Below are 72,089 nucleotides of genomic sequence, written 5' to 3' on the forward strand. Positions count from 1 at the left end.
CTCAACCCTGTACACAATAGAACGTACGTTAGCAAGGTCTAATCACGACTAAGTACTACAAAAACTGAAGCAAATTATTTTTAACTTTAGTTACTAACCTCCACGCGAGTGGAGCTTGGGTCACTCGGGTCGCTCCCTTCCTCATCCCTCTGAATAGACGTCGGACAACCCGCGGCGCGTAGGAGCTAATGACATGATGAATCTCTCCCCTCCACACGCCCAAACTACAATAAGCGGAGTGCTCCTCCGATCTGTGATGCGACACCGTTGCGGCGTCGGCACCATCTCCCGGTACAGCCAAGCTAACGTCGCAAGCCCCCCCACCTATAAATGGCGTATCTATCTCTGCTCGCTCTGCGATCAATGGAAGGAACACATCATGTGCGTAACTCCCCCCCCGATAGGTCGCCATGAACAGCGTCCCACATATCAATCGCAGCATGTGGGCATGTGCGTGCCGCTATAGTCTGATCATCAAGCATTAAAGCCGGAAGCTGGCGAAACATCTACCCCTCTAGAAACCGCAATGCTAATGTGGGCACCACCAAGCCTCACTGTCTGGGGGCACCCACTCCTAACAATCTCCCTCTCGCACATGCGGCGAAGTCCTCCTCCCCCCCTGACCGACGTCTCCATCCTATACTGTTTCCAGCTATAAGCGACCATTGTGGGTAACCCCATCACGGTTATGCCCCAAACCAAACAACACCACGACATCCTGTATGTGATAGTCCCCTTCCTCCTCCTTGCGGCAAGTGAAGTGTGTGTCTCTGCCCTCCATCGCTCGAACCACGCGGTCACAAGATGCCAATCTAACTGGATATGGGCCAATCTATATATCCCATAAAAAACCCGCGTCACGTATCCAATCAATAATGCAGGGTTCTGCGCCTATCCTATCCTGTACGCTCTGAACTGCCCCCTCCGGCACAGATAGAAAGACTTCAGCATTCGACATCGGTCCACGCCCGACGGGACCGGTGCCGTCGCCCATACACAGTACCGTAGGTATCGGACGGCCCCTGGATCGATCCGCAAACACTCCAGAATATTGAAAGCATTAACATAGAAGCATAAGGATTGAGTATCTGTCCCTCGGTGCTTTGTATGGTGGAACGAACAAAAAATCTCACGGTTATCTATAATGTGAAAATGAAATGTCCTCATCATGGTTTCTCTAACATACACTATTCTCGATAGATGGAACACAGTGACTTAATTGCTCCGAGACAAATTGAGCATGGAGCTTGCGTGGTTCACCGAGAAATTAAAGCGGTCTAGGATTTAACATTTGGAAACAATTTTTTCATAAGGATTAGAGTGAACTTGTCGTCACGCGAGTAGTAAAAGAGTACGCAATCCGAATCACCTAGTAATTATAGGTCGAGTGCGAAGTTCCAGCTGCATCCCCAGGTTGGGTCCTTCCGGACATCTCTCTTTGTGCTTTTGGTCCTTCTTGACGGCATATGCGACACGTGTATGTTTTCCGACCCTTCCCGAGCATGTCCATCTCGTTACGTATACGTGAGCTCCTACCTGAGGCCGCCTTTATGTCTAGCGTAATGCAGGATTTGCCCTGCAAGTTGGGCAACGATCAATTTGGCCATATGCCTCATGCTTTATGATAAAATTCTACAGATAATTATTTGCTTAGTGCTTCGACAGTGCTACCAATATGGCTTCAACACACTGTCTTCACATTTAGAGTCGTGTCCCGGCACAAGCTCTGCAAGAAGTGCGAGCAGGGATAGTTAAAATATTTGCCACTTCCCGCAGGAGCATTCGCCCTTGGAAATGCTCAAAGTTTGGACATTGTTTCCTTTATGGGTTCCCTGCTGCGCGGCAAGTCGGTGCTAAAATAACCCCAGTCAGTTGAGCGTCGTGGACTCGTTGTCCGGATCGCCTTCAGCTTCCTTCTTTCCATCGCTAGCAAGATTGCGGAGTTAACGTATTTCCTCCGATATTGCGTTACGAGCAGACTCCCGTCGGCGATAAAGTAATGGCAACGCGATAAATGTTAGTTACAACGAGAGCCGTATGGGAAGCTACGTGCTCTTTAGAACGGCATTGAAACATTTGACGGGTTGGTGGCAGTTTCTCATACCTCTTTCCACCCGTCGTGGCACTGCGTCCCACATATCAGGTGATCTGATCGAAATGACTTGGCTGGCTGCTCCACCCTAGTCGAATATTCTCTCCATCCAGGTTTCAAATTTTCTCACCTTATGCTCCCTTCCGGCTCGCTCAGCCATTCGGCTTCATATTCACACTCCGAACTTCGTATTAAAGTTTCTTACCGACTGTCGAAGGAAAATTCGGGGTGCGCACGTGGTGGTTGCCAATCAGGATTGTGCTGCACCGCAGCGATAATCCCTGGATGTCGATCTGATATGAGGCAAATGTCATCCCTGTCGGTAATCAAACGCAAAGAACACAGAAACCAATTCCATGTGTCGAGGCTTTCCTCTTGCACAATAGCGAATGCAAGGGGAAATATTTGCCTATTTGCATCGGGGCACGTCGCAATAAGGAGTTTGCCCTTGTACTTACCGTACAAGTGTGTCCCGTCCACACATATAACGGGAGGGCAGTGACGAAAACCCTGAATAGATGCTGCAAATGACCAAAATACGGATACGAAGGTTGCGCTGTTAATGCTACCTGTAACCGGAGTTGACCTCCACCTCAATGTACTCCCAGGATTGTACGCGCACATCGCTTTCATCCACTTCGGTAACGTTTCATACGATTTCTCCCAATCACCGAAGACTTGGGCTATTGCCTTTTGTTTGCCCAACCAAACCTTCTTATAAGATATTGAATACCCGAATCGACGATCAATGAACTCCTTCAATGTAGCGATCGACGTCGACGCATCTCCCCTGATCATAGTCACTATCTCCCCAGCAATAAGGGACGACGTGATTCGGTTATGGTCCTGCGATATAAGTTCATTCAGACACGTATGCGGACCACTATATTGGGTGATTTCGAAAAAACGGTGTATCATCCAATACATGGCACGCAATCTCCATGTGCAATCGTGGTCCTTACACCTAGTAACCCACAACTCAGGAGTAGATCGCACCACGTGGAAGTCATGGTGGGTGCGAGTGTGATATATTCGCACTACGGCGATCAACTGATCCTTCGAACCGAAGAGCATCCCCTTACTCAACTCAGAGGATTCTTCCCACCGAGTGACGCGTATGGGAAGCTCATCGACTGCAGTTAAATCTGCAGCAGCTAGGTCAATATAACCGTACATTGGAAGCTCGCCGATGAATTGCATGTCAAACGTTGCGTCGTCCGTGTCATGGTGAGGTAAGTTCACATCATTAGGGACATCATTTAACCCTTCACCCATTTCCTGCTCGTGCATGTGTTCGTCTTCAATATGAACATCATTTGTAATGTTCATGCCCTCGTCCAATGTGTCGTTCGCAATGGCAAACAACGATGCTGGCACCGCACTTGGGACATCTTCGCAACCTCCCTGCGGAAACATCTGAGGAACAGGTGCTTCATACTCCGACGGTTGGAATGACGATCCTGGATATTCATTAAAATCGACCGTGGACGTAGCACGAACCTCCCGACCAACATCGACCTGATGTGTTTGTTCGGTGTCTTCACCGACTTCACCCAATTGCTCCGCGGGCTCATCTGGTTGCCTAACTACAATTACACCCACTTGAGGAATAGTCTCAACATACAATTGCATCGTCAAATATGTCTCACCGACACAGTGTGCGTCCAATACAATGCGCAACCCATAATCATCTGAAATCGGAACAGCCTCGTAGAACGCTGTATTATTTAACTCTCGCGCAGGGTATCTTGCGGTCACCCGCAATGCATATTGATCTGGATCAATATGCAAATATTTATATATCTTCGTATATAATTTACTTAATTTACACTTACGGCCAATTCGAATAAGTCGAACTGGCCGACTACTATACCTAACACCATCTGTTGCAGTTATAATGTTCCCCCCTATATATAAAAATACCGTGACTGGATCACTACTTGAGCTTCCTGCCATTTGGATCGGCGATCGGGAAATAAAACAAACCTACGCAAGACAAAATTGTATGTATAAGTGATGTGTAAATGAGACGAAATAAGTAATAACTAAAAATCAAATAGATGTATACAAATTCTAATGAATGAATGAACTTAGAGTTTGGACCTAACTTTCCCAGAAAGAAAATAAATAGATGAATTCAGCGTCTATGAATAAACAACATGAATATGTATTGATTTTCCCCATATGACATATTCTTCAGATTTTCCCAAAATTGTAATTCAACTTAGAATCCAAAGAACTATGAAATGGTGCTCTTAAGAGTATTTTTTTCAAAATGGTACTTCGTACTCTGCCTCATTATGGGTTGGGTTGCCACTTAATTTGAAGTTCAATTTTGTTAAGTAGCCTTTTGAGGATTCATTGTTAATCCAAACACCCATACTCAAAGGAGTTGAAGGGATCTTTTGGAAAAATGTTACTTAGAACGCATAACATCCCGATTCATGAAATGGGAATGGGATTGTCTTATGGCAAGTGCTTTAAAATGTGAACACTGCATTTATATCGATATATTGGTGAAAAATACATAAATTCGGGGAGGAAAAAACTCATTACTACTCTCCTTTAATAATGTGACCTTTTAACTATCATCTCTACAGTGTTCCCAGTCGGCGTCATCGACGGTGACTAGTTAAGGCCGATTTCGCCCTCGTACCGTTGGATCTTTAATGGTGCTCTGTCGACTGTGGCCTCCTCAGGCACCCCGCACCCTAGGATGTTGTACATATGGGGCTTTTTTCATGGAATTTTTTATTTTAATTTGATCCTTAAGGAACTGCATTTTTTAGAACTACTGCACCTACCAAATAACTCAGATAATCCAACTAATTGTCTTCTGCTACTTCAGGATTCTAATGATGGTCAGCTGTTCCAGCACCTTTCTTTTTTGGCAGTTTATGTGCAGTATAGGAGTTGCCTCTATTTTAATATTCGTTAAAGTCATTGTTCTATTACATACGATGGACTAATGACAGAGGATGGGTGAGATAACCTTTCATAGCTAGCGCTGTGATTCTGTGAACATTGCTTCTGTGTATGTGATTTTGGGTGAATTAGAATTGAGTAGATTGTTGGAAACCAAGTAGTACGCTTGTCAGTATTGGTGAACAAAATATAACAGAAATTTAGGCTATGAGCTTGGAGAACTAAGAAAACTTTTCACTCGAAGAGAACTTGTCAAACCTTGCCCACATGATCATCTTAGTCTAGGAGAGGGAGAACTCATTGATGTCCAAACAGCAATTCACATTATAGCTGGATTCTTGAGTAGGCAGACAAAGAGGTAATAAATTTTATTTTATTTTCATAACCTACACACACACATACATATATATAAGTATGGAAAAAATCCCACCCGAAATACTAGTGTCAAAAACAAGTTTTAACATTCTTCTCGAGATGGGTTAAAATTGGAGTCTCATGTATGAGAGAGAGATTATTGGAATTATTGTGAAAGGTACTAATAATCAATTATTAAGTATTTGGAAAGATTTATCCTATGAGTTAGTTTTTGAAATTGAGAAGGCGTATCATCCAACAATATATATATATATATATATATATATATATATATATATATATATATATATATATGAATCATTGTATTGTGCTGACCCTAATTTTTTTTTTTTTATTAGTTTTTTGAAGAACCAATTCATAAATCTAAAAATAAAATAAAACTATTTAGTTAAAGATTAGAAAAGTGAACAAGAAAACATATTATATAAATATGTTTCTTTATGTGGTCATTTTTTTGTTTTTATTTTCAATTTTTAACAGTTTAGGAAAAAAATTGAAATAGAATTCAAATTAAGATATATATATATATATATATATATATATATATATATATATATAAGCAATAATATAATATTTTTAACAAATTTTCAATTGTCATATAAAAAAATATTTTATTATAAAATAAATTTGGATAGTACAACAATTAATTAAAATAATTATAATAAATTGTATTTTCTTAATAATATTTTTATTATATATTATTTGTAATTTTATTTTTTAATTATATATTTAAAATATCAATTGATTTAAAAATAATACATAAATATTATTTAATTAAAAAAATTAACTTATATTAATTTTCATAAATATTAACCAAACATATTGTCAAATTTTAATTTTTCAACTAGTCCTAAATTAACTGGTGAAAAGAAAAGAATAAAGGGAAGAGAAAAGCCTAAAGATGTGTTCAATGTTTAGAAAATAATTCTCAATTTTCAGATTCTTCTTTTGTACATTATAAAAATATCACATATTTTTTTTTTACTTCTTTAACATTAATATAAGAGTCAGAATTTTTTTAAAAAAATTTTCAACATAATTATTAATAACCCGAAAAATAAGGTATAAGATCCTAGGATCTTATATATATGACAATACAATTTATAATTAGAATGTGCACTCACATTAACTCAAAGTATCAATTAAAACCATACAATTTGCATGTTATGTTCACAACTTTAGTGGATGTGCCCAATTATATTAAAAACAGTAGAAGAAAATTTAAGAATTGAATAACAAAATTTCACACTTTTAAAGTAAACCATATGATCTAATTATAATTGCACAATTATATTCAAAAGAGTAGAAGGAAATTCAACATATTTAGTGAGTGGGGGAAACTTCAACAATTTATAGGGCACGAAACATAATGCATTTTACAACGAAATAACAATCGTAAAAAAATAAATAAATATTAAACAATAGTTTGAATGGAAAAAATAACATATTATCAGCAAAAAATTAAATTCAAATACGCAACCAATGAATGAAATACAAATAAAATATTATCAGCAAAAAAATTAAATTTAAATACCAAAACAATGAAATACAAACCTTCAGTAATGTTTGTCCACGAATCTTTTAACACAAATCACAAACTCTTTCTCGGATTATCAAAATTTTCGATGAAATCAAAATAATGTAAAAATGTAAGCACTGAACATGAAAAACATAACTTACCCCATCTCCTTATATAATTTTCGATTTGATAAAGCCTGCAACGGTCACCTGCTCCGGCTCTCTTCAACGGTCACCTGCTCCAGCTCCCTTTAACGGTCACCTGCTCGGCTTCTGCAACAGGTACTCTGTTCGCGCAAGAAAGGAGGAAGAACGGGCGAGGTTAAACTGAAGCAAATCTCGCTACTTGGAGTAGCGAGATTTGCCACGCGTTGATAGCCGGGTGGAGGTAATTCAAAAGGCAGGTGGCAGAGCATTAATTATCCCAATAAAATCTAGCTACTTTGAGTAGTAAGATTTTCCACGCGTCAAATGGTGGTTGGCAGAGATTTCCCATGCGTCGAAAGCGGCTCGCAGAGCATTAATTCTCCCAATTAAATCTCGCTACTCCAAGTAGCGAGATTTGTGCGTTACGAAAAATAAACCCCAGTGACACGTGTAAATATCGCTACTTGAAGTAGCGAGATTTGTGCTTTACGAAAAATAAACCCCAGTGACACGTGTAAATATCGCTACTTGAAGTAGCGAGATTTGATTAAAAATCGCTACTTGGACTAGCGAGATTACGTCAGAGTCATTCTGGAAAATACTTCCCAGAATGAGGTATTATTTAATATATTTTTTAAAAAAAAAAGTTAAAACGGGAAAAAACTCGTGAGTGGTGTGTGCTTTAGTACATGAAACCGTGTGTGTGTGTGTGGGTATATTTTGTGTTTGCAGGCAGTGTACGTCGGCGGGTGAGCGTTGTGTGTGCAGTGCGCGTGGGTGAGAGCTCAACAGATTGCCAAAACAATCATGCCAAAGGGAACCTAACAAACATATGATTTACCTCATTACGTTGCTCTCCACCACTGCGTCATGAAGTTCCTAATGACACAAGCTCTACAAAATTCAATCCAGTAGTAAAGAGATTCAAGCATTACCTTCAGGTCACCCTATGACACGTTCCAACCTCCACCCAAGAATCAAGAACAATGACCCACAACCAAAATCATTTCGTTTTGGACTTTCTATCCCAATCTATGTAAGACCGGGGCAAGCAGAGTTAGCAGATGCCAAGGATGCACCAGAGAAGATAACTATTCTGTGAGACTAGAAGTGGGAGGCCGGAGCTGATGTTGACGGAAGGTGGTGCCGATATTGGAGGTTGGTTGTCGGAGCTGGCTACCAATCGGAGTCTGGACCAAGTGACAGTGATGCGGCCAAAGATGGAGGTCGTGAGCGCCGAGGATGGCTGCCGGAGAGGGTGCAAGCACTAGAGTTGCTGGTCTATGTGTGTAGGACGCTTACGACTGTGGTTGGGGAGTGGTACTGGAGAGTGAGCCCGAGCCTCCCCTGTGTGCGGGTGAAATGCCTAGGGTGAGAGTCTAAGAAAAGAAATGGAGTGAGATGTCGACGGTGTCTGCGTATGGATCCGAGAGACAGTGAGAGATGGGAGAGTCTAAGAGTGAGCACGAGAGTGGTGAGCCTGTGCGAGTGAGAATGGGAGAGAGGATGGAAGATTTGTTGAAGGGTGGTCGAGATGTTGACACCGGTAGCTGTTCTAGGAAAAGCTGGCAGTGAGGTGGCCGCCGGGGTGATGTCCGGAGTTGCAGGGGAGCCGCGTGCGTAATAGAGTGTGAGGGTGGTGCAAGTGTTTGCGTGGGAGTGCTCACAGATCTCGAAGCTAGCTGGGCGTGTGTTGGTTACCTACGGCTCTAGTGTGAGGTGAGGTTGGTAGTGGAGACGAACTCAGAGGGTCTGGTTTAGCCTCAACAACCTTCGAATTAAGCTTGGGCGTCCATGGCAATTGAGTCTGGCTTCGGGTTCTTCTTGAAGTGGAGGCTCATGGATCCGACATTCTCGTCTGAATCTGGGTCGGAACTCAAGTATGCTCGTCGGCGTGTGGGTGATGGTTCGGCAGCGACGAGATGGCGTGGTGATCGTGGGTGAATGGGATCTGTGGAAGGCCACGGGGATGCTGGTGCTGGTGCTGGCAGGGCCGGCTCTTCCATTAAGCCACTGAGCTACTTGCTGCCTAGGTCCCAAAAATTTTGGAGTCCTACATATTTTTTTAATATAATAATATTAACATTATTTATGAAATTCATTTGGTGGGTGGAGTGCACGAGTTAAAATTATTTGATATATTTAGAAAAATTAATTTTAAATAAAAATAAAAATTAAATAAAATATTAAGGATCCTAATTAAATTATTCGCCTAGAGCCACATATTGTGAAGAGCCGCTACTTGGTGCTGGTGCTGGTGCTGGTGCAGGGGAGACGATGATGCCTATAGTTGTTCAAAGGCAAGCGGCTGGTGAGGGAGACGGTGGTCGCGAGTTCACGTCTCGTTTGCTGGCTTGGCCGTGATGGTGGTGCTGGTTCATGGGTTGCAGTAACAGAGATGATGGTGGGGGGTATCGGGGGATGGTGGTGCTGGCATTGGGAGAGTTGAAGACCTTGGATGGTGGCCGTGGAGGTGAGCTCGAGTGGTATAGGTGAGGAGCAGTGCTCGGGTATGGAGGATGAGGGTTCGTGAGAGAGGCGAGAGATTATGGAGAGATTGTGATTCGGTTGAGTGGTGAGTCGAAAATGAAGGGTAAGGAGAGATGGTCCGTGAGGGTGAGAATGTTGAGAGCTTCATGTCACTGGAGAAGAGCTGCGAAGGGGCTTCGGTTATGGAGGTGTGGCAGGTGGTGATGTTGCCGTAGGTGAGGTTGAACGAGAGAGGTGATGGGTTGTGAGGGCGAGCTGGCCGTGAGGTGGCTGGGTGATGTTGGGAATGACTGGTTGGTGGGAGAGGTTTTTGCTAGAGTTGCAGGTGAGGTGGAGGATGGTTGCAGGTTCGGCTGGACCTACACTTGCGGGTGGTAGTGCTTGAGTGAGATCCGATAGATATGAGAGAGACGAGGGAGGCGAGGTTGAAGGAGGGTTCGGTTTGCTGGTGCGAGGCGGCCAGAGAGTGGAGAGTTGCGCGGGTTTGGTGGTGGTGATTTTGAAGGGAAAGAGAATGGGAGATGAGAGTGGAAGAGAGACAGAGAGATGTGTGAGGAAGAAGATGAATAGTGCCCGCCCCCTGCTGCGCGTGCTGAGACTCTCCGCTTATAGAGTCTAGGTAATGGGCGTGCAAAAGTTGTTGTCATTTAGCTGCGTGCGCCAAAAAGGTTCCATAGCAGAAGAATAATCTCCCTGCAGGTTCTGTTAAAGGGGAATCATTGCGCACGTGCTTTCCTTTTTCTTTTTATTCTTGAATTTCTTTTATATTTTGTTGGGCAATTTTTGTTTTCCCACAAATGAAAAACCCAATTTTAATAATACTTAGATTCTAGAAATTGTAAGGACCCGCATTCGGAAAGACGACTCAATAAAAATTTTCAAAAAAGAAAGTTCAATTTTAAAAATTAAACGACTCGAGTCCATAAAAATTTGAAAATTTCAAAAAACTCAATTTAAAAATTTAAAATGCTCAAATTGAATGATTCAATTTTAAAACCAAAAGAGACTTGTTTTTAATAATACTGAGACTCGTTCTTAAAACCAGACTCCAATTTAAAATAAAATAGGACTCAATTTAACACATACAGGGACTCGGTAAAAAACCCCGGGGCTCAATTAAAAATACCGGGACTCGATTAAAGACACCGGGACTCAATTAAAAATATCAAGACTCAAATAAAAATACCAGGACTCAATTAAAGACATCGAGATTCAATTAAAAATACTAAGACTCAAATAAAAATACTAGGACTCAGTTAAAAAGAGTGAGACTCAATTAAAGCACCGGGACTCTATTTAAGACACCGGGACTTGGTTAAAAACTTTGGGACTCAATTTAAAATACCGGAACTCATTTTATAGCACCGAGTTTTTCAAACAGGGTCCTTCAGTTTCCAAGATTCGAAGTCAACTTTTATTACAGTAGTCTTCTCGAAAATGGCTTAGTTAAAATTGGGGTGTCGACGTAAGGTATTTACAAACTTAAAGTTACAAAGAAATTTTAAAAACCTAATTCACCCCCCTCTTGGGAATATACCTAAATTCTCATGAAGAGTTCTAGAATGCATAACGAAATAGATATACGAGAGGGCAGTAGGAAGTTGAGGTACAGTTTTTGCCACGAAGAAAGTCACAACCACATTCGGTCTCAAAGGAGGACTAAAGGTCATCATGGAGTCGTACCATCACATTGATGTGTACTTAATGTGCATAGCATGTATGATTTTGCATGTTCATCTTTGTACATGTTATTAGCATACTATTTGTCTATGATTTGTAATTATTGTAAATGTGATGTATTGGTATCCTTGACGTACTATTTTCTTACTATCGTAACAATAACCCCCCCTCCCATGGACGTAAGCTTTATAGTTGAACCATGTAAATTGTTGTGTATTCTACAATATATATTGCCTTCTTCTGATTTTTTAAAATTATACAAGGTTGGATAATGTAAGAATTTCTAAAATAAGAGATTTTTTAGGTGTGCAAATAATACATTTGTGAATACATAATTTTTGAATTCATTGCCCTTAAATAAATTGTTCATTTGCAAAATAAAGTGACAATTTTGTAATTATTAAAAAAAGAGAAAATAAATTAATTTGAAAAAGTCTATAGTGCTAAAATTTGTAATTGTTTTTTATTTTTTATACCAAATTTGCAATAGTGAAAAGTTAACTATTTTATTGCATCTTCCTTCTCAAGTTATTATTATTATTATTATTATTATTATTATTATTATTATTTGACTTTCATGACTTCTTGAAATGAAGAAGGTAAGATATGATTTCTTTATTGATTAATTGAAAATAATAATTGGATCAGTATACATACAGACTGTATTAAAAAAAAAAAAAAAGGAATATATAGATATATTATAATGTCCTGAAAAAAATAGACAATAATTCACCAAAAAATACAATCAAGTCCCACAAGGTCACACTCTCCTCTGTCTCTATGGTCGTTGACATGGTTGTTGTTGCTTTTCGAGGACACCTTGCACACGTCATTGTATCCTATGTTTAAAAGTATAGTGTACTCCAAAGAGAGGGGGTGAATTGGGTTTTTAAAATTTCTTTATAAACTCTTTAAGTATAACCCTATTTCAGTTTAAGTTAATTTAATTGCAATCACACTTTCAAATCAACAACTAAATTCTTATCAACCACTTTATTTATAATAACCAGCAAAAGATGATGTTGTTTATACAACTTTTAGTGGATTAATGGATAACAATTTCATATTAGATTTTCCTTTTAATATATATCAAAGACAATATTAGTTTCACAATTTTATCTTGAGAACTCTACAATTTTGCTTTAACAGAATAGTTTATTTTATAAGATTAAACTTAGTTATGATACTCAGCAATTTAGTATTTAAATCCAATACTTCAATATATAACCAAATTTCAGATTCAATTTTTCTTCTCAACAATATAAATAACTTCAATGAATAGGTCTCAATAAACCAATCTGAAGTGTCTTGTAAAATAAATGAAGTAATCACATAAGATTTCTATCAACTGCGTTTTGAACAAAGATTGATCTCAATTTCCCTGTAATACAACTTCAATGAGATATTCAAATTCTCAAGATATGTCTCAACTATATTTCAAGAACTTCAATATTCTAAATATTACCCAATGTTTAGCAAGTGTTAAATAATCATACACGCAAGTTATATGCTTGCAGTAAATTAAAGAGAGTAGGGTGAATAGTTGCAGACCGTATTTTTTACAAGGTTTGGCCAGCGGCTTATGTCCTTGCCCCAAGCAACCGTTGTTAGGATTTTCCTTTCCAACTTTCTTACCAGACAAAGTTACAACCTTTCCTTATCAGGTGGAGATCCCTCTCTAAAAGGAATACCCCTTCTCGTTAGCCAATGATCTAGTAATCCTAAATCGTCAAATAACAAGTCATTCTCTAACAAGAATACCCCTTTTTGTTAGGCAACGATCCAATAACCTTGAACCATCAAATAATAACAAGAAGAAAAAAAAAAACAACTTGTGTACAAGTAACACTCTCAACAAGAGCCGATTAGTACAATTTAAGACAATATACTTCAATCAATAATCAATATAGAAAGATGAAGCTCAGATGATTGTTATTGGAATTCTGATTTAATTTTGAATTTATCAGTAGAAAACAATCAGAAAAACCATGGCTTTGTTAGCAATAGCACAGCAATGCTTCAGCAAAATTTCAACAGTATTATTCTAAATTTTTAATTCGTATGTGCTTGCTAGTTGTGATTAATTCATGTGAATAACATGTATTTATAGAGTAATAAAGTAAATTTTTGTGTTGCCCAAGTTATTGGAGTATTTCCCAAGTTTTTTGAAAGTTTAGGAGGTCAAGCAATCAAATTTGGAAACTTTCCCTTATTGTTATAAATTTAAAATCACGAAGGTCAGTCAACTAAAATATCGGGGTCAGTCACCTGTGCTTTTTAAGCACGGCGTATTTTCAAACATAGAATGGGGTCAATAGCCTGATCCTGAGAGGTCAGTCACCTGATTCTATTATGTTTGTTTAATTTTCATTAACATAAAATGTCAATCGTATGATCGTGCAAAACATATGCTTTTAAAAAAAAATTTTCCAAAATTCTTTTTAGCTTTTATACTTGTCATATTGATTTGATACTTTTGAAAATATTTTCTGAGATTTTCAAACATAGGTCTCTAAGTTAATATTAATTCCTAAGAGCTTCATACATCAATATTGAATTGTTTGAAGTACTTACATAAGACATCTTAAGGATTATGACTTTCTAATCACTAAGTCTTCATATATTTGCTTTGCTTTCAATGTCTTCATGTATTTACTTTGACTTCTTTTATAACTCCTTGACTTAAGTACATACTTCATCAAGTTCTTCTAACTTTAAGTACAAGCTTTCAATAGACTTTTCAAGCACTTGATCTTGATCTTTTATCAACACACTTGAGTCCTGAAACTTCACTTAACCAAATATGTTAAGTCCCTTTGTTTGTTATTATCAAAATAAGATTCTAAACCATGTGAGGCAAACAATCTCCCATTTTTTGATGATGACAAATAAGGAGTAAAAATGAGTAAGCCTTAAAAAGGCTCCCCCTTACATTAAGTATCAACTTAACAATGTTTGAAAAGTACATATATCATGGATGCATATTAACTCAGTGTAAAAAATTAATGTCAATATCATGTCATGTCATAATTCAATATCAATATCATGCTCATAGCTAGCAATATACTTGCTTAGGTATGCAGTGTCATGCTTAATTTTTGCCCAAAAATTCTCCCTTTTTTACATCAATCAAAAAAAAAAGATATCAAGAAAAATATTTAAATACTAAGGTAATGAGCAACCATAAGTAAAAGTATAGATCCAGTGAAGACACAAAACATAACTTTGCATTCATTATGCATAAAAGAATAGACAATAAGTCTCAAGGTAGCATGAGAAAATACAAACGATTGTATATCAGAATTTTCAATAATTTCCAGTAATGAACATAAATCATGATATCATCGCTTAACAAATCTAACTCCCCCTAAATGAAATGTGTTTCATATTTAATAGATTCAGAATTTCATTCTTGAAGTACAAACTATGAAACCATGTACAATATAAGTGTAAATATCATGTGAAGCTATCATCATTATCAGTCATCATTAGCAATTATCATTATCAATCATGCTTTTAAATTTGAATATCATGCTCGTGCTGAGTTTGCTCACATTCAGTTTTGCTAAATTTTCTCCCCCTTTTTATATCAACAAAAGGATAAACAAAAAAAAAAAATTATGCAATGGTACTAAGGACCCAAAAGTTTTGCATTTAAATCGCAATAACAAGGTCCATAAGCGAGCATATATTTCAATCAAAACATAGTCATCCATCATTTAGCATGCAAAAAATATATAACATAATCCAACATCAACATGTGAACTAAGATTGTCAAGAGAAACAAATAAAAGAGCTAAGCACAACAAAATAGCAGTGTCAAACATTTCAACCCAGATTAGTGTTTATTTTAAGAAAAATATTTATGCATCTGCATTTTTATCAGATCCAGTTCCTTCCTTATCATCATCCTCTTCGTCTTCTTCTTCATTATTAGTTTCTCTTGTGCTTGCCATGGGAAGAAGATGAAGCAGCCATTTCGTGCTGATAAGCCATAAAATAAGGAATCTCAACTACAGGAAAAGAGCTGGTGATTGTGCAAGAGCTTGTCTCTGCCTCCTATCTTCTTTGGGAAACCACCCTTGGTCATGTTTTTCATAACCCATTTGTCTAATTTTGGTAGAGAAAAAAAATCATAATGGGTTTGATTTATAACAGTGTGGATTGTCTAGCTATGCCAAGGTGTTCAAAAATAAGAGTTCGAATCCCTTCATACAGGATAATCACTCGACGTGTTTCTTCTTGCAAAATTATCCATTTAAAAATCAAACTTGACAAATCAAGTTTCTTTCCCTTTAGTAGGTGTCATAGTATAAAATAATCAAGACATGAAACATGATCGTGTGATCCATGATTGTGTGATCCGACTCTTGCCAAAATATTATAAGTAATAAGTTTTTGGAGGATTTTGTGTGTAAGAACACTTGTGGTTGAGAGAGAAAGGTTTTGAAGAGAGGAGAAATATGGTTAGTAGACTGAGGCGAAAAAATTTGGGCTTTTACAAACAGTTGGTATACATGCAGCTGCGTGTCAGTCGACTATGCTCGAAAGGGCAGTTCACTAACCTGTATATTTCCCTAAAATTTCACAAGTCAGAGTCAGTTGACTAAGGCTCAGAGAGTCAGTTGACTGATGAGCCTGATCCTGAAAAGTTTAGTAAGTCAGAGAGCAACTAGTTGACTGAGGGTAAAATGTCAGTCGATTGTACATTAGTGTTTTTGACTTACTTGCTTTCTTCAAAAACTTATCCTTGTTCCTTATTCAAAATACTTCTCCACTATGCAATAGGCCAACATTACTTCATATTTTCTCTCTTTTGCATATGAATACCCAAATTTTATATTTCTTTTCAAAAACTAGTCGTTGATGCAAAAGACTCTTTGAATTCAATGTTTTCTAAGTTAAGCCTTGTACAATCCAACCTCTAATTGTGGCTAACAATACCATATTCATATAATAGCCATCAATAAGTTCAGAAACTCATCTTTAAGATTATCATACCTCATATCAATCTTTGTCAATACTCTTGTATTAATTTACTTTGTGAACTTCCTTAATTTATTAGAAGCAGCTTCTGATCTGGTCATTAATTTACCCAGTTATATCATCTAAGAAAGACTACTTAAGTACATAAAAATAATTTCATTGCACTTGTACTTAAGTATGTATATCCTATTTATTTATTCAATTCTTAACCAGTGGAACTACAGATTTTTACTTTGAATCTTTTGATTACACAACAAGGTCTTAAAATAACTTAGGATTTGCAACATTACTAAGACCCTTTTAACTTAATCTTACAAATCTCAAGTTTATGCAAAGAGCAGCATATGCTATGCTCTTAGATTTTTAACATCAAGAATTTATAACCTTTCTTTTAACAATTCAACTAAGGTTATTCTAACTTTTGTCCATGGGGGATGAACTTTCTGGGTTATGCTATCTCATTCCTTTAGCTATAACTGATATAATGAATCATTTATAATGATATGCATAGTTAAGTTTGCAGTAGATTCCTCATTTCACCCAACTTTTTAGAGTCTCTATTATAGTACACATTTCAATTTGTAATTTTCATTTTAAGTATTATCTACTATCAGAGCACACTTATTGTCGTCGCTAAATCTTTTCTTATATCTGATTTGGCTATCTTAAACTTTGTAGTTTAGCTTTCTTTAATTCCTAAAAAGGGAATGACTATTCCTAAGATTTATGGAGTCCTTGGTTTGTGAACTAGGCTTTCATCTTGATACCCATACTTTTTTGGGCCTTAATGGTTTAACAAGAGATGTTTCTTTTACTCTCCAAACCTGTTTAGTTTTCACACTTTTTTTCTTTAATGGACATTCAAACTTTATATGTCCCTTATTCTTTAGAGGCTTTTACAAAGTAACCCATGTGGAGGTTCTTTTTCCTTGTGTTCTCAACTCCATTGAATCCTATGCCTTCCTTATCCAAAGAAATTCTTTGTATTCAAACCATTTTATCAAGATTTTCTTTTTCCTCTAGTAAAATTGTAGATGATTTTGGCTTGGTCCTCAATTTTACTCTTAAGATCACAGATTTCCGGGTCTTGTATATTTTTACCCTTTACTTGCAGCATTACTAGATCTTGAGACATTTTATTGATTTTTCTTTCTAATTCAGATATATACATATCTTTTTCATTTTCCATAGAAGATTGTGATCTTAGATCTTCCAATTCTTTCATCACCTTTTCATTTTCGCTTTCTAATCTCTTGATTTTTAAATTCTTTTCTCTTTCAACAAGATTTTTAGATTCTAATTCTTTTATTACAACTTCATTCTTATTTTTCAATGAAGTGTATCGTTTAGTCACATTAACTAGAATCTTATGAACCTTGAATAGTTCACTTTGTAGTTCTTCATAAGATGACAGACTCTTATCACTAGATTCATCAGATGAATAGTCACGAGATTCTTTGCATGCATCATCAAAATATATGGATGAAGAACTTTGTTCTTCATCATCATCCCAAGCCATAAGGCAAGCGTTAGCAACCTCTTGGTCGCTTGATTCACTTTTTGAACTATTGGAACTTATATTGTCCCATGTAGTGGCCTTCATTGCCTTTTTCTTTTTCTTCTTAGAATCCTTTTCAAGTTGTGGACAATCTGGTTTTCTATGGCCTACTTTCTTACAATTATAGCATGTAAGAGGTTCATTCCTTGTTTCCTTTTTATTTGTTTCTTCTTTATCTGATTTGGAGTCACAGAATTTTCTTATATTCTTCTTTCTAAGGATTTTTGCAAGTCTCTTGGTTATGAGGGCTACATCATTTACATTCATTGTCTCCTCATCTTCATCATTAGAACTTTCATTTGAGGTTTAAAAGTGATGGATTCTATGGTTTTAGATATTCCTCTAGTTCTTTCGTTTATTGCAATCTCATATGTGAGTAGGGATCCTATTAATTCATCTGGGGAGGTATTTTTTCAAATTTCTTCCTTCAGTTATTGCAGTGGCCTTAGGTTCCCAAATTGATGGAAGTCCTCTAAGGATTTTTCAGATCATCTCACATGTAGAGTAGTTTTTCTCTAAGGCATTCAGGGAGTTTATTATGTGAGTGAACCTAGTGTACATACTAGTAATGGTCTTATCAGGGTTCATCCTAAATGTTTCATACTCGCTAGTCAGCATATCGATTCTAGTGTCTCTTACATCAATCGTTCTTTCATAAGTTACTTCAAGTTTATCCCAAATTTCTTTAACTGAGTTGCATCCCATAATTTTATTGAACGCATTCACATCTAGAGAACAATATAGTGCATTCATTGCACTAGAGTTTATTTGCAACATTTTTAAGTCATTATTTGTCATCTCTTTTTCTTCTTTTGGTATTTCTTTATTGTTTATGATTTCGGTAGGGATGTGGTCACCATGTGTGACAACTTTCCAAACTTTTCAATCCATAGTTTGTAAGTATATTCTCATCTGTTGTTTCCAAAAGGTGTAGTTAACACCGCAGAAGATGGGTGGTCTAGATGAGGATTGGCCCTCGGCAAAGGGAGATATACCTAGGTGTGCCATAGGATTCTTTATGTAGCTTCTAGATTAAGATTTACTATAACCTCGCTCTGATACCAATTAAAAAGTATGGTGTACTTCCAAGAGGGGGGTGAATTGGGTTTTTAAAATTTCTTTATAAACTCTTTAAGTATAACCCTATTTCAGTTTAAGTTAATTGCAATCACACTTTCAAATCAACAACTGAATTCTTATCAACCACTTTATTTATATTAACCAACAAAAGATGATGTTGCTTATACAACTTTTAATGCTTTAATGGATAACAATTTCATATCATATTTTCCTTTTAATATATATCAAAGACAATATTAGTTTCACAATTTTATCTTAAGAACTCTGCAATTTTGCTTTAACAGAATAGTTTATTTCACAAGATTAAACTTAATTATGATACTCAGCAATTTAGTATTTAAATCCAATACTTCAATACATAACCAAATTTCATAATCAATTTTTCTTCTCAACAATAACAATAACTTCAATGAATAGTCCCAATAAACCAATCTGAAGTGTCTTGTAATATAGATGAAGTAATCACATAAGATTTCTATCAACAACGTATTAAGCAATGATTGATCTCAATTTCCATATAATACAACTTTAATGAGATATTCAGATTCTCAAGATATGTTTCAGTTATATTTCAAGAACTTCAATATTCAGAATATTATCAATCAATTAATTCATTGATTCCAATACCAATTAAGATTAGAATTTTGGTAAGCTCTCAATATCCAATCAACAACCAAACAAAATAGTTTTGCGGCAATCAAATATGGATAAAAAAATTCAGAGACTCCCAATGTTTAGCAAGTGTTAAATAATCATACACACAGGTTATATGTTTGCATTAAATTAAAGAGAGTATGGAGAATAGTTGTAGACCATATTTTTTACAAGGTTCAGCCAGTGGCCTACTTCCTTGCCCCAAGCAACCGCTATGAGGATTTTCCTTTCCAACTTTCTTACCAGGTAAAGTTACAACCAGGGCCGGCACTTCACCATATGGGGCCCTAGGCGAGATTTAATCAGGATCCTTAATATTTTGTTTAATTTTTTTTTTATTTCTTCGTTTCTCATATCCTAATTCATATTTTCTCGTTGACATAATTAAATTTCAAAATTAACACTAACTATAAATTGACAAATTATGTAAACAAATAAAAATAAATTTAATAAATCTATAGAAATAATAGATTAAAACAATATAACCTGATTATTATTATTATTGCAAATCGATCGGCGAGCGAGACTTTAGAGATATCGGATTCTTACCGGATATAATGCTCTAACCTTAAAGCTTCCAAAATCTAAGAAAAATAGAAAAAAAAAAAATTAGAGTGAAAATAATAGAAAAATAATGCACAAACATTGAAATCAAAATTAGGATTGATGAAAATTACAGAGAATCGGAGGCCCGAAGATGATGAACACAAGAGTAGGAGCAAAAATCATAGAGAAACCGAGAGATGAAAGTGAGAAAGTGTGAGAGATGGAAAGATTTTTTTAGAGAGGCTAAGAGAGAGAGAGAGATGAGAGTTATAGATAGTTAGAAATATAATAAAGTTGTTAGTTGGGAAGTTAATGAGACTTGAAAAAAAAAGAATTAAATTGCATTTATTTTACATTTTAAAATACAATTTCATTTATTTGTTAGTTGGGAAGTCAATGTATGGGAAGAGAGCATAATAAATAATGTTAACATTATTTAATTAAAAAAAAAATTTGGGCCCCAAAAATATATTATTATATTTAAAAAAAATTGAGGGCCCCATAGGTGAGCACCTCAGCCACCTAAAGGAAGAGTCGGCCCTAGTTACAACCTCTCCTTATCAGGTGGAGATCCCTCTCTAATAAGAATACCCCTTCTCGTTAGCCAATGATTCAATAACCCTAAATCGTCAAATAACAAGTCCTTCTCTAACAAGAATACCCCTTCTCGTTAGGCAACGATCCAATAACCATGAATTGTCTAATAATAACAAGAAAAAAAAAAAAAAAAACAACTTATGTACAAGTAACACTCTCAACAAGAGCATATTAGTACAATTTAAGAACAATATACTTCAATCAATAATCAATATAAAAATATGAAGCTCAAATGATTATTACCAGAGTTCCGATTTAATTTTGAATTTATTAGTAGTAAACAATCAGAAAAACTGTGGCTTTGTCAGCAATAGCACAACAATGCTTCAACAAAATTTCAGTCGTAGTATTCTAAATTTTCAATTCGTATGTGCTTGCTAGTTGTGATTAATTCATGTAAATAACATATATTTATAGAGTAATAAAGTAGATTTTGGTGTTGCCCAAGTTACTTGGAGTGTTTCCCAAATTTTCTGAAAGTTTGGGGGCAAAAAAATCAAATTTGGAAACTTTCCCTTGCTGTTATAAATTTAAAATCACGAAGGTTAGTCAACTGAAATATCAGGGTTAGTTGCCTGTGCCTTTTAAGTACAGCGTATTTTCAAACACAGAATGGGGTCAGTAGTCTAATCCTGAGAGGTCAGTCACCTGATTATTTTCTTTCTGTTTAATTTTTATCAGCATAAAATGTCAGTCGCCTAATGGTGAAGCATCAGTCGCCTGATCGTGCAAAACATATGCTTTTAAAAATTTTGTACCAAAACTCTTTTTAGCTTTTATACTTCTCATATTGATTTGAAACTTTTGGAAATATTTTCCAAGATTTTCAAATATAGGTCTCTAAGTCAATATTAATTCCTAAGAGCTTCATGCATCAATATTGAATTGCTTGAAGTACTTACATGAGACTTCTTAAGGTCTATGACTTTCTAATTTCTAGGTTTTCATGTATTTGCTTTGCTCTCAATGTCTTCATGTATTTGCTTTGCTTTCATTGTCTTCATGTATTTGCTTTGACTTCCTTCATAGCTCCTTGACTTAAGTACATACTTCATCAAGTTCTTCTAGCCTTATGTACAAGCTTTCAATAGACTTTTCAAGCACTTGATCTTGATCTTTTATCAACACACTTGAGTCTTGAAACTTTACTTAACCAAATATGTTAAAGTCTTTTTGACTTGTTATCATCAAAATAAGATTCTAAGCCTTGTGAGACCAACAATCTCCCTCTTTTTAATGATGACAAATAAGAAGCAAAAATGAGTAAACCTTAAAAAAGCTCCCCCTTACAATAAACATTAACTTAACAATATTTGAAAAGTACATATATCATGGATGCATATTAACTTAGTGAAAAAAATTAATGTCAATATCATGTCATGTCATAATTTAAGATCAATATCATGCTCATAGTTAGCAATATACTTGCTTAGGTATGCAATGTTATGCTTAATTTTTGCCCAAAAATTTTCCCCCTTTTGACATCAATCAAAAAAAAAAAAAAAAGATATCAAGAAAAACTTATAAATACCAAGGCAAGGAGCAATTATAAGCAAAAGTATAGATCCATTGAAGACACAAAATAAAACTTTACATTCATCATGCATAAAATGATAGACAATTAGTCTCAAGGTAGCATGAGAAAATACAAACGACTGTATATCATAATTTTCAATAATTTCCAATAATGAACATAAATCATGATGTCATCACTTCACAAATCTAACTCCCCCTAAATGAAATGCATTTCATATTAGATAGATTCAGAATTTCATTCTTGAAGTACAAACTATGAAACCATGTACAGTATGAGTGTAAATATCATGTGAAGTTATCATCATTATCAGTCATCATTAGCAATTATCATTATCAATCATGTTTTTCAATTTATCATGTCATGCTCATGCTCAGTTTGCTTATATTCAGTTTTACTAAATTTTCTCTCCCTTTTTATATCAACAAAGGGATAAACCAAAAAAAAATTATTATACAAAGGTACTGAGAACCAAAAATTTTCGCATTTAAATCCCAATAACAAGGTCCATAAGCTAGTATATATTTCAATCAAAACATGGTCATCCATCATTAAGCATGCAAAAAATATATAACATAATCCAATATCAGCATGTGAGCTAAAATGGTCAAGAGAAACAAATAAAAGAGCTAAGCACAACAAAATAGAAGTGTCAAACATTTCAACCTAGATTAGTGTTTGTTTTAAGAAAAATATTTATGCATCTGCATTTTTATCAGATCCAGTTCCTTCCTTATCATCATCCTCTTCATCTTCTTCTTCATTATAAGTTTCTCTCCTGAGCTTATCATGGGAAGAAGATGAAGCAACCATTTTTTTGTTGATAAGCCATAAAACAGGGAGTGCCAACTACGGGAAGAGAGCTGGTGATTGTGCAGGAGCTTGTCTCTGCCTTCTACCTTCTTTGGGAAACCACCCTTGGTCATGTTTTTCATAACCCATTTGTCTAATTATGGAAGAGAAAAAAAAAATCATAATGGGTTTGATTTATAACAGTGTGGATGGTCTAGCTACGCCAAGGTGTTCAGAAATAAGAGTTAGAATCCCTTTATATGGGATAATCACTCGAAGTGCTTTTTCTTACAAAATTATCCATTTAAAAAATCAAACTTGACAAATCAAGTTTCTTTCCCTTTAGCGGGCATCATAGTATAAAATAATCAAGACATGAAACATGATCGCGTGATCCTACTCTTGCCAAAATATTTTAAGTAATAAGTTTTTGGAGGATTTTGTGTGTAGGAACACTTATGGTCGAGAAAGAAAGGTTTTGAAAAGAGGAGAAATATGGTTAGTAGACTGAGGCGAAAAAATTTGGGCTTTTGCGAATAGTTGGTATTCATACAGCCGCGTGTCAATTGACTATGCTCGAAAGGGCAGTTGACTGACCTATATATTTCCCTAAAATTTCACAAGTTAGTGGCGATTCAGTTGACTAAGGCTCGAAGAGTTAGTTGACTGGTGAGCCAGATCCTGAAAAGTTTAGCTTGGTCAACCTTGTGAACTGATCGCCGAGCTAGCTTTATCATCTAGTTGTTGCCATTAGTCTAGTCGAACATGTCAGCATACAGGCTAGCTTAATTTCCTCTATCATATGCTCATGTAATAGAATGTTATAAAAATATTAATGAGTTATTAAAAAATAGTTTTATCTTCACTATATGCATTGAATAATTTCTTCACTCGCCATTGTCATATGTAGACTAGCAGTCCTACTGATGTAGTGATAGATTGATATAATTGAGTATTATATCTATCCTTGGACCATAGAGGTGTAGGCCTAAGGAGTGTAATCTCAGTTAGTATGTGTATGACATAGATCAGTCATCGTTGCCACATCTAAAGGGTATGACTGTAGTACGTATGTCAGTTGATGCTATAATTACCGCGCTAGTCACAATCGTGTAGATCCCCATAATGATAATCTAGATCGTACCTTGTTTAAGGTGGATGGCAGCAACAGCTCGAACTACCACAGGACTCGATCTGGCAAGTGTCACTCCATAATTTGAAAGCAGATCAAGGGAATTTGAACAAGTTAAACATGTACTTCACTAATGTAGATACGCGGTAGTCCTACATAGATATCCGTTGTGTACGACATCCATATAGACTGCTAACAAACGATATATGTAAGAACAATGCTAAATATTAAGTAATGACATTTTATAATTCCAATGATAATAAAGATGTATTACCTGATCTTCATGTATCATATCAATGTCATATCAGTATTGCTGCAGAGTATGCATGGGAATATGCGAAGCAAGAAATGAAACTTGTCACCTACAATATATTACATTCACATAAAGTTAGACAAAGCTTGTCATTATTTAACAATATAAAAAGACACTTAAATTTTTTAATGTATGGAAAGTAAAATACATACTAACCTGACACCAAGTGGGTACGGTCCATTGTCATCATCAGTAGAAAGATGTGGTAGGCCAAGTCTAATGGGAGCAATGAAGAGCATCCGCTTATAGCCCAAACCTGTAGAAAGAACAATGAACCTCCAATTGAGTGTGCCTCCCATGACCAATTTGGCACATCTCTCTATATAGCCATGCAAGGATGACGCTATCCCAGCTAGACCAGGACATCATGTCCAAGTCGCTGAGGAGAGATAGCAACATAAACGAGGGATAGTATTGTGACTTGTTGACAAATAACAACCTACATATGAGTCGTAATATATACGTTCGAGTATGCTGCATTACTTGCTCCTCCAATGCATTATTATCAAGCCTCAGTAGGTCACTGTCCATCCATATCATCGATAAGGATGAGCCAAATCGTCCGCTTTGGCCAGTGCGGGGGTCGCATCCAAGGAGTCTAAAAAAAAGGTTGGGCCAGTCCTGTTATGTCATGCCCGTAACAGTGTCTCTATCTACTAGTAATCCTATAATTATGGTGACATCCTACAACATTACTATCGCCTCGCCGCATGGAAAGTGAAACGTGTGGGTCTCAGGCCTTGAACACTCCAGCAATGCGCTAATCAAATGGTGGTCAAGTCAAATGTACTAAATCTGGTTCAATGGATAGAAACCCACTCATTGAATCTACTGAATGATCCTAGGAATAGCATGCCACTACGTCTCTAATGTGTGCACACTAACGCCCTTTAAAAGCGTCAGAATGATCCTCCTCTTATGTCCCGTGGGAGGGAAATTTCATAGACCAAGGCCTCATTCATTTTGCAGTTTGTCCACTAGCCTACCGAAAACATCCATTTTCTTCCTTCTAAACATTACATTAGTACCCAAATATTTTTCAACATAGCAGATAGAATAAATATCCAATGTCTTAGTTGTAATATGTCTTTGCCTATTTGGAGTATTTAGACTAAAAAAGCAAGTCGATTTATTTGGGTTCATACTTAAACCAACTGAGTTTTTAAAAAGATTGAATGCCTTCTTGATTTCAAAAATAAATAAATAAAAACCCACCTCGCATAACTAAAAATAATCATCAACACAGTAAATATGGGAAATCTCCCAACAACCCCTTCTAATCTTGATACCATTCAATCTATTCAAGTCTATACATTGAAAAAGTGATCAAAAATAATTTGCATAGCAAGAATAAAAAGATCAAGAGAAAAATGGTCACCCTGTTGAAGACCCCTAGAAGCATGCACTTTATCAGTAGTTGACCATTAATCAAAATAAAATACTTAACAGTTAAGATGCATTGATCAATCCACTGAATCCAAAAACTTGGAAATCCCATTTTTGCAAGAATGCTCAAAAGACAATGTCATTCAATAGAATCATAAATTTATACATATCAATCTTGATCATTGCCCACTTGCCCTTCCCTTTCTTACACTTGTTAATAAAATTAATGAGTTCTTAAGCAAGAAGAATATTATCCAAAATCAATCTAACTATAACAAAAGCACTTAGAAACCAAAGAATCTAAAATCGGACTCAACTTATTAGCCAAGGCTTAGGCTAATAAGTCGCTAGTCCCTGATGGATTGAGGATTCTCAGTTTTGAGTATAAGAGTGATATTAGTCTTGTTCCACACCTAAAGCAAATAAATGTTTACAGCAACATAGATATTTGAATCGATAATATTTCAGAACTTATGATAGAAACCATTAGGACCAGAAGCTTTAGAACCACAATTCTAAGAGGCAGATGTATTGATCTCTTCAAAATAAAAGTCTTTCAAAAGCCATTCTTTTTGGTCCACTTTTAAGGCATGCGCGCATACACACATACATATATATTTCAATTTATCTTAAATTTTAACCAAATGAAGATTTTTTCTAATAATAAGGTCTAGACAATTTAAATATGGTTTTATCCAAATTGTTGAATTGTTTGATATTATATAAAGCCTTTTTTTTTTTAATAAAAATATTTGATCATACTTTCAAAAGATAGGGATATTTTTGTATGTAAGATTTTATAGTATAAAAGTGTTTTTTTTTTTTTGAAGAAAGTTCAACATTGTTTTTAAAAGATTTGGATACTTTTTGCACGCATATATAAAATGTATAAACTTATTCTTGCTAGGAATTTTCAATTTCACTTTCAAAAGATAAGGTTTTTTTTTTTTTCTGTTAACAAAATAATTTGCTTTATTTGAATACATGAGAAATTTTTTTCTTAATTCTTCACAAGATAAGCATCGTTAACATTCGAAACAGCACTCATTGTGTCATATAATCATTTTAAATAACAAATACTATATATAGCTTTTTTTTCAAGTTCTATTAAATAAGGACCAGACTTCTCACATCGGTGATCACATTGGCAATTAGACCTGACAAAATGGATAAAATACTATTAATATGAATCGAATACAACCTAGTTAAACCGACTCATAACTTATCCGCACATTAAATGAGCCAAACATAATTTTAATTTTTTTTATTTGCCTATAAATGAGTCAGTTAACGGATTTAGATTTTTATCTGATGAATATTTGTGTAATGCCCCGAACCCTTAAACCCGAGTCCGGCGCGTTATACCTGATAAAATCTCTGATAATCCATAATTAACATATACGCAGCGGAAAACATAAATATAATCTCCCAATTATAATACCAGAGTTTTCTAAAATCTATCTATAAACCATAATAAATTATTCATCACCTGCATTTTCATAAATCCATAACTCCCAAAACAATTCAGTATTTTCAAAATTATTCCTTACTCAATAGCCTTAAAACATAAAGACATAAAACATAAATATTTACATTCCCCAAATATAACATTGAAATATACCCTTTTCTTTTTCTATTTCCCAATAACGCTATAAAACATCGAGCTCTCAAAGCTCGACCTCGAGGATGTCTTGAAAAAGAAATACATTTATATTCGGATGAGACATATCTCAGTAAGAGAAGAACAAATATATTAAACTCAGCGTGTGGCCATCATGAGATTATACATATCATTTTATAATATTTGCAAATCATTAACATAATACTGAAAGTCATTTTCTGAACCTAACAATCACATGCAAAGGTTTACTCACGAGATTACCCAAGGATAGGGGTGATTACCCACCCATACAAGTAGCATCCCTCTGCTTTAATTATTAGGTAACCCGAAGGTCACTATTAAAGCATACCAGAGTACTCACCTTACTCAGTAAACCCTCAAGTGTTAACTTGATCTCGTACTCACGCATTCAACAACAGTTTACTGGTAAATGCCCTAAGGATAGGGAATTCTACCCGCCTATACAAGTAGGTTCCCTCTGCCCTAATGTGTTATGCAGTTACTGCCACATCTGAAACTATTAGTGCACTCGCCTTACTCAGCAAGCCCTCAGGCGAAAAATGCGCTCCGCCCAAGCGTAACATGCTCTACTAGTATAAATACTTTTAATATCATAATACATTATTATTTTCTGTCATTATTCAATCATTCACATTCTTTCATGTTCATAACCTAACATTTCCTTGTATTTCACTTTAAGTGACTCTTTCTCATTTGTATCATTCACATTTCACATTTCATTTCATTGTACTGTCATTCCTTGTTATTTCATTTCATAACATTTTCATTTCATTCCTTTTGTACTACAACCGCTCTTTAGCCATCATCAGTTAGTCCACATAAAAATGCGTTAGAATCTGCTATAGTTAGTCCACATAGAAATGCGTTAGAATCTGCTAACCCGGCTTTCAACTGTCGTACCTTTAAATGGTTGCATTTAACATACACAGACAACATTGTCCATATCATATTTTATTCTCATTGCTTTACTTACTTTGCATCTCATACATTTAACATATAATTTGTACAGATTCTCATACCGCACAATTTAGTAGTAAAATTCATACATATTTCTCATAAAATAAGTCAACCCACATTTAACATTTATATGTTCAAAATACATTTCATTTCTTATTTAATTCATCAGAAAATTCTTTTCACTTTCATTCGTTCACTTTCACATATACATAATTATATCGACAATCCTAGGCTCAGAAAACATAAATTTTATGACTGACATTTTAAACCCACATAAAAACATATATATATATATATATATATATATAAATAACACATAATCATTTTTAATTCATGAAAAACCTGATTTAATATATAAATTTCCCCCTTACCCGATTTCTTGAACTACGCCAACAGGCACCCTGAAAAGATGTCTGCGGCGCTCACCCGGACCCTGAAATTAAATTCCTAGTTCCAAAAATTATTCTTGAATAAAATATTATTTAAATATTTTCTAGGGTTATAATTCCTAAATAAATAGTAATACCCACAAATATATCCAAATTGCCAAATTTCCCAAATCTCACTCTCGCTTTGGAGTGGGACCTAAAAAACCCCAATTGAAAAATTATGTACGCCAAAATGACGACGACGATGACTAGGACCCCGTGGTAGTACTCGATCATCGATTTAACAGCATATTTACAGAGAAATTGAGAAAATGGAAAAAAATTACCTTTCCCCAAGAGTAGGGCGTAAGCCGTTCCCACGATAAATCTACTTCAATAGAAATGTCGGCAGCGGAAGCGGAAATCCAACGGCACCTTCCGTTTTCCGATCCGCTGCAAATCCGTCGAGAAATTGAGAGAAGGAGAGAGACGGAGACAAACACGCAGGAGATATTTTTAGGGGGGGTGCATGAAACAGTCTCTGTTCTTCTTCTTCTTCTTCTTCTTCTTCCTCTTTCTTCTTTCTTCTTTTACTTTATATATATATATATACATACATATCTTATTTCAATTAGTTTTTTTTTTAATCCAATGTAAAAATGTTTAATTTAATAACTAATTATTTAATTATATAATTTATCTCAATTTAATTTAATTTCTTTAATTTTAAATTTTTTTCTTCTTTTTCCCATGCCATTCCTTTTATTTATTTATCTGTTATTTTATTTATTATATTTTTTTTTCAAATTATTTTAACCCTTTTAAATTTTCGGATCTTTACAATTTGTCTATCCATTAACAACGAATGTTTAAATTCATTGATAATCTCATATGTTATTGCTTATTAGACATTAACTCAATTAGTATAAGCTATATTGACCAAGACATAGCTCCACACTCTCAACTGTTGTATTATTACTGTATGCGCCTTTGGGTCTACCTTATGCCCACATTCAAATTTAAGGCCAAATATGCAATTTTCTCGTAATCAAAATAAAAACCTCTAAATTCATGTTCTAAAAAATAAAAAAGATATATAATTTTGTGATTCATTATTAAATGTTTAACAATTACTAAATTATAATTTTAAAATAATTTAATTATTATATTACAGAATAAATTATTCATCAGATGAAAAAAAAAATTATATTAGAGATGGGAATATGAATTATTAGCCATTTGTCACAGATTTTTCGATTTGAACAATCATAAATCCACAATTTAAATGCATCGGATATGAATTATAATATCCTCGCCCGATAATCCACCTAAATCACCACAATCTATCCGACCTTATATGCTTTGTCAAGTTTACATTGGCTCTTCTTTTGTGATTGACCGAGAATGTTTCCTAGGAATCTATAAAAATAAAAAAAGTCTTTATAGGTTTCTTTATCTCAACTCATGGCAAAATTGGTTGAAGAAAAAAATAAAATATTTTTTTGGTATTTTGCATGAAAATTCGTTAATTTTGTTATTGGAACAATAAATATGATTATTTAAGGTTTGCTTGGTTATAAAAAAATAATTTTTATTATTTTTAAAATCTTATAAAAATTAATAAATATAACTTTTTGTATAAAAAAGCTAAAGAACAATAAGAAGTTTTGGTACTATTATTTGTTGAAGATAATTTTATTTTCTATTTCAATTTTTTAAATAACTACCAAAATGTCAGTTTTTTTTAATTTTCTAAATTTATATAAGAAAATCAAAAAATATTTTTATTGTTTTCTAGATTTATGTTGTCTTATGCAATTTGTTTTACTTGTAATTATTTAAAAATTTAGAAATAAAATAAATAAAATATGCTTTCCACAACTAAATAGCAAATCCTCTATTTTTTTTCCTTTTCAATAAAAATATTAAAAAAATTTAAAAGTAAGTTGACATTTTTTTGTAAAAAAATTAAAATTAAAATAAATAGTATTTTCGCAACTAAATGGGCACTAGGTATCTCTTGAACTCCCAAACAGAATGAACATGTTTTTTTTTAGGGCAATTTTCAACAAAATATGTTGTTTTATAGGAAGTTTTTAGAGTAAAATATTATTCCTTTTTTCAAAAAATAACAACAAAAAATTCATGCTTCCAAACATAATCTAAAATAAAATAAGTAAATAGAAATTAAAAATAATAAAATATTAAGAAAGAATAATAATAAAAATAGATAACTTTTTTCATTGATAAAGACAAGACACATTTGAATTAGAAAAAAATTAAAATATATTCAGGGACAAGCTTTTGATGATTAAAAAAAATCAAACAAATTCAAGTAGAGTTTTCTAGAACACATCAATAAGCTAAAAGAACCATGAAAGTATAAAATGAGATTATAGGAAATTAAAAAACTAAGAGAATAATGTTAGAGCATTGGGATGGAAGGGCAAGACAAAGTTAAGACATTAACTTGGAATGTAGAGACCCGAACCCGAGCGGGATCCTATATATATAATTATTCAGCGAAAGCAAATAAATCTCAATTTTTTTTTATACCAGAACATTAACTAGTTTCGTTACAAATGTATTTCAAATATTTAAAAATTCTTATTCCTAAAATTCTAAATATACAAACGTAATTCAAATGGTATTATACAAATTTTTATTCTACTCTACACTTTCTATTCCCATCCATGTACTTGTTATGCCAAATTTCTGGTGCACTCTTCAGAATTATCTTAAATGTAAAATAATGATTGGGGTGAGACGGCGTTGAGTAAGTAAATAAGATTATTATTAGTGTCTGGCCAAAATGAGCTTTCACAGTATCATATTTTGAAAAATAATATTTAATACTATAAGTTCAAAACTGCTTTTAAAAATAAACGTAAATTTAAAAATTTCTACATAAAACTTTTACCATCAATTATAGCAGTAAAATTTTATAATTATACACTGCAACTATTAAACTGAACTTGTTAACTTTAAAAATTGTAACTATAGTACTATATATATACTTTCCCTTATACGATTCCTTCAGATCATCATCTAGACACAAAAATGGCTCTGTTCATATAAACATATACATTTCCTTCAAATCGTCATTTGGACATCAAATAGCTTTGTTCACATAATTATATATATATATATATATATATATATATATATATATATATATATATACACATATATTGTAAAAACCTCCTTTAGGTCTATTATTAACTTTTTGAGTCTAATCCCTGTTTTGATGCTGACAAAGCATATGTATCTTACCTGTGCACTGAGCTTATGAACAGGGTTAATTCTTTGCACGCATGGATGATAAAGATACTATTGATGCCATAAGGAACTCATTGCTCACACCGTATAATGACGTTTGGAGAAGCAAAAGGAATGAAGACCACTATTGTCAATTGTATTTGCATTTAATTTTGTTGGTTTATAATAATTTCATTTCAAATGAGTTTGTAATAATTATTGCATGTCATGCATATAGGTTTTGTAAGCTCAACATGACCATAGGGTACCGAATGACCTTAGGGCATGGTCGACCGACATCGGATTTTTTCGATGTCCTCAAATGGCCTTAGAAAAGACCTTAGATCCCAACACATATGCACTAATAAGTCTCCATAATATCTTGCCATTCAGGGGATCAAATTGAAATAGATTGAACATAATAGGCATAAAATGAGAGAAGTTGGGCGACCGAACCCTAGGAGTAGTGCATTCATTGCACTAGAGTTTATTTGCATCATCTTTAGGTCATTATCAGTTGTCTCTTTTTCTTTCTTAGGTACATCTTTGTTGTCTATGATTTTAGTATGGATGAGGTCACCATATGTGACTACTTTCCAAGCTTTCCAATCTTTGGTTTGTAAGTATATTCTCATTTGTTGTTTCTAGAAAGTGTAATTTACACCACAAAAGATAGGAGGTCTAGAGGAGGATTGACCTTTGGTAAAGGGAGATACACCTAGGTGTGTCATAGGGATCTTTATGTAGCTTCTAGTTTAAGATTTACTACAATCCTGCTCTGACACCAATTGAAAAGTGAGGTGTATTCCCAAGAGGAGGGGGATGAATTAGGATTTAAAAATTTCTTTGTAAACTCTTTGTTTTACAAGTTCCTTTTGTTAGGTGTTAACCCCAGCAAATGTTCTTTATGATAGTCATGCAAGCACAAAGATAATGATCAACAATCTTTTGAACTTTAATCAACAACCATACCAAGTTCAAAAGACCAGTTTGGTTAAATTCTTAGGTTTTCTTAATATTCAAAATTAGCATCAATGAATAAAGATAATATCAAGGTGATTTTCAAATCATCGAATAAATCAAGCTTACAACTTTCCTTTAACAGAATAATGAATCTCAAGTTTAATATTCAACACTTTAGAAATTTTAATCTAATCAACTCCTTGATTCAAATCAATATTCAATATTCAATTTCAAATTCAAACCTTTGATGTGAAGGCACGGCTAATCAAATTTAAGAATCAATTTAAGATGGTTTAGAAACCAATATCAGATTTTAAACTTAACCCAAAATTTATTCATTTACTACAAGCAATGAAATATGATTCTCGAAGATTTGATTTTTGAAAACAATTCAGATTAAGGCTTCTGATGATTCAATATTCAAAAATTTAGAACTTTGATGAATTTATCAAACCAACCAAGCAAGTTATTTTATGCTGAGTTTAGATGTGCTTCAAAATCAAGATTCTAGCAATCTCCAAGGTTTAGCAAGATATAAAGATCATACACGCAATTAATATCTTTGTAGAAATTTAAAGAGAGTAGGGAGAAGAGCTTAGAATTGGATTTTTATAATGTTCAGCTCAAGGTCTACATCCTTGCCCCAAGCAACTGCTGTGAGGATTCCAACTTTCTTTATTAGGCCAAAGTTACAACCTCTCTCCCTAAAAGGTGGAGTTCGCCTCTCTAACAAGAATCCCCTCCCGCTAGGCAATGATTTAATCCCCTGAACTGTCAAAACAAATCTCTCTCTAACAAGAATACCCCTTTTTGCTAGTCCAATTATTCAACAATCCTGAACCATAAAAAACAACAAGAGAAACAAGAGCCTTGTGTACAATAACACTCTCAACAAGAGCAGATTAGTACAATTGAATGTCACAATATACTTCAATCAAAATCAATTTATAAAGATGAAGCTCAGATGATTATTACCGAATTTCTGATTTAGAATTGAAATTCTCAATGTAAATAGTTGGAAGAACCTTGGCTTTGTCAGCAATAGCATAACAATAGCTTTTAGAAAATTTTAGCAGCAGTATTTTGGAATTTGTATTATGTGCTTGCTAGTTATTATTTAATTTTTGAAATCAACATGTATTTATAGAGTTAAAATGTAATTTTTTATGTTGCCCAAGTTGCTTGGAGTGTTTCCCAAGTTTTCACAAAGTTTGGAGCCCAAGAAATCAAATTTAGAAAGTTTCCAACGCTATTTTTAAAAATTAAAACCCGAAGGTCAGTCGACTAAACTATTGAGGTTAGTTGCCTGATCTTTTAATTCAGCGTATTTTTGAAACATAGTACAGGGTCAGTCTCTTGACTCGTTTCTATCTGCTTTCTTAAAAAGCTCATAAAATGTCAGTCACCTGTCCTGCTGTTAACTTCAACCACCCTTCAGTATTTTGGATATAACGTTCACTATAAAACTCCAAATAATACGATCTTGGTATCAAAAGAAAGTTAAGAAAAAATCCTACAACTTTCATGTTGAACTGTTTTGAAGATAGGAAACCATTAATGGAGAAAATTGCATATCAATGCAGATATAGAAAAAAGAAGGGAGTTTGGAGAATCCTGTTTTGGTGCTTTTCATTCCAAAAATAATTTTAACCTTTTTGAAATAACTTTTGACTTTATAAAAATATTTTCCAAGTATTTTAAAAGGTATCTAGGTTCAACTAATTAACCTAAGAGGTTCATGCATCCATATTGAAATTGTTTGAAATACTTATGAGACTTCTTAAAAGATTATAACTTTCTAAGCGCTAAGTCTTCATGTATTTGTTTTGCTCTCAGTATCTTCACATATTTGTTTTGATTTCCTTCATGTTTGACTTTAAGCTTCAATAGTCCTTAGCTTAATAAGATTTTGTAGCATTAAGTTCGAGCTTTTAAAAGACTTTGTCAAGCACTTGTTCTTGAACACTTGAGTTTTGAATTATCACTTAACCAAATATGTTAAGTTCCTTTACTTTGTTATCATCAAAACAAGATTTTAAGTCTTGTGAGACCAACATATAGTCATACGTGTAAGTTGAGAAATAAAAAGGGAAAAGTTTTAAATGGAAAATTGAAGGTTATAGAGAAACCAAAAAGGTTCGCAGGGTAAGAGAGAAGTTTAAAAGAGATTTATTTGGGAATTGTTAAAGGCTAGGAAGACATTACTCATTAATCAAATGAATGTGAATGGGTGTGCTTCAATTTTAATTTTTGGGACATATGTGAAATTACTAAAATCATGAATTTATAATGAAGGGTGGCATTGAAATTTTAATATTTGTCACTTTAAAAACTATTGTGATTTTACCTTTAACTTTTTAGAAGTAGTTTAATATTAATTGTTGCCCAAACATGTGAGCAACATATACAATTTAATACTTTCTTAAATACATAAGTGAGCTTTACTTCTAAGTTATTCTTTTGTTGTGCTTGAAAGTAAAGATTTCGGATCTTAGAATTGGATTTTGGTGAATTTAGACAAATTTCAATATAATTTCATATTACGTCTTATCCAGATCCAATACAAATTCAAATGTAAGATCTCTCCAAACATCGATTAAGAAAAAAAAATGTTTATATCCGTCCAAGATTTGACAAAAAAAGTTTCAATGACATTTAAGAAATCACGCAAACCATCATGACATCTATACTTTCCAAAAGGTTCGTCTTGATGCAAAAATAAAAGTTATAAAAGATGAAATTCGTATTTTTTTTTTAGCAAATCTCAAAAGACACCTGGGTAATTCTTGAAATTTGATTCAACTAAATAGCTATCCCTTTGAATAAAATGAAATATAGTTTAAATTTTGGAAATGGAAGGAATAGTTATTTCTTGTATATTCCTAATTATTCAAATAAAAAATAGACATTTTTATGCTGAAATTTGGGAATAGTTATTTTTATCTATTTCTTATTATAAACCATAAAAGAGTTTCATATCATTATTTGCCTTATAATAACCATATAATTTCTTATATAACTTATTGCAACTAATTTATTAAAACTAATATTTTCTTATAAATATGCATCTCGCAAATCAAACTAAAGTAAGATATATGGATGTAACCTAAGTGAGGTGTCTAAGAATTTTTTTTTTTTTAAATCTTGGGCGTGGTTAAAGATGAAACTTGATTCCATTTGAATCTGTGATATAATAAAGGGAATTCCTGCTTTATTGTCCTTTTTTAAAAAAAAAAAATCAAATTTCTACTTATAATTACAAATAATTATTTCAAAACATCCCTTTAACTATTCACGATTAGCCTTGAAAATCCTTATAATTACACAACAACAACAACAACAACAACAAAATCAAGTCTTAGGTTTCATTAGGTGGAGTCTGGCTATATGAATTTATTTTCGTTAATTTATTTCTATAACTGTTTATAATTATCCCGAATTATCCATATAACCATCCATAATTAACCTAAACTATTTGTATAATTTTTAATTCTTTATTATTATTTTGCAATAATTTTTTAAAAATTTTAAAAAATAAAGAATTCTCTCCTAACTATTACATTAATGAAGTCTAAGTCTACATATATAAAATTTAAACTGCTGTTTGAACTTTTATTACACGCGTAAGCAGACTGGCGACCTCTTCCGTCTTTTACTGGTTTGTCTGCTCTGCTTGAGAGTCAAAAGGCGACAATCATAGGTCAGAACACTGTTTCAGCCAACGAATCCAGCTTGAAAATGGTGGATTTTTCCTCGAATCATTTTTCATTCATCAGACGGTCGACCACGTCATTGCCCAGCAAAGATAGACCGATAGTTGTCGAATCCGTAATCACTGCGAACCATCCATTGGTCGGAACATCAACAAAATCATATCTGCAAGTTCGACCTCTCTGCGACTCCCTTCACGCTTTCAAATTTCTATTATTCAATAACAACCAAAACCCACATCTCGATTTTGATCGCCTGGGTTTTTATTAGGGTTTTTGGCATGATGAAGGAGGTACTGGGGCTGGGTTTACGGTTAGGCTTTATGATATTGGTCTCTTTCTCTGTTGGAGTTGAATCAAGCTGTACAAAGGGCTGTGATCTTGCATTGGCTTCGTACTATGTGTGGGAAGGATCAAACATCTCATTCATTGCTCAAGTGCTCTCTTCTAACGATACTGATATTCTCAGCTACAACCCGCAAGTAGCCAATAAAGACAGTGTTCAACAAGGTATCAGGGTGAATGTTCCCTTCTCTTGTGGCTGCATCGACGGCGAACTTCTGGGTGGTCAGTTTTTGTACACTGTCGGACAGGGCGATACGTACGACAGGGTTGCAGAGCGATACTATTCGAATCTTACAACCGCTGCATGGCTGCAGAGGTTCAACAGCTATAGTCCCACTCGAATACCCGACGGCGCACAGCTTAATGTGACGGTGAATTGTTCGTGCGGGAATAGTTCGATTTCGGACAGTTATGGGTTGTTTGTGACATACCCACTTCGGCCTGGGGAGACTTTGGATTCGATAGCGAGTGAGTTTAGCCTTGCTGCAGATTTGCTGCAGAGGTACAACCCCAACTCGAATTTTAGCTCTGGGAGTGGCTTGGTATATATTCCTGCCGAAGGTGATGCCCTTTTTTATTGGAAGTTGCCTACTGTATAGAATTAAACGTGTTTTAGTAATTTGAATGTATATCAATTCAAGGAATTCGTGTGTTGAAAAAAACATGGATTGTGGAATTGCATGCTATTAATTGCAGAATTTTGTGAAAATCGATTGAGGTAACCATTTCTGCTGGATTGATCAGAAAATTGCCATGGCCACTAATTTCATGGAGCTGGTAGTGTTTGGGGGCATGGGTTTTGGGGATTGGATTTGGATTTGTGTGGATTTGGAAGAAATTCAATACACTTTTGTACTATTATTTTATCAAATCTGTACAATTCCAAATCCAAGTTTTGAATCCCATGCTCCCAAATGCAAGGCTAATATAAATCTCTCATTATTTCTATTGAGGTTTTAATTTCATGTTGAGGTTTGAGAGAAGAGTGTTTCACACAGTGCATAAATTTAGTTATTCATGTGGTTTATTATGTTAATAGTTTGACAACGACAACTACTATGCAAATTTTGTGAGGTTATGTCAAACTGTTCAGGGCTAGCCTCTGTGATTGTATTTTGTGGGTGTTGACTTGAGGCATGCCTTGAAATGATCACCCTTTTTCTTTGCATGATATTTGAGACATGCTCAATTTGTATGCGGCATCTTAGACGTGTTCATATGTTTCTTTCATCATAGATTGAAGTAAGGTCGTTCTATAATATCAGCGAATGATGTTGTCTCACATCATATTAAGTGCGTAATTACTAATATATGGTATCATTTATTAGTATTTTTATTATTTCTTGGGAATTTTGGTGCTGACTCAATTTGATATGGCAAAACTAACTTGTTCAAATATTATGGAAATATTAACTCTTGGTTTGATCTTGTGGCCAACTACCCCTTCTGGTGATATGCATAATTTACGTATCTTTTTGTTTGATTGTAGCTCATTAAGATCCCCCCCCCCCCCCCACCTTTTTTGATTGTTAAAAATCTCTGATACTATTGAATATAATATTATAAATGGGTTGTGGTCATGCTCTAAGCTGAGAGGAATTGCCTCACCAAAGTCATCTCATTTGTCTGCAGATAAAGATGGGAACTATCTGCCTCTTGTGAAGTCAAGGTAACTTCTATTTTTTTATTCTCACAAGACTGAATTTATATTTAATCTTAGAAGTCCGACAAATTTTTTAACATTTGTATATTTATAACTTTCCATTTTGCAGCACTGGTGGGTGGGCTTCTCTGCATGTTGTTTAATGATGATTTGTCTGACTTTCATAGTTGGATGCAAATGTGAGATGATAATAAGGAGTTTTGTTGCAGCTTTGAGCTCATGTTTTTCTTGTCATAAGCAGGAATATCAGGCGGTGTCATTGCTGGCATATCTGTAGCAGTAGTAATTGTGGTGATCTTATTGGCCATTTGTCTATATATTGGAATTTACAGAAAGAAGAGGGTGAAGGAAGCAATGTTGCTCTTAACACCAACTGAAGATCATTCTAATCAAGCTGGGCGTGGTCTCTAATCTATCCCTACTTCCCTCTTTTATTTGTTTATTTGTGTGAATGCTTAGGACTGAAAGCGGGATCCATGGATATTTCTTTAGCTTGCATTTGTTTTTCTGGTAACATAGGTTGGGATTGGGTCTCTATTTTCCTGGGAATTAGTTCTATGGAAAGGAGACATTCTTTGATTTTGAAAACTTGTTCAAAAGGGGTATATGAAAACATTTTTATTCCCCCTAATGTTATAAAAGGCACAATCGAGGCCTGCCTCAAGGCATGATGTGCCGAAAATGCCTTGAGGCTCAATCTAAAATACCAAATTCTAATAAGGCTAATGCCTTACATGCCGAGGCTTACACATTTTTACAAAAGGCATGCCTTTTGCACCTTTTTAGTTAAGGCTTATGCATTTTGGGTTTGTGATTCTCAAGTAAGAATTGGTTAAAAAAATTTAACTACAGGTTTGTATAAAAGGAATGTCATAATATGTGTTAATTTCTAAAACTCTTGAACCTCATTTGTTCCAAAATAATTGAGAGTTATATCTTAGATCATAAAAATAGTTTGAACTTTGTAATAATATAGCTATCTCTTGTCATTATTTATGTCATATATTCAAGTTAGCAATTTTTAAATGACCAACAAGTAGTCTGAAAAGTATATATAATTTTTATTTTTTATGTTATATTTGTGATTTTCTTAATTTTTCTTATTCTTAAAATATATAATTTATTTACATATTTTTATCTTAAAAAAAAATTCTCAAAAGGCTTACGTCCCAACACCTTAAGGCTTATGCATTGCCTCATAAGGATTAAAATGCCTCGCCTTACACCTTTGCCTTTTAAAACATTGATTCCCCCAATTCAGGCCTAAGGGTATCAAAACAAATCAAAAAAATGATAATCTCTTTTGTAATCATTCAACATGAATAATATTCACAACAATTCAAAATGTTTTTTTTTTTTTTTATCGTAGAAAAGTGTAGCCCTTTTGTTATTCCTGAATGACCACTATGCACCATGACCCTCCACTTTTATAATATATATAAAAATGTATATATAATGTATATTTATGTATAGGTATGTTGCCATGTTCCTATAATAGCAGCATGATTAGAGCATTCCCCAGGAGACCATTCCCACTCCTGGCATAACCAAATAGGAGAGTAGCAATCTTTCCTAATAATAAGAAATTGTATTCTTGATCCTAATACCCACAAATCAAATATAGCCTTAAAATTGTTTTACCTCAAGGTGAAAGAACAAGTGAATAAGCTTAGGCAACCTGGTAAATCTTTTGCACTGTTTGATCTTAGACTCCCAGTGCACCTGTTTCCATAGCTTAACGCTCATGTTTATAACTTTATTCTAAATAAGTGTGCAACTGCTTAAAATTCATGTTTAATTTCATTTTTTTTCATATTTAAGATAACATGATATTTGAACTTTGTTTGTCTCTTTTTGTGGGTGCATTTTGTGATGATTTTACTCTTTTAAGTGAGTAGGATGTTTTCCTGTGTGGAGCAGTGAGCCAATGAAATGCAATTTCTTATATCAAACTTGGCAAATGCCGAAGGGTTATGTTCTTATGGACTATTGTGACTGCCAAGTCCATTTTATTTTGAACTCTCTTGTTGTGTATTCTTTCGCCCACTAATCATCACTACTTTTAGTTCTTCTCAATTTCCTTAAAGAAAGAAACCAAAAAGCATTTTTATATGGTTCCCCCTCATTTTATTTTCCTCCCTTATTGATTTAGCTCTGGGAAGTACATCGGATAAAGTTACAGAATCAACTGCTCTTCGTAGTGGTGCTTCTCCAGGCCTTGCAGGGATAACTGTTGACAAATCGGTGGAGTTCTCATATGAAGAACTTGCAAAAGCTACTAATGACTTCAGTATGGCTAATAAGATTGGTGAAGGTGGATTTGGTGTTGTTTATTATGCAGAGCTGAGAGGAGAGGTTTGTAGCCACAAATGCTATCATTATCATAAAATGAAGGATTGTGAAAGAAAGTTTTGGATGCAATGTTTGTGTAGATTTATATATTAGTTTAATATTAAGTTGTATACTTTGGCTGAATTATTTACATCACTAGATCCATACATACTTACAATAAAAATATTATTCCCCTACATGGCATTGTGCAGTGTTTACGAAGGTTGAAATTTTAAAAAAATATGTAAAGTTAGCACATTTCCCTAGATTATGAAATTGGCGCACATTAAACTTGCACGCACATAATTCTGAACTAATTATTAGTTATCTTATTTTTGCACCCTTATATTAGGGTAGACTGATGGCCTGGGTTGCGGAGACATGTTGTGGGTTCCCCTTAACAATTCTGACCCTCGGATGCCTCTAGAGAGTTTTGGCTTGGTGGGTGCCAATTAGGGGTCTCATTTAGGAGTCTTGACACCTTGAGCCTTTTCTTAGCTTGCTAAGAATCTGCTGTGTGTCGTTTGTGATGTTTTATTTTATTTTTTCCCTTTCTCTTGTCCTGACCATGTGTAACCACTCCATTAAGACAATATTTTCTCTCTCATTGGTTGTGATTTGACATGGTATTCTCTCATCCAAGGATGACAACCCACACAAGCTTGCCTTTCCCCTGTATGCATCCAAGCCAAACATTAGTGGGGGTTCTCTGCCACTTAGGCTATCGAGTCTCTCTCTCTCTCTCCACACAAACACACACACACACACACACACACAAGTCTCTTTAGTTTAGGGATTTCCTCTAGCCATTAGAATCCTCTCAGCTGCTGTCCCTGACACTTTGGCTTCCTAGGGATTGTGTACTTCTCTCTAGTTCTTTCTAGAACATTTATTACTTGTGGACAACAAATGCTTTCCTCCCTTTTGATGAACCCCCTCTACATTTTGGTGACTCCACAGCTTCAAATACTCACCCTAACCAAGACACTGATAATAGATGGACTCCAATGATCATCCTATCAGGCACCAACAGCCTCAAGACTTCCTTTTTTACATGCCTCAAATGATGCAGTTGCTCCAATCCTCACAATAGAAGGTTTTTGTTGTTCTTCATGAGAACACTGAATGATTAATCATGTGGTGACTACCATAAGTCAGCTGATTCCGGGATCCGCCTCTATTTCACAATCTCAAGGGACTATCTTGGCCCCTCAATCTGACCAATCTCCAAGTGGGAACAATGACTTGACTCTTCCTCCTAATTCCAAGCTGCCAACCCTAGGAAATTCTTCTACCTTGAACCCTGCAGTGGTTGCATAAGCACCTCCTAGCGCAGTGGTTCCTACCATGCCACCTTCATTTTCCATGCTTCACCACAAGTTTAGCATAGGGGTTCTAATTTGCAAGCTCCTTTAAGCCTTAGTTCTGTAACTTCAACTCTTATCACATCTAGCTGCCCTTACATCATTGAGGAGGAATTGGACAAGGTTTAAGATAAGAAGCAGAGTTGAATTTAAATTTTCCTTCTACAGCCCTGGTTGCTTCCAAGACTTGTTCTAAGGTCTATGCCTGTCCCAAATTCAAGCTCTTTAGTGGAAAGATTGGTAATGCCAAGAAGTTTTGGTTAAGTGGGTGGAGATGCCCAATATCTATAGTTTTGACAACGATCTTAAGCTTGACAAATTCTCTAAATATGTGAACTGAGTTCTAAATATTACTTTACCAGTCTCTAAATTTGAATGCTGAACTATTTTAGTTGTTGGATAACTAACCTTTGGTATGTGAGAGAGAGGACCTGAGAGATAAGAAGAGGTGTGTTGTCGTAGATGTGGAAAATGTGGATTTTGCATTTTTGAAGGGACAAAAATGGCCAATGGAGATTTTAAATTGACCTCTTAGTGAATTAACAATAGGAAGATATTTATCTCATAAGTAATTCAAAACCAATTAAAAAATTTACCAAACAAGGCCGGTTTACTAGGTTTTAAATTGTTAAGAGTTCAGCATATATTTAGAGGCTACTAACTGCAAACAAACAGGCATTTTTAGGAGAAGATGACCCTAGTGAGAAATCTAGGGAGGATTTAATGGATTAGAGTTCAGTCTCCACTTGGGGGCTTCAGCTTGGGGTTGAGTGCTTCGAGAGAATGACATATACATCTCTCTTTTTCTTTCCTAACACCTTGTATACCTTTCCTGATATATTATTATTATTATTATTTTTTGCTCTTCTCCATTATTGTTTTTAGGAATATTAATGTTCTTTCTTTTTAGGAATTTAGGCTACTGTGCTACTGCTGAATCTCTTACTTTGTACACTGGAACTTTCTCAGTGTATCTAAAGGACTTCCTAAAAATGCATAAATTTTGCCCTTGATTGTGAAATTGACCCATATTGAACTTTCATGTGCACAATTGTAAGCTAATGGTTAACTATCTTATATTTGCACCCTTAAAGGAGATTGGGTTGCAAACTTGCCCAGTATTGGTCATGGAGACACGTAGCAGGGTCTACTAGGATGTTTTATAGAGTTTTGACTTGGGGGGCTCAAATCAGGGTTCATTAGGGGAGTCTTGACTCCCTTTTCCTAGCCTGTTCAAGCATTTTCCACGTGTCGCATGTGAGACATGCCCCTTTTTTCTTCTCTCCAATTTTGACTGCCATCTCATTGAATCAACAATTTATCTCTTTCTCATAGTTTCAGACTTGATGTGACATTTTCTCATGTGAGGATGACAATCCCCACATGTATTCTTCTACCCTTTGAGGCTGACAACCATGCTTTAGTGGAGTCTTTTGGCACTCAAGCACTTAAGCTCTCTCTCATGCATGCACACACGTGCACGCCCAGAAATCCTAAATTTTGAAATCCTCCAGATTGGGGATTCTTTCAAGCCAGCAGATGCTTGAGCTCCCTAACTCTTCGGGTTCTCTCTAGAACATTCATTACTTGTTTATAATGCTCCCCTACTCTTTCAAGAGCCCCTTCTATTGAATGCGAATCGTGAAATATTTCTATTAGATGATGGACACAACTTTTTTGATATGGTTCTTGCAAGAGCATATTTTCAATTACCATGCACTTGAGCACCTAAATTGGATGGGGAATGTGGGTAATATATCACACTAGACCCTTTTGAGGAATAATTAATTAATTATCAATAATTTTCCTAGCAAAGTAAAACTATTATTAATTCTTTTAGCTGTCTTGCTTTTCTGTTAGCTATCAAAGAGGGCAAGTAGTAAGGCAGTGAGTGAATTTTTTTGCTATTCAAAATTTAGTAAATTAGTCAATAATGGGCAAATAGCTTAATAAAACTTCTACTGCCTGATCGTAAATGTGATTCATTGATCGATTGTGCTTTTGGTTGGCTGATTTCACCATCTTCCTTTTTCGAATGTTTTCTCTACTTGAGTGATATGTACATGTAATGCAAATTACATAGTACACACAAACTACAGCAACTACCATGCCTCTATAGTTCCATTATTTGAGGTCAGCTATGTGAATCATCTTTTGCCATTCTGCATGATTTAAGGCAGTATCTTCATAAAGTTGGAGTACTGTTAACATCCTTTCTTATTATGTCAGTCCAAATTATTCTAGGTCTACCTCTGCTCCTCTATAACATCTGATGTCAATTGAATCACTCTTGCAAATAGCTTAACAAAACTTGTACTGCCTGATCTTAAATGTGATTCATTTAGCGATTGTGCTTTTGGTTGGCTGATTTCACCATCTTCTTTTTTCGAATGTTTTCTCTACTTGAGTGATATGTGCATGTAATGCAAGCAAACTATGAAGTACACACAAACTACAGCAACCACCATGCCTCTATAGTTCCATTATTTGAGGTCAGCTATGCGAATCATCTTTTGCCATTCTGCATGATTTAAGGCAGTATCTTCATTAAGTTGGCGTACTGTTAACATCCTTTCTTATTACGCCAGTCCAAGTTATTCTAGGTCTACCTCTGCTCCTTTATAACATCTGATGTCAATTGAATCACTCTTGCTAACTTTTACATTGCGAATGCCCAAAACATCTTAATGCCCTTCTCTTATCTTCTAAATGTGCTAGTCCAAGCTTACTATGGACGTGTTCATTGCTTACTTTATCTTTTAGAGTTATATTGCACATTTTAAAGCACATTTACATTTTTGGATATATTGTCTTAGTTGCCCAACATTTAAACTGATATAACATAGCTACTCTTACAGTCATTCTATAAGATTTTCCTTTAGGGGTGTTTGGTAGCTACGTCTTTCTAGATTCTTGGGAATTAATATGATGCCCATGACATCTTGTTCTCACGTTTGTTTGGGCATGGGAGATGTGGCAGGAATGTTCATATTATTGAGAATGAAAGGATTTCCACAAAACATAGGCAACCTATTCCCACTCTTTCCCATGGGTAAGTTCCATGGTAATCTCATTCCCATGGGAATCCTACTTTTTTTGGACCAAATTGCCTTCACTATTTTGGCAGGGTGGACAGTAATGTCCCTAGTATAATATCATCACACAATATTATAGTAAAATAATAAATTATTAATAAAATGAAAGTATTATTATTATTATTATTATTATTATTATTATATTGTAATAATTTAATATAATGGCTAATATTTAGACACTATATTGCCCTTAAATATTTTTGGTCAATTGGTTATTCAATTGTTGAATTTTTAAATTTATGATTGTTGAAATTTTAGGACATGGATTTAGTTAAGTACATATTCTTAGTAGGTTTTGTATTGAAAATATAATTATTCTTCATATATTGGCTAGGAAGCACCCGTACCAACATGGGACACGGATATGACACAATACTGATACGGCGATATGACAATTTTGAAAAAAAATGAGGATACGACATGATAGGGATACATTGATTAATTAATACAAAAAATATATACTTAGGCATGTTTTCCTTTTGGTTGACAAACATTGTGGTAATTTTGATTTAAAATGGAATATAAGCACCATTTATGCAAAATTATCAATTACACATTTTTTTTTTTAACAAATTCCACATATATAATCATTAAAAACATTCATATTATAGTATAATGGTCCATCCAACAAGAAGAAAACAATTCAAAGGACATGGCTGATGGTGGGCAATGGGCATGGTTCATCAAGTAATAAAAAAATAAAAAAGATTTAAGGAGAGTGGAAATTGGCGATGGCTTTAGAGGGTGAGATTTGCTGGGAGGTCTGAGTGCTTTAAAAGACAGGTGGTGCTCAATCACTCTAATGTCAAAGATACCCTAGACTCTTGGTATCTCAACTTCTCGTCTCTGTTTTTTTTGGTTGTTGTTTGTTTCGTTAACAAAATTGAAGGGGGCAACAAAACACAGCGTGTCAGTGCAAGAAATGTCCTGGGGGTCCCTTGTCAGAAAGTGTTGGAAAGTGTCTAAGCTGTGTCCAAAAATATAAATAAATTATTTAATTTCCGACACATGTCAGATACGTGTCATGCAGGTGTCGATATCCTGATGCCAACACTTCAAGCTTCAAGAAATGTCGGCATTTTCTAGTATAGATATCCTGATGCCAACACTTCAAGCTTCAAGAAGTGTCGGCATTTTCTAGTATATTGGTTCGCAACTGTTAAGGGTATAGTTGTCATCTTCTCAAAATGCCTGCCAGAATTCTCATGTTGAACCAAACATTGACATTAAAATCTTGTATACATTCTTGGGAATCTTACAATGCAAGCCAAATAAAAATATTCGTTGGAATCTCATTCGAGGAGTGAGATTCTTGGGAATGTCATTCCATGGGATATTTTTTTATGTTGCCAACCAAATGTCCCCTTACATTTAGAGGTATTTTATATTCACGTAACATGGTAGAAGTACGTCTCTATTTCACCTACCTTGCTTTTGTGCTCATATCACATCTTCATTAGTTTTTCCTTTTCCTTGAATAGTAGGTTGAAGGTAATGAAACTGACCACTTGTAGGAATTTTTTGACCCTTACAGTTTATTATTTTCTTCCTTTTAACCTCCTAGAACTTCCAAAATTGCAGTTCAAGTATACTATCTTCTACATATATTGAAACCTTTAGATTCTAAAGTTCTCTCCACAATGCTAATTTAGATTCCACTTCATTTCTAGTTTGATCTATCAGCAAGACTGTGTCATCTGCAAATAAAATGAAGAGAAACAAATACACCTTTGACACGCACACAATGATATTGAACTGTATGTTGTGCTTTATAATGGCATTTGTAGATGGATATGCAGCTCTGAATTTTCTTTGGTCATGTATTTATGCAGAGAGCTGCAATAAAGAAGATGGATATGCAAGCATCAAAGGAATTTCTTGCTGAGTTAAAGGTTTTAACGCATGTTCATCACCTGAACCTGGTATCGTACTTTCAGTCCCAATAATAGTATTGTTTTGATGGTTGTAGTTACATGGAAACTTTTTTTTTTTTTCAATCCAAGGTAAAGGTAATATTAATTCTTTGATAATTCAGCATTGTGCCTGTGGATTTGATGAACTTGACAACTACACTTATTACATATACTCAATTTCATGGCTTATGTGTGCTGCTTGGACTCTTGTGTGGGTTGTAATGTCTACTGCAACCGCCCCCCTCTCTCTGAGTGGGATGATGTTCTGGACTTTATTGCCAGGCATGAATGGGAAACCTTCAAAATTTTCAGTAAATTGATTTGATTAGTTTTGGAAGTAAGTGAGCCCTTTGCTGCACATGCAGTTTAAAACACCATAAATGTGTATGTTCCAGAGTCATGATTGTGCAGGCTTCCAGCTTATTTACTTGATGATCTACATTATATAGCCCATGAAACTTAAGGAGCTTGTTAACATTTTGAAGTATTGAGGGTTTAGCTTCATAGCTTTTATAATTGAGAAGTCTGATTTTCTTTTTTACTTAAATAGTAATATGCTTCAGCTTTTATACCATATGATGAATATTTTGAAAATTTTAATACAGGAGGAAGGTATTTTGATTGGTAGGATATAACTATGCCGTCTTGGTATGACATTGTACAGTAATCCTATGTTTAGGAGAGGTCTTGGATTTGAATTTGTATGGATTTGGACAAAATGTAATACAAAATTGTATTGAATTTTGTTCAAAATCAAGGTCTGAAATCCTTGTTCCAAAACGCAGCATTAGTGTATTTTCTAATTTGCCTTCACAACTTTGACACTTGGACAATTGTTAATCATTTTGACATCATGAGTGTTTTTAAAGCTTGATATACATTGTTGGCCCACAACCTAGCAGCTTAAGCTTTAAGGTAAAGTGGTTAGTGGTTACTAACAAATATATCATATTCTATGCAGGTTCGCTTAATTGGATATTGCACTGAGAGTTCTCTTTTCCTAGTTTACGAGTTCATTGAGAATGGCAACTTAAGTCAACATTTGCGTCGGTCAGGTGACTTTACATGCAGATGTGGAAGATCTTTTTCAGTTAAATGCATTAGGACAATGTTGACGATTATATTTTTCTGTTTGCAGGGAGAGACCCACTACCATGGGCTACTAGGGTGCAAATAGCCCTTGATTCAGCGAGAGGTCTTGAATATATCCATGAGCACACTGTCCCTGTATATATCCATCGTGATATCAAATCGGCAAACATATTGATAGACAAGAACTTCCGTGGAAAGGTGATGTCAGTGCCTTTTTTTGGACCATGTAAATTCTTGTTGGCTTTATTATGCTGAAAACATGCTCAAAACACTTTTTTTTCACTTCACAGGTTGCGGATTTTGGGTTAACCAAACTGACTGAAGTTGGAAATATGTCATTGCCTACACGTCTTGTGGGTACATTTGGATATATGCCACCAGAGTAAGATGACTCTCTGTATGTTTATGTGAACAGAATATCAAACTCAGTGGAAAGGTGGGTTTGGGGTATTTGGTGGTGGTTTTTGGGGGTGGGGTGGCGTGGGGTGGGTGGTGGAGGATCTGAGATGTTAAAGAGTCAAATAACAATTAGCCTGGCACTATTAGGTTCTAGGAATCACTCCTAGGGAGAAGAAAGCCTCACACTTTCTACTGTTTGAACTAATCAATTTGCAGCAATGTAAATTATACTACTTCGTTCTAATTACTGAGAAAAAAAGAAAATCAAAGTTTATATGGGACTCTCACTAGCTTAACCCTTAATAACAATTAATCTTAGTCATTAAAACTAGATTAACCCTTAATAACAGTTCATCTTAGTCATTAAAATTATCCTCACCCTGGGTAAATGCCAAATAAAATAAGTCAGAAAAATTCAAAATAAATTCCCAATCTATCCCTAAATAAAACATCAGTGAAATAAAAATAAACCCGACTCCTGAACTGTACTGCTACAGTATCTGAGAACAGAACTTGCAATACAGTATGGAGAACAGTTTTGTTCTGGTACTGGCCACACTTCGCAGTTCTCCAAATTAGAATTTGAGCCTGAGTTCGAACCTCCATCAGCATCTCATCAAATCAATGCTTTTGGTTGATAAATTTGCCTACCTATACAAGTTGCTGCTCACCTTCTCTTGGCCAGATGTTTGGCTTATGAAGTGGTTGGAATTCCTACGTGCTCCTTCCTTTCCGCACTACCTAAGAATCCAAAGATGACCCTTGGATGTTGTCATGATGCTGATCCTGTGTATAAATTTGATTCACGTGGCAATTGCTACTGAAAATGCTGCCATACTACCTGTTTTAAGAGTTTTGAAGCAGAAGTTATATTGGTATTTATTGATGAAACTGGATGTGTAATTCTAGGATCATATGTGTATTGGACCATTGGCTTTTAAATGTGGGAACGTCTTATGTCACCCTGAATGGAATTTAGGAAGAAGTTTTAGTGTCATGGGACACTACAGTTTTGTTGCCTTGTCTGGAAGTACGACTGGTTTATGGAGACTTGGAAAAGTTAGAATCACATTTTTATAACGTCAAACGATTTTTCCGAGTCGGATTTTTACTAGCTCATCATTTGACGCTATAAAAATGTGATTCTAATTTTGACAGTACTTAAAAGACTTGATTGATGTTTATGCTCCCTGTTACATGTTTCTCCTATATAATTTTTCCTTTTGAGGACATTTCCTATTTATCTTAAGAGAGAAGATGTGTGAGCTATGATGGAAACTTCATCACCAGTAAATGAAACAGTGAATTTACATGGCTCATTAACATATTCCTGATGAAGTCAGGCTTAATGTGTTTCAGTCTTATGATATTCTTATCTTGAATTTATTGAGGGGATCTGTAAAACCAGTTACCTTTACTCTAGAGGGGAATATTAGCTGTTCAAGGTCCCAAACTTGTGCAAATTTGTATGTGGTCGGCTTCATGTACTGGAGAGGCCTTTTTTCTTGGATATAATAAACAAATCCTTTGATATGTTTAGACTGATTAACTTGACTTTCATCTGAGTCATAGGTCACATTTTCTTTTCCATTACCTTGGTAAATTTCCTTCTTTTTTTTTTTTTGGTTTTTTTGGTTTATTCGCTAGAGCCTTCAACTTTAACCATTTCACAGTTCTTGGGGCAGATAACTGGCAGTGATCATTTTCTCATCAAGGAGGGAGATGGAAGAGGTGAGGAGACGGCTGTTTTCAGGGTCTACTCATGTTGGTGTTTGCCATTTGAAGTGTGGTGCAAGTCCTAACTTGCTTTGTCTGAGGCAGATTTTTTGCTATTGTTCCAAATATTTCTCCTTGTCTATGTTTGCCTTTTGTATCGTCTGGTAAGAGTGCTGTATTGGCTGATGGTCGTGTGAGCTTTTTAATTGCTCTACTTTATGGGCCCTCTTAAGTATGGTGTTAGATCTTTGCTTTGGATGGGTTTCTCTACATGTTTGCTTTCTGTGATCCTGATTGGGTTTTATGCCAGTATTTGAGTGAGCTTTCCGTTGGAGTAGGGAGGCTCTAGGGTCAATTCTAGCACACATACTCATTTGACAATTTTATTAGAGAGAGCGGATTGAGGATATCCCTTTGCTTAGTGCTATGTCTGCTGAGTTTGTTGGGGGGAATCGATTGTGAAACATTTTAGTAAAAGTCCAGGGTAATTTTTTCAATACAATGATTTATATGATTTGTATTTTATGTAGGTATAAATGGGTATGACACACGGATCAACATTTTATTTAAATGTGTGCAGGTATGCTCAATATGGTGATGTTTCTCCCAAAGTTGATGTCTATGCATTTGGCGTCGTCCTTTATGAACTTATTTCTGCCAAGGAAGCGATAGTCAAGTCAGCGAGTTCTAATACCGAATCAAAGGGCCTTGTTGCTTTGGTTAATTTTTATTACCTGATCCCTTTACCAATTTTACAAAAGTGGTTATAAGATGGGCTCAAACTTGCCCAATTTAATGAGCATGCCAAAAGTGAATATGTAGTTTTATTTTTTACAGTTCTGAGCTGCTCATTCATGTGGGGCTTAGCCATCTGGTAACCGCGCTTTGCAGATATCCTTTGAATTTGCTAACCTGGAGTTGTGCTGATGTTATTGCAGTTTGAGAATGTTCTTAATAAGCCCGATCCCAGCGAGGACCTGCGAAGACTGGTCGATGCCAGGCTCGGAGATAATTACCCTATCGATTCAGTCCACAAGGTGAATGCAGTTGGGAGATGACTATTTTCTTGAGTTTCTGCTGCGGCATACAATATATATATATATATCCCATTTTCTGCTTCTTTATTTTTTATTTTATTTTTAAAAAATTTTGTGTTCTTTTTCGGGTTTCCAAAGTTAAAGCTAGGGTGGGTGTTTTGGTTGCAGATGGCCGAGCTAGCAAAAGCATGCACACTAGAGAATCCTCAACTACGACCAAGTATGAGATCAGTTGTGGTTGCGCTAATGACTATTTCATCCTCAACAGGAGATTGGGATGTTGGTCCATTGTATGAAAACCAGGCTCTTCTCAATCTAATGTCCGGAAGGTAGCATTCAGCCGAAGAACAGAATGCCATCATGTTGTTGTATTTGTTTGTATTGTACCTTTACTCCTTACCAAACAAAAAGTTTTAGGATGCACGCCATTTTTGTTAATTTATGTGTTGAATGCTAGTCTCCATTTCTTTCTTTCTTTCTTTCTTTCTTGTTTGTTTTTTTTCTGCTGAGAGAGAGAGAGAGAGAGAGAGCTTTGGGAATTTGAATAAGTTGTCGGCTTCATGGCTTTTTTGTTTGTTCGTTTTTTTCTTTGGTTTCTGTATGTGATTTTTTTTTTTCTTATTTTTCTCTGTATTGTGTACATTATTTTTTTTCCGGGCCTCGACTGAATGAAATGGGTGTTATATCCAAATTCAAAAGTCAAGAATTTGAATCATGAAAATAATTTCCCAGACATGAAATTAGATTGCGTACTTATTTTCATTTTAAATTCTCTATGCTGTCTTTGGTGTTGTGAATGTCATACCTCCTTGCCTAATTTCAGAAACATGAGATGCATTCTAGATATGTTCATAGATATGCTAGTGAAGTAAATATTTTGCCTAGTCTTAAAACTAATTTCACTTTGATTCGTGGAGTGTAATAGAGAAACAATTGAATAAAAAATCACGTAAAAATTAAATATAAAGTTTAATTTAATTCAATCTTTACATGTATGTGCACTTAAATTCGTATTTAGAGGTGACAAAATTGGTTGATGTGCTAGTTTTAGGATGAAGGTTAAATGAGTTCGGATTGTCCCATTACTAAATGAGTAAATAACCTATAAAATCGTGCTCGGAAGCCCCTCTGATTAATTTCGGGTATTTGTTAGCCGCCCGTTAAACAATATAATTTATTTGTTTTAATTTTTTTAGATGTTGACTTAATTTCTTTTTTAAAAAGTAGTACTTATTTATTTTATTTATTAATATCTTGATAAAAAATTTAAAATTTAAAAAATTATACGTCTCTTTAAAACAATATAATTTTAAAATTTTAAAATAATACCTATATAAATATAATCTATCACTTGTATTTGTGTATCATTATGCTTTTGTTGTTTCTATCTAAAATCCCTTCTCAATTTCTCTGATCTTTAGCCTGTCTTGCCCAATTTCTTTGGCCTTCTGAAATCGTAATTTGAAAGTCTCCCTATGCACCAATTTCCAACTCCTTTTCGCTCGCAGTTTTTCAACTTTCTCTTTATTTTTCAAGCCTCTCAATCTCAATTTCTCAGCCTCGTTTCTCATTATTTTTTGGTATCCAATTCTTCTCCAATTCTCTTCCCACCATTCTTCTGCAAAGCTTTATTTATAGGCCAAAGGTAGAACGTCCAATTAAGTTTGATTGATCAATCAAACTTCATTGATTAATTAAATTTAAACTAATTAGTCAATTAAGTTTGATTGATCAATCAAATTTAAAGCTAATTAGTTATTTTTTTTATTTATCAATCTATTACTCTTTTGTGACGGGTGTGCAGGTGTAAGCATCGAATTTTTATTTTTATTGCACTAAGAAATTTTACAAAGCTAATTTTCGCTAAATAAGGTTTGGAAAACTAGTTTGTTTATGCATTCGATGAACTTGTCCATTAAGAAAATGGCACGAATGACAAAAATAGAGAGAAAGGGACAGATTATTAATAAAAGAAAACTATAGAAGCAAAGTCTATTAATTCCTCATACTAGCTCCCTTAATTGTTGTAATTATTATAATAACTAGAATTACAATTCTCACTATCTGTTTTCAATTGGATGGGTACTTGAATCTGGTCCTATTGAATGCCACGTGTACCATTTGAAAAAATATCCAATGAGCTGCAATCTGCCACCTCATTAATGCAATTAGAATGACAAATATTTAGTAATTACACCTGTTTATTTTTTTTCTTATTACATTTTGAATGAAATAATTAGGAATATATAGAGAGTAACTATACTTTTAATTCTCAAAATTTAAACTATATTTCATCTTATTTCAATGTATAGTTATCCTGTTGAACCAAATCAAATAAGCCGTTATGGACTTTGTCAAGAAAAATTTTGAAGACGGACAACAGTTAATCAATAATAGACATGCATAAAATTATTCAAGTCATTTTTACTTTCTCTTTTTCGATTGTTTCATTTTACCTAAAATTGTTAAGTACCCTTCCATACAAGATCCATTCTCATAAATAACAAAGCATTCTTAAAATTATTGTATATTTGAATTCTCTTATTTGTTTATCCATTTATTTATCATTTAGTTCATGGGTTGATCTGAAACTTTATGATTAATCTTATTTATTATTTCAATGGGATTTTGATTCTGAATTATTAAATTCTTTAATATGCAGTTATTTATTAGTTTAAAGGAAAAAACTTCAATAAATAATATTGGCTTTATTTGAGCTAAGTTGGTAATTTTTTATCCCTTTATTATTTATAATAAATAAAAAATATGCTGATATTTATTTTTAACGATGGTTCCTTTTAAATAAATATCATGATAGTTAAAACATTCATGACCTCTATTCTAAACATCTCATTGAGTGTGACAAAAAGTGTATTTTTATTTTATTTTATTTTTTATTTTTGATTACATAGGAACTCCAGCTACCAACAAAACATTACTTTAATAATTTAAAACAATTAATTCTTGTAAGAATGATGAGAATGCAGTTAATAATATTATTATGTTTGAATTAATGTCAAATTTTAATATCATGATCTGTTGCCTTATCAAATTAAATAGCAAAACAAGAGAATTTTTGGTATCCCCTATTTAGTAGTTTATCAAAAGTGTAATTCTACTAAGATCACTAGCTGATTAATGGAAGCATTCCCAAGGATGTGTATTCTAAAGCAAATTACATCCCCTCAAGAGGGCCAAGAGACTTTTTAATTCCAAACAATTCCAAGCTTATTTTTGGGAACAAAGAATTCCAAATGAATTAATAATCCAAAAATATTGTCTTCCAACCCTATACTAGGTGTTAGTGTATTTAAATATTATTATTATATTATTTGTGTATTATAATAATAATATTATTTTATTATTATCTTGAAAAAGAAGATGCACCTTGGATTGGGTTATGGTCATTTATTCATGTATCTCATAAATGCATAATTGCATAAGTTTAATTATAAAATTGTACCTTGAATCTAGGGTTGTATCTACATAATATATACATAACTTATTTATTAAGTACATGGAAAATGAATGGTCATTTTGTACCTATTATTAGACCCTTGAGGCATTAGCACAATACATCAATCTCTTCTCTTCATTCTTATCATATTATCTTTCTTTTGAGTTTAGAGAGTTTGACAAGTAAAGAAAAGTGTTTTTTTGTTTAGTTTTGGACTCCTTCGTTTGTGCAAAATTGGAAAGAGTCATACGATTCAAATCGGGCTGTTGTATTCCGAGGGAGACAAGTCTTGAGGAGTTTTATTGCATCGGTTCATAGGCTAAACCAATAAACCGCAGAGGGCTTGAATCTCCTTAAAGAGAGCGAGATATCCGTATCTCAGTCTATTTGTGAATAGTGTTTATATTTATATTTATATTTATGTTTAATTTTAATATTTTTAATTTTTATTTTATTAAATTTCCTAATACTAGGTGTTGCGACGTTCCCGACGTGAACTAGGGCAAAGGCGGTTTTAAAAAGTATTTTCGTGGAAAATAATGGTGTAATGAAGTCGCCACTAACCTTTTAGTGTAGTTAAAACACTTAATTGATACCAAATTAAGGGTAGAATCGATCTGTGTTACCAGAGCCGGGATTAGGAGCTCGGTTACGTGAGGAGAAAGTATAAGCACCCCTTACACGCCCGTTCTTACTTACAGTACCAAATTAATAAAAAATTATCTCACAAATTAAATTTAATAAGCCTTCAAAATTACTCCCTTTCAAAAACTGTAAAGAAATGCATAAAATAAACACTATTTAAGTATTCCCTTAGAACCGGGGCATACCGTACTCTGAAGAGCTCATGTCTCTCTTTTAGATCATTGGGAAATGAAAATTGAGAAAATACTTTACAAAAATACGCTCTAAGAATTTTTGAAATTTAAAGGATTTTTTTTCTAAGTATGAAAATAATATTCCGGGAGGTTTTCGAACTCATTCGAGACAAAATGACTTTCTAGACCTCAAAAGTATTTTTAATGAATTTTTATGATTTTTCTGAATTTTTTGTGATTTTTCTATGCATGAGAACATTTTTGTGATTTTTTAAATTTTTTCCCGAATTTTTAAATAACACAAAGACAATTAAAGGAAATAGAGAAGGTTAAAAACAATTTCATAGCTTTAAAATATCTTTTTAGAATTTTCTGTAATTTTCCTAAAATTTTGTTGACCCTATAGGTCATTCCCGATTTTGATAATGACAAATACTCTTTGTATTTCATGACTTTTAAGTTTATGTGCAGGATCATACTAACTGGATCACATTGATAGCATGCAGCAACTTGAAAAATGATGAAGACATATCTTTATATATATATATATATATATATATATATATATATATATATATATATATATATATATATCATTTGTTGTAATATTATCGGGTCTGTAATAATTTAAGTTCAATGGTCTGTAATAATTAATGTCTTACCTGTAACGTCCTCAAAATTTACTTCATTTTCTTCTTCTTTTTTTATATGATCCATACCAATGCAGTGGAAACATAAGTCATACAACCATATATACTACACAATATCAGAATTCAGTACGTATAGACCATAGCCATAAAAAACAATTCCCTCCACTATCATCTACCCAAAAATACAAAACTCTGTCACAAACTCACCCTACAACCAAGGTAATCAAGTAACTCTCTATCTGCGAGCCTAATTTGCTCACCTAGCTGGTTCACTTGAAAAATGGTAAAGTAATGGGGTGAGACTACGCTCAGTAAGTGGAAATATGTTATTACTAGTGTGTGGCGACCGAGTCGTATAACTATAATAATAATATTTGAAACTGCATGATCTGACAAATCTGTAAAACACATATATCACATATATAGTAGCTTAAAATATTCGAATCATTTGAACTTTCTATCATTCATACTGCTAATATCATACTACGTACAACAAATGTTGTAAAACTGTATACATATACATATACATAACTGTGCTCTTTCCATGGGACTTTGTATGTCATGATTTGACCCCTCATGACAGGTATGTGTGGCCCATAGGCGGGACTTAACTTGATCGGCCCTCTAGGTAAGGCATTATACTCTACACTACCTCAGCCCGGGCAAACTGCATCCACTCCTAAGCTCGAGACTGGCTGCTACCTCGTCTGACCGGCCCCCTTAACCAGCGAACTGGGGAGCTGCATCCTCTCCGAGCTCGGTTAGACGATACCCACACACTATCTGAGATATGTGGTTGCACTCTATTCTGTATATAGCAACGGTACCCTGCTTTATAAACTGTATCTTTTTATAATCTTTTTCACAAGGATCTGATACTATATATATACATATACTATACTCTTTATACTGTTTTCATTATGTTTCTAAAATAACCATAACACTGTAATTCTGTACTGTAAATACCGTCATATCTGAATAACTGTAGCATCTTGATGCTAAACTGTATCATCTGTCTGTATACTCTATCTGTATAATCTATTTGTATACTCTGAGTGTTATGACATTTAGGAAAACATAGCTTTCTATATGCAATGTATATACTAATCTGAATAAACATCTGTATACTGTTATATATATATATATATATATATATATATATATATATATATATCTGTCTGTGTAATCATCTGAATAAAACTGTATATGTATACATATTCTGTCTATATAAAATCTGTAAATATCTAACTATATCTGCATAACTTGATATACTGAAAAACTATATAAAACTTCATATCATATAATATCTACTTAGGCCACACATACTTTTAAAAATTCATATTCTGTATAATAACTGGTATACATGCATATATATAAAATTTCTGATAACGTAAATAAATCTCCTAGCATAGCATATTTCCCTTACCTAGTTACTGAAAAGCCCTCACTAAACTCTGGCCCTACACTCGTAGGGTTCTCTACTCAACACCCTGAAAACAACATCCTCTAGAACAAAACATTAGTATTTTTCTATATACAACATTTCTTATAACTGCAGGGAAAGCAGATTCTGAATAAAACATCTTACCCTGAATTTGGGATGAATTTCAAACAAACTTCTCCCACGATTAGCTTTGGCAGACTTGCAGAGAACTTTGCCAGGAGCATCGTGGTGGCCTCAGATCTTCAATCTGGCGAGAAACAGAACCGGGATTGAAGAGAGAAGGAGAGGGGTGCGTTTTAGAGAGAGAGAGAGAGGGTAATTTGTGTTGGAATTCTGTTAAAAATCCGAGTTTTCACTATTTATAGAGTCAGATTCATCGACGAGACACATCACCTTATCGACGAGTCCTGAAGAAAGTTCGTCGACGAACCTTCTCTTCTCGTCGACGAATTTCAGACATCCAAAACACGCTCTCAATATCTTGTCATCGATGAGATGTGCCCTCGTCGACGAGACTCTCAAGAACCCACGTTGACGTAACCCTTGTGTTCGTCGACGAGTTCCTAAAAAATTCCTCGGGTTATTACATTCTCCCCTTCTTATAAAATTTTGTTCTCGAAATTTACTATATGGGTTGAACACAATCTATACACTCTATCATCCCATAAAGGTAAAGGGTCTAATTATTTTATTACTTACCCTCACTTATGGCAGAGGAATACCGTGGTTACATACTAAACTCTGGGAGATTACATATATAAAACTACAAGACTACCTACTAACTAATTCCATACATGTACCTGCAAAAGAAACTCTATCTAACTATTTATACTTTACCTGTTACCACTAACTCTTTTGGAACAACTGTGGGTATTTCTTTTTAATTTCATCCTTGAGTTCCCGTGAGGCTTCTTCCATAGCATGGTTCCTCCACAAAATCTTCACTAGCTAAATTTATTTAGTACACAGTTCTAGTGTCTTTCTTTCTAAAATATGTACCGGCGTCTCTTCATAAGCTAGTGAATCCTTGAGTTCTATCTCTGCATAGCTGATTATGTGGGACAGATCTGGGACATATTTCCTTAACATAGCAACATGAAACACGTCATGATTCGAGTTAAAGCTAGCAGCAAAGCTAACCTATAGACAACTGACCTTATTCTCTCTAGTATCTCAAAAGGGCCAATATACCTAGGGTTCAACTTGCCCTTCTTCCCAAACCTCATAACTCCTTTCAGAGGAGCTATCTTAAAAAATACTCAATCTCCCTCATCAAACTCTAGTTCTCGGCGGCGAGTGTCTGCGTAGCTTTTCTATCGATTCTGCGCGGTACTAATTCTTTCTTTAATTAGTCAGATTTTGTCATACGCCTGCTACACTATCTCTGGACCCAAAACTCACCTCTCACCTATCTTGTCCCAGAAAAATGGAGAATGACATATCCTCGTAGGGTGCCATGCTGATGCTAGCCAGATAGCTATTATTGTAAGCAAACTTGACTAATGACATAAAATGGATCCAATTGTCTCCAAAATCAAGCACCCAAGCACGAAGCATATCCTCTAGTGTCTGAATTGTCCTCTCGGTCTGTCCATCTGTCTGGGGGTGAAATGCAGTGCTGAATGCTAACTGTGTACCCATAGCTTCCTGAAAACTCTTCCAAAATCGTGAAGTAAATCAAAAATTTCAGTCGGAGACTATGGATTCCGGCACACCATGAATGTGAACTATCTCCTGAATATATATATTTTCCAATCTATCCATGGAATAACCGACTTTAATTGGAATAAAATGAGCGGTCTTCGTCAAACGATCAACAACCACCCAAATCGCATTCAACCCCTATCGCGCCGGTGGTAATCTCGTAACGAAATCTATTGAAATGTGGTCCCATTTCCACTCTAGAATAAACAATGGCTGCAATTGCCCTGCTAGTCTTTGGTGCTCAACTTTAATTTGCTGGTACGTCAAACACTGTTATACAAATTCGGCTATCTCTCTCTTCATTCCACTCCACCAGAAGTACTCCCGCAGATCCTGATACATTCTAGTGCTACCTGGATGTATGGTGTATAGGAATCTATGAGCCTCCTCTAGTATAGTTCTCCTGATCTCGGTATCTATAGGAACACAGAGCCTAGTACGGAATCGCAGGGTTCCGTCATCTGATATGCTGAATTCCTCACCCTGATCATCTCGCACCCTAACCATTACCTCTGCCAACTCTGCATCATCACCCTGAGCTGCCTTAATCCTCTTATATAGTGTAGGCTGAACCACTAAATTGGCAATGACTGCCTAAGGACTCTCCTCTATTAACTTTATGTTGAGCCTCTCCAAATCCATCAAAGTTGAATGCGGAATCTCCATGGCTGCCAGTACTGGTCCCATTGATTTCCTACTCAGAACATCAGCTACCACATTCGCTTTCCCTAGGTGGTAACTAATGGTGTAGTCATAGTCTTTAATAAGCTCTAGCCACATTCTTTGTCCCATATTTAGTTCCTTCAGAGTAAAGAAATACTTCAGCTCTTGTGATTCATGAAAATCTCGCACTTTCCACCATATAGTTAATGCCTCCATATCTTGAGAGCATACACCACTGCAGCTAGTTCTAAATCATGGACAAGATAATTCTTATTATATTCTTTAAGTTGTCTAGGTGCATACGCATGAACCCTGCTGCACTGCATTAATATGCACCCAAGTATCTTCAGGGACGCATCACTGTATATCACAAATCTGTCCTCCCCTAATGGGATAACTAATACCGGAGCTGAAACTAACTGCCGCTTTAGTTCTTGAAAACTCTACTCGCAATCATCGGTCCAATTAAACTTTATATTTTTCCTCGTAAGCCATGTTAATGGACCTGATAGCCTAGAGAAACCATCTACAAAGCGCCGGTAATAGTCTACCAATCCCAGAAAACTTCTAACTTCCTGAACACTTCCCGGCCTTTCCCAATTCAATACTGCCTCTATTTTCCTCAGATCAACTGATATACTTGCCTCGAAGATCACATGGCTGAGAAAGGCAACCTACCTTAACCAGAACTCACATTTCTTAAACTTTGCGTACAACTTTCTCTCTCTTAATGTTTGCAATACCAGCCTCAAATGATGCTCGCGCTCCTCAAAACTCATCGAATAGACCAGTATATCATCAATAAACACAACTACAAACTAGTCCAAATACTAGTGGAACACTCGATTCATCAAATCCATGAATACTGTCGGTACATTAGTCAACCCAAATGGCATCACCAGAAACTCATAATGCCCATATCTGGTTCGAGACGCGGTCTTGGAAATATCTTCTGCTTTAACTTTCACCTGATGGTAACTTAACCCTAGGTCAATTTTAGAGTAAACCTAGGTCCCCTGAAGCTGATCAAACAAGTCATCGATCCTAGGGAGAGGATATTTATTCTTAATTGTTAGTTTGTTGATCTCCCTATAATCGATACACAGTCTCATGGTCCCATCCTTCTTTTTCACAAACAGAACTGGCGCTCCCCAGGGCGACACACTGAGCCTGATAAATCCTGTCCAACAATTCCTGTAACTGATCTTTCAACTTTTTTAACTCGACTAGAGCCTTACGGTAAGGTGCTTTAGATATTGGTGCAGACCCCGACAACAAATCTATAGTAAACTCAATCTCACGGTCAGGTGGCAAACCAGACAATTCTTCTGGAAAGACATATGGGAACTCCCTCACTACTGGTATGTCAGCTTGTTTCAACTCTTCTTTTGGAAATTCTATTATGTATGCGACATACCCTTGACAACCACCCTACAGTAGTCTCCTCACCTGAATGGCCGACACCAACTGTGGCGTGGCACGTACACGTGAACCCACAAATCTATACTCTTCCTCGTCCAGGGGTCTGAAAATTACTTCTTTCTGGTGACAATCTATACTGGTGTGATGAGTAACTAGCCAATCCATGCCCAGTTTCACATCAAACCCTTGCATAATTAGGACCACAAGATCGGCTAACAACATTCTCTCCTAAATACTTACTAGAAAATTTCGAAGCACCTTCTTGCATTTTACCACAGATCCCATCGGCGTACCCACAGATGATTCTACATCTAATAGTTGTGTCTCTACCCCAATTATTCTGACATACCCCGCTGATATAAAAGAGTGGGTGACACCTGTATCATGAAAAACAACAATTTTATATGAACAATTTTATATGGTAAAGTAGTAAGGGTACCTGTGACCACGTCTCCAGCTATCTCGGCGTCTCCCAACGTCAATGCCTCGCTGGCACGGTATTTCTCTGCTGACCTCCACGGGGTGCTTGATATCTTCCCCGAAATGAACTAGGAGCCGGTACATAATCCGGTGGCATCTGACAGGATCGAGCCATATGATCGAGCCTCCCACAGCGATAACAAACATTCTCCCCTAGTCGACACTCACCAGGATGCCTCCGTCCACATCTAGGACAAATGACAGGAAGTTGTCCACCCTGAAATCCACCATGCTCTACCATCTGTCTCTGGACTCCGCCAGATCTACCTCCTCTCCAAGGGTCTCGACTGGGACACGCCTGAAAACTCGAGGGCGTAGTCCTCTTCCTCTAACTCTGTGTCTCAGTCTCCTTAAGTAAACTCTCCTCTGCTATAGTAGCCTTGTCAACCAACTCTACAAAATCCTGGATCCTTAGTACCACCACCTGCCTATAAATATCTCGGCTCAAGTTTCTCTCGAATATTCTGACCTTCTTCACTTAATTGAGGACAATATATGGGCAGAAAAGCGAGAGCTTGATAAATTTCGCCGCGTACTACTCGATAGTCAATGACCCCTGGGATAGACTCAGGAACTCCTGTACTCGAGCCTCTCTGGCTGAGGCAGGATAGTACCTATCAAAGAATACCTCCCTGAAATGAGCCTAGGTCATCAACACTGGTACATCCCTCTGCTCCTCCAATAGCCTGGTAGCTGTCCACCACCTCTCGCCCTCCCCCATTAGTCTATATGTAGCATATAAGACCCTTTGCTCATTAGTGTAATGAAGTACTGACAGGATCTTCTCTACCTCCTACACCCAGTTCTCAGCAACTGCAGGGTCAGCCGCTCCAGAAAAGGCTAGCAGATTCATCTTCATAAATTTCTCTATGGTACATCCCTGAACTGGAGATGGACCTCTCTGCTCTCTAGAGCTCCGCACTATATCAGCCATAACTTGCTGAGCCACACTACGTAGCATAGCATCTGAATCTCCACCTCCTGCGCTAGAAGGACCCACTTCATCATTATAACTAGCGTGAGCGCTACTACCTCCTGGGTCCATCCTGTAAATATAAAGAACACCGTTTCAGAATCCTATTCCCCATACAAACCCAAGTTATTCAATTAAAACTCCAAATCCTCTATTAACCATCCCTCTTGATCCTAATCCCAAAATCCACAACCCAAACACATGACTCGTCGATAGTTTATTATGGTTTTCCTAAAATCGTCACCCCAGGAAAAACCCAGAAACCACCACGAAATCCTGTATCCAGATCACAGAAAAAAACCTCAAATTCTTTTTCTTATATTCTGGCATTGTTTCCCGCTGCACTCTAGAGTCTACAGAACCTAGCAACCTAAGATCTGATACCAAAATGTAACCGTCCTCAAAATTTACATAATTTTCTTCTTATTTTATTTTTATATAATCCATACCTATGCAGTGGAAACATAAGTCATGCAACCATATATACTATACAATACCAGAATTCAGTACATATAGACCATAGCCATATAAAACAATTCCCTCTAGTATCATCTACCCAAAAATACAAAACTTTGTCATAAACTCACCCTACAACCAGGGTAGTCAAGTAACTCTCTATCTGCGAGCCTGATCTGCTTGTCTAGCTGGCTCACCTGAAAAATGGTAAAGTAATGGGGTGAAATGACGCTCAATAAGTGGAAATATGCTACTACTAGTGTATGGCGACCGAGTCATATAACTATAATAATAATATTTGAAACTGCATGATCTGGAAAATCTGTAAAATACATATATCACATATATAGTAGCTTAAAATATTTGTATCATCTGAACTTTCTATCATTCATACTGCTAATATCATACTACATACAACAAAAGCTGTAAAATTGTATGCATATACATATACATAACTATGCTCTTTCCCTGAGACTCTGTATGTCATGATTTGACCCCTCATGATAGGGTTGTGCGGCCCGTAGGCGAGACTTAACTTGATCGGCCCTCCAGGTAAGTCACTATACTCTACACTACCTCAAGCCGACCAAACTACATCCACTCCTAAGCTCGGGACTGGCTGCTACCTCACCTAACCAACCCCCTCAACTCAGCGAACTGGGGAGCTGCATCCTCTCCAAGCTCGGTTAGACGGTACCCACACACTATCTGAGATATGTGGTTGCACTCTATTCTGTATATAGCAACGATACTGTGCTCTATAAACTGTATCTGTTTATAATATTTTTTACAAGGATCTGATACTATATATATACATATACTATACTCTTTATACTGTTTTCATTATGTTTCTAAAATAACCATAACACTGTAATTCTGTACTGTAAATACCGTCATATCTGAAAAACTGTAGCATCTTGATGCTAAACTATATCATCTGTCTATATACTCTTTCTGTATAATTTATCTGTATACTCTGAGTGTTATGACATTTAGGAAAACATAGCTTTCTATATGCAATGTATATACTGATCTGAATAAACATCTATATGCTGTTATATATATATTTGTCTGTGTAATTTTTCTGAATAAAATTGTATATGTATACATATTCTGTCTATATAAAATCTGTAAATATCTAACTATATCTGCATAACTTGATATATTGAAAAACTATATAAAACTCCATATTAGATAATATCTACTTAGACCACACATACTTTTAAAAATTCATATTCTGTATAATAACTGGTATACATGTATATATATAAAATTTCTGATAACGTAAATAAATCTCCTAGCATAGCATATTTCCCTTACCTAGTTTCTGAAAAGCCCTTACTGAACTCTGGCCCTACACACGCAGGGTTCTCTACTCAACACTTTGAAAACGATATCCCCTAGAACAAAACATCAGTATTTTTCTGTATACAACATTTCTTATAACTGCAAGGAAAGCATATTCTGAATAAAACACCTTACCCTAAATTTGGGATGAACTTCAAACCAACTTCTCCCAGAATCAGCTTCGACAAACTTGTAGAGAACTTTTCTAGGAGCGTCGTGGTAGCCTCAGATCTTCAATCTGATGAGAAATGGAGCCAGGATTGAAGAGAGAAGGAGAAGGGTGCATTTTAGAGAGAGAGAGAGAGGGTAATTTGCGCTGGAATTCTGTCAAAATTCCGAGTTTTCACTATTTATAGAGCCAGATTCGTCAATGAGACATGTCACCTCATCAACGAGTGTTGAGACGAACCTTCTCTTCTTGTCGACGAATTTTAGACATCCAAAACACTCTCTCGGTATCTTCTCGTTGGCGAGACGTGCCTTCATCGATGAGACTCTCAAGAACCCTCTTTGACGAAACCCCTGTGTTCGTCGATGAGTTGCTGAAAAATTACTTGGGTTATTACATTACCTGCATGGTAGGATAGATAATCTCAAGACCATAGATTGACCTTAGGGATCACCCTTCGGTTGACCGATGCCAGATTTTTAGGGTATATGCCCAAAGGCTTTAGATCGACCATAGAACCCACAATATTGCATGAAAATGGCCCCCATAATCTTAATGTTGATTATCATGTAAATAGGGGTAACTTTATAAGCAGAAGAAGACCAAAATGCACAAAAAGGGCATGTTCGGTTGACTGAACTTTTACACGCAGAATTCTTTAATCGACCGAACCTCCATCGGGTCAACATTTTGACTCTTCAGTTGACCGACTAGAAAATAAACTCCAACGCTCTGGTCGACCAAACATCCTCGGGAGAAGCCCCAACCGCCCGGTCGACCGAACCTCCTAGTTCAAAATGATCTGATCGATTGAACCGCGCGGATTTAGAAAATTGCCTTTGAAACCTTAAGTACGGTTGACCATCTTTCTAGTTCAAAATTCTCCCGGTCGACCGAACCTAGACACTCGGTCAACCAAACCTTAAGTACGGTCCACCCGTGCTCTTGGGTTGGCAAAAATTAGTGAGGTTAAAACGCCGTTATTTTTTAATTAACCTCATTTAAACATTTCCAAAAATGATAAACAAGTCCCAAACGGTCAAAAATTCAGGGGTATCTATATATACCCCCTCATTTGCAAAAATTATATGAGATTAGCAAAAACAATTGGCAAATTTTATCTAATTTTAAAAAGCTCTATTTCTCACATTCAAACTTCATTCCTTCATTCTTACTCATCCTCATTGCAAATCTTCCTAAGTAAGAGTGTTGTTGTGAGTTTCTAGTTAAGCTTACACTCTCATTAGTTCTAGTTGATTAAGATATATTTTATCTAAGAGTAAGCTTGAGTTTTTCTAGGAGACTTCATTAATAAGTTTTCCATAAGAAAACTTCGTAGAGCTTTTGAGTTTTGCATTATCATTGCAATACTTAAGAGTTCGTATTGCTTTTTGTTTGTGAAATAAATTTTTTCCAAACTGTTTACAAATATCTCTTGTGCTTATCTTTGAGAAATATTTTGAGATATTTGCTTGCGTACTGAAGATCTTTGTTGCTATATCTTTTGATTGATATTATCATCTTGACACAAAGATCAAATAAATTTACAAACCATTTTTAAATATCTCGTGTGGTTTATTTTGAGAAAATTATTTGTTGAGATATTTGAAGTGTGCTTGTGATTTTGTTGCTGCATTGTGATTGATACTATTATTTTGACACAAAGATCCTTTCACATACACTCTCATGAATTGATTGTCATATTTGCATTAATCTTTGAGAGTAGACATTAAGACTACACCGAGCTTATCAAATCATATCTTTCGTTAGTGCATTGATTATACTGTGCGTATTATAGTACATACCTGCTTAGTGTAAGAAGCATTTTCATATATGTAAATTTTTATACAGTTTTTGTGTTCTAGGCGCGGGCTTGAAGAGGGAGACTAGCCTTGTTGAATAGTCCTGGATTGGCTTAGACCCGGTTAGAAAAGTTAGGTGCACCATCCTGGTAAGGTGTAGATTGACGTGAGCCCCGCTAATTGACCTGATTTTAAACGGTGTCACTCCACCCGTTAAGTGAACTTATAGTGTAATCCTTGTGCGGGTGTACCAAGGCGAGGACATAGGCAGTTTTCTGAACCTCGATAACATTTCTGGTGTCGTCTCCTTTACTGCTTTATTGTGCATGCATGGTTAACTTTCTATTGCAGTTTAAATTCCGTTGTAAATTTACATTGATTTATTTTACATGCACTAGATTGACCTTAGACTTATGTAATACTACTATTAGTGGATTGACCTAGGGGATAAAATTTTTAAATACCAATTCACCCCCCTTCTTAGGATTGCACTAAAGCTAACAATTGGTATAAGAGTCTCGTAACTTATACTTAAACGTCATTTAGTAAAAGATCATGATGGCTCGTGTTAATGTATCCCCTTAATGTGAGGGAAGGTTGGTCACACACCCACCATTATTTTGCAGTGAAAACTATGCTATATGAAAATTTAGAATGACTATATATGTGAAAGCTTTAAATTGGAGATTTTGGAAAATCATTGATTAGGGTGATAGTGTGCCTGTTAAATCCATTGATTGTGCTGATGTTCCTAAATTTGAATTTGAATTGAATGATACTGATAGGAACTTAGTGCAAGTAAATTTTGATGCTATGAATATCTTAATACAGGCTTTAGATTCTAATGTTTTATGTGTGGTTATAGCATGTAGCAGTGCTAAGGAGATCTGGGATGAACTTAAGAGGAGATATGGAGCATCCATGCAAAATAAAGTGATCATGCCTTGTGACTAAAGGCCTGCAGATCTTGAAGGAGGTAACCAATGCTTTGTTGATTTAACTAATAATGAGGTGATCTCTGCTCCTTCTGTCTTAATAGATAAATCTGGAAATGATTCATGTGCTAATTTGAATGATATATCTGATTATAAATCATATGATAGTTCTGATGATGAAAGCATGTCAACTTATGAAGAATTGCAAATTGAATATGTTATAATTCATAAGTTACTTGTTAAATCAAATAAGAAATATACTGTTTTGGAAAACAAGTATGAAGCATGTATGAAAGAATGTGAATCTAAAGTTCTTGCTGAGAGAGAAAATGACCTGAAAATCAAAATATTAGCGAGCAAGAATGAATCATTAGAAAAAGAAATGACTATCTTGAAATCTAAAATTTCTAATGATAATAATAAAGATCTTTTGATTGGAGAACTTGAACAAAAAGCAAACAACATGACTAATGAGTTTATCAAATTACAAGATGTTTGCAAAGGTCTTAAAAACTTGAAAATGCAAGAGCTAGAAAAGAAAATAGAAGACCAAACTAAGATCATCCACACGTTCACTAGAGGGAAGGACAACTTTGATAAGTTGCTAGGATCACAGACGATGACCTTAGATAAGGAAGGTATAGGTTTTAATGGAATTCAAAATAGGAAAAGGAAGAACCTATACATGGGGTACTTTGTAAAAGAATCGAAACATAATGCTAGTACCTCCTCCAGTCCATACACTCACGCCACATGTGTCTTGTGTAAAAAAAAGGGCACATAAAATTTGATTGTCCATTTAAAGAAAAGGTGTGAAACCCAAACGAGTATGTAAAGTCAAAGAATCACCGACTCCCAACCCATCAAGAATAAAAGGTAGAAAAATGGTATGTATTGTTAAGAAAACAAACCCCTTGAAATTCAAGGAAGAATTTACTCAAATAGGAATTACATGATCACATAATTCTATCTTAGCTATAGGGGGTAGTGTTGTCTAAAGGCTTAGGAAGTGGTTGGGGCTGAAAATGTAAAAACTTAGTATATGTTTACTATTTAAAATTTTACATACTAAGTATCTTGAAAAATCAAGCCAATCTGCAAATCCAAAAATATAACCAATCTAAACTTAATGTATATATTCATTGGTTGAAATATGAAATTATTGGCCGCTTGATTAAAAATTCACTTCCAAAATGGACATGATATGTTTGCCTTGTATTTAAATCTCAAATTGCTTAACTCATGCTTAAATATGAATATCTAAAGCTAAACATACCTTTTGTCCATTGCACTAGCTTGTGGTTTAGGGAATCCATCTCACACTATATATTATTTAATCCTAAATCCATCATTGAACTTAAAAGCCTAAATCAAAATTAGGTCATCATTCTAGGACAAATTAACTAGCACGAATACCTTTTGAACAATGTCCTACTTCTGAATACTCTCCTGAACTTAAATAAAAATTTTAATCTTTAAGAGTATTCATTCTTTACTTCTCACAAAAAGCTCTCAAACGTTAAGTCAAACCCATTAGAGCTTTATATACTTAGAGATGAGTTGGATGGCTAATAAAATGGACTAGGTCTCAATCTAGATGAATGTATCAAATTCAAATAGACCTATGCTTATGCATTTTTAAATCGAAAGCCATTCTAACTTGGGCCTCTTATGTACTACAAATCATAAGAAAAGAGGCAAAATTTTGCCTTAGTTCCCTTAAAGAAATATCCATTGTGACCTTTTGATCCTCTAAGCTGAAAGCATTTAAAGGCAAGATATAATCATAGAAACTTAAAACACTTGGCTAAAGAACTTGAATAATAAGAAAACGGCATAAAATGAGTTGAGCGCATAACTCAGGTGGAGCATATATTCTTTCATCATTATATAAATTAAAATGCTCTCATATTTTTATTTCATGCCTAAATGTCCATATGAGTATTGCACATAATTCCTAACTATCCTTGGTTATTTATTATTCATGGTATCTAGTTGGATGGTTTACATTTTTTGTGGATTGTTGTTTATACTACTGGAATGCATGCTTGTGTTGAAAGCCTCTTGCATGGCGAATGCAGTGATGTGTATTGCATGCTGGTAGTGAATATAGGTTTTCGTGTGCCTTGAACTAAATTATAAACTGCTTGATCGAACCTATCAGGTACAGGTTTTATGGGAAAATGTCCAATTTACAGACGACATGTTGCTGATTTTCATTAGAATTTTCCCAAGTAAAACCTTGTCTAAAGATGATTATAATAAAATGAAAGTTAAAATATTTTTGAAAGAATGAGTGAAAACTAAATAAAAATTAAACTTCATCCTTGCATAATCATCGAATAATTAGAGGAGCTCAACTTTATTTCTATAGAAAGATCATAAATGACTCACATGCATCACTTTCATTTTTTGAATATCAAGACTCTTCTGAAATCCCTGAAGATTATATCCAGCCCTTAAAGCTTTATAATTTGATATGAAATGTTCATGGGTCATTAACTCTAAAGTATGCCTCAATATATTTTCTAAGATGCATTTGTGGCCTATAAGGATGATCATACTAATCATAATATAGTTAATAAATCATCAGTATGGTTGGGTTAAAGAATTTAGAATGAATGGCTTATACTCTTGACTTACCTTGTGAAATCAATCTTGACGAGTATAAGTAGCTTATTTCATCTAAGCTATATTTCAAATTGAAAGGGGGAGCAGCTAAACATAAACTCCTATTTTGTTTTGCTCACAAATATTCTCAGCTTAGGTGTACTTTGAATACACTGTGGCACGTGCTTAAATAAAATGCTTTTCTTAAAAATCTTAAATTGATATATGATTGTTTTGCCACTGTCATCGGTTTGCCATGTGATCCTTGTTTTTAAATTCCTGAGATCCTTTGGACTTATATGGTTGTTTTTGTCTTGTTATATTGAAGATGTGCTTAAATGCTTAACCAGATAAATTTTGCTTGCTTGAGCTTTAAAATTTAAAATTTCTTTTTCAGCAAGCACACCCCCAGTACTTTTTGTAAATATCAAAAGGGGATATATATTTATATTTATATTTATATACATAGGTATTTATTTTAATACTTTATGGTAAGAACTAATTTCAAAAATAAATTTTTTCTCTCTTGCCTTATTATTATTATTATTATTATTATTATTATTATTATTATTATTATTATTATTATTATTATTATTATTATATACATATATGGTTTTAAAGTCGCATAACTGGTTCAGTAACTACACATAAAATGCATGTGGACTCGTTAGACTGTTTTTATGCTCAAACCTTCTTTTTGATATTATGTGTCGTGTGCCTTTAACTCAAATCTTTCATGAGTCTTATGATATGTTTCAATTGCAATGGTTTGTGTATGCTTATGGTCTAACCTTATTTTCATGTTATTTAAATCATTTAAATGACCAGTTATATAATTTGTGTGCTTAATTGCTATACTTCATATTTTGTCATTCATTATGCATTTTATGATTATATTATCTTTTTGGATGCTAAAAGTAATAATTCTTGATCATACTGGACTATTTAAGTTGGTAGTTGTGGATAAACTGTTAATCTAAAACTTAATCAGGTCATTTTTATACAAATATTCTTCTGGGAAATGTTCTATTTTCAAACGGCATGCTGCCAAAATTTTTAAAAATTTCCCAAAACCATATTTGTAATTGAATGATAATTATCTTTTATTTGGCTATATACTTAACTGATTTATCAAAGCCCTTTTTGTTGTTGCCAAAAGGGGGAGAAGTAGGCAAGTATTTGTCATCATAAAAAAAAGGGGAGATTGTTGACCTTATAGGTCATTCTCAGTTTTGATAATGACAAATACTCTTTGTATTTGATGACTTTTAAGTTTGTGTGTAGGATCATAATAACTGGATCACATTAATAGCATGCAGCAACTTAAAGAATTATGAAGACTCGACATATATATATATATATATATATTATTGGGTTTGTAATAATTTAAGTTCAAGGGTCTGTAATAATTAATGTCTTACCTGCATGGTAGGATAGATAAGCTCAAGACCATAGATGGACCATAGAGATCACCCTTCGGTCGATCGATGCCATATTTTTA

The 72,089-nt window shown here is 34.8% G+C and overlaps 1 protein-coding gene across 1 annotated transcript; it reads left to right on the forward strand.

Annotated features, from left to right (window-relative positions):
• Positions 1-36,710: 36,710 nt before the first annotated feature.
• Positions 36,711-52,361, forward strand: LOC131149432 (chitin elicitor receptor kinase 1-like). Its single transcript, XM_058099868.1, has 12 exons — positions 36,711-37,609; positions 38,681-38,717; positions 38,821-38,825; positions 38,953-39,114; positions 40,864-41,066; positions 47,334-47,423; positions 48,376-48,469; positions 48,553-48,704; positions 48,797-48,888; positions 51,202-51,340; positions 51,560-51,658; positions 51,827-52,361. The coding sequence occupies exons 1-12, from the start codon at positions 36,985-36,987 to the stop codon at positions 51,989-51,991; spliced, it is 1,863 nt and encodes a 620-aa protein (XP_057955851.1). The 5' UTR covers positions 36,711-36,984; the 3' UTR covers positions 51,992-52,361.
• Positions 52,362-72,089: the final 19,728 nt, after the last annotated feature.

Source organism: Malania oleifera, chromosome 2 (assembly GCF_029873635.1).
Source record: "Malania oleifera isolate guangnan ecotype guangnan chromosome 2, ASM2987363v1, whole genome shotgun sequence".
Lineage (NCBI taxonomy): Eukaryota > Viridiplantae > Streptophyta > Magnoliopsida > Santalales > Ximeniaceae > Malania > Malania oleifera.

What these genes read in the sequence shown, in the direction of transcription:
- LOC131149432 (XM_058099868.1), top strand. Translation starts at nt 36,985, where the DNA reads ATGATGAAGGAGGTACTGGGGCTGGGTTTACGGTTAGGCTTTATGATA. An exon ending in TTCTAATCAAGCTGGGCGTG is followed by an intron (nt 39,115 to 40,863) that starts GTCTCTAATCTA and finishes TTATTGATTTAG; the next exon opens with CTCTGGGAAGTACATCGGAT. An exon ending in ACAAGAACTTCCGTGGAAAG is followed by an intron (nt 48,705 to 48,796) that starts GTGATGTCAGTG and finishes TTCACTTCACAG; the next exon opens with GTTGCGGATTTTGGGTTAAC.